This window comes from Aythya ferina, assembly GCF_964211825.1.
Source record: "Aythya ferina genome assembly, chromosome: Z".
Taxonomy (NCBI): Eukaryota; Metazoa; Chordata; class Aves; order Anseriformes; family Anatidae; genus Aythya; species Aythya ferina.
In genome coordinates, this window is record NC_140299.1 from 21,861,623 (window position 1) to 21,933,711 (window position 72,089).

Consider the following 72,089-nt stretch of genomic DNA (forward strand, 5'->3'; position numbering starts at 1 on the left):
TTTACCTGAACTATATAACAGGGGTTCAGTTGCAATATTAAAAGGGTGGTTTTCAGATTTAATGTGCTAAGCATTCCAATTTTTTTTCCCTTTTACTGACAGTCCTTTACGCCAATGGTCAAACCTCCTTTCCATCTTCCTTGCTGCTAATGTCATTTGTGCTTTTCAAACCTTTCTACCTGTGATGCCAGCACAAACAAACATTTGAATTAATATGACTGGACTGTAATAAATAGACCCACCAGGAACTAAATATTGAGGAGGTGACATTTGCAGAGGGAAACAATATTTTTGTGAGTTCACATCTCTTTTCATTAGGTAGCTCCTCCCTCCTGAGTTCTTACCTTTTATGCAGCATACACATCCCAGCATTCCTTTTTAGGTCTTCTGTGTCTCTGGTCTTGCTTGTCTCTGACAAGCAAGGGGAATCCACAGCTGCTGGTGCCTCATCACTAAACGTGAACAATCAGGTAAGGGAGGGATTTTTCACATCTAGGACATCTACCACATTTTGTGAATCATCTGTTCTTTAAAACAGCAGGTATCTGGGCCTAAACATGATATAAATTGCTTTAAGCTGCTAGCTAACAAAAGAACCTCAAATCTGAGGTTATTTCTTACACAGTCACACTGGAGCTGCAGCAGATGTATCTAATCTGACATTTTCTCTGTGTGCTCATGATATCTGTGCCATGAATTATATTTGCAATAAAGCTGATCTCTTCTGTCTGCTACAGAACATCTTTAAGGGCCATTTTAATATTTCAGAATCTAAGCAGCACAAAAAAGCCACACCATTCACAGAGGCTAGTCTAGCTCACTTATTTTTCTCCCCTGGGATGTGTTTCTCCTAAACTCTGAGATGAGGGGAGTAGATAGGGAAGCTCTTCATACAGAGCTATTATAACTTGGGACTATTTGTCATTTCAAGCATAGCTCCCAAACTAAAGCTAGATCACAGAACTTGGGCTGTGCTGATGCTCATGCCAACAGCTCACCCAAATTCCTAGTAACAGGAAGAAACAAACAGCAAATTGAGCTCAGGGAAACATTTGGACCCTTCTGCATGTTCACTGCACATCTCAGATAAACAGGCTGAGACTCCTGTGGAGATACTTCTCATCAGTGACCTTCAGCTCTCTAAAGCAGCCATCTGCCTTCTAGCTTTAGGCCCCACAGAGACTTTGCTTTGGTAGAGTTATGAAGTTGTTTCTCCTTGTTCCCTCCCTGCTTTGTACTATCATGAAAATAATGTATTAGGCTTCCAGTATTCACTAGTAACAACAAAAGGTTAAAGATCACTCCTGAATCAGTTTCTAGTATTTCCAGCCATTTGGAATAAACATCAGTGAAAACATGTCTCTGTTTCTGGAGAAAGAGGATGGCTGATTAAAGACTTTAAGCCACTTTCTCATTGTTTGAGAAAACAAGGTGAGGTGAAATTCTGCAAGGTACAGTTCATACTCAATAAACCTATCAATCAAGGTTGTCAAATTAGGCAGTGTCTTAATCTTCCTAATATCCATCCCCAGTTTTTTGTAGCACTCCATTTTTTGGTTAATGCTATCAATAACCTTTAAAGACTTAGTAAGCAGAAACATTCTCAGTGTTTGAACTAGTAATTGAAGACTGGAGAGAAGGAGTGAAGAGAAACCAGGCTATCTGAAAATGTGATTAACAAGTCTGTTGCAGTATAGACATATATTACACTCCTGGACAAAGAACTACCCCTTGCAATAATGCAGTGTTTGACATTTATAAAAGATTCTGAATTAGATCACAGAAGTATCTTTTTTTTTCCCCTCTCAATTCACAGGAGGCAATAAACTTCGTTCAGTAGCTACCACAGAAAATGAAGCAGTTAATACAGACTTCAAATTTTAATTAACTTGCACAGCAAGTTCTCCAAAGCACAGAGGCTTGGTCTGCTTAAGCACTGAATGCACATATCCACTTAACAGTACATGTGCAGTCAGTCATGGCATGAGCAAATACAGCAATTTCACATACAGCCAGTATTTTCATTTGTGTTTCTGAATACAAACACACTGCTGTGACACTGCCTTACTGATGTGTCTTTTGACACCCAGGGATTAAATGTGAACATTCATTATATATCTCTCTTTTTCTTTAATAAATACAAGCCCTGCTTTAATCAGAGAAGATGTTTTCTTCTGCCTTATACAGGGCTTCTGCAATTTCTCCTTAGTTATGAATTTATGAAATCATTTCAATGTCTGGCCTTTGTATAATGCAACTTATCCTCCTTGTTCTGCCATTGTAGATCAGTCTTGTTTGTGGTTGCGAGAAGTCTGGCGCAGAATAGTCCCAAGTCCCACATTTCCAAACTCTTCAATACTCTGGTAATGGTATAAGCATGACTTAGTTGGACTGGGCAGTGTCAGGGACAGCTCCTCTGTATCAGTGCTATCAGTATATCAGTCCCAGCACTCACCAGCATTACCAAAGAGTCTCCTAAGCTACTTTTACTGAGGAGGCTCCACAGACACATCCCTGTACTGCTCTCTAGGAACAGATACAAATTCCCACTGCATCCCACCTACTTGCCTTCTCCAGAGAGCTGTATACAAAACCCTGCTTTTCCACACATTTGTTTATTTATTTTTTCCTCTAATGCACATGTGCTCCCCTTAGTCAGCTCTTCCAAAAGCTGCCTGTCAGACTGTAGCAACACCAGTATGTGATTCACAATGCAGTCATAATGCTCTGAACCCTGTATCTGCACCATCTGAGCCCTTCTATCACTATAAATAGCAAGGACTAATATATTCCCAGCTTTCAGCCACACAATTTCAACTGGAAAACTGGCATGCTGTCTTCAAACAAGTTATGACCAGAAATATATTGCAAAACAGAGGAATCAAAACAGAAAAGCAAGAACTCCCTCCAACTTCAGGCTGCCAAAGGGTACGCAAAAGTCTTCATTATGGAGATGCAAAGTAGTCAGAGGTGCTATAAGAACTTCAAAAAATTCAAGGAGAGCTTGGGACAGGTTTAAGTGGACATAGCAGGTTTTATTCAAAATATAAAACATTAGCCAAGGTTTGTAACCTTATAAACATTAAGAGATTCTTCATGCATGAAGACCCCTGGTTTTTGGACACTTGAGGAATCATTTTAACCTGATTTCTAAATATGAGTGTTCTTCAGCCACTGGATAACATCCTTCAGTTTAAGCTCATTAGGACTAAAATGATCAACATTTACTTTTTTTTTTTTTTTTTTTTTCTTTAAACAACTGTCTCTACTGGGGATGGTGCATCTGTGAAGTCATTAACACAGTACCAAGTGTATAAGATAGATGAGACAAACCAGCTATTGACCTTACAAATTCCTCTCCACTTTACTGACTTAGGTAACAAGGTTTTGTTATTATTGTTGTTTTTTTATTATTATTTGTTCTTATTGTTTTTCCCCACTTACCAAGAGAACAATGCTAAACAACATAGCAAACTTCACTCATCATCTAAAGAGATATTCTCAGCTGTCTGTTTTCCAGTGTGGAATTGCAAGCCATACTCTCATACATATTTAGATACCAAAAAATCTGAGTCATGTATTAAATTTTTTTGAAAGCAAAAAGGTAACTAACTCTGATTTTGTTTTGTATTCTTATTCCATCAGTTCTGGTGACACCTAAAATCTGAGACATGAAGCTACATCTTTAGACATTTAGATACTGTAAAAAATTTACATGTCTTTCTACATCAAGTATCAGACTGAAAAATCATATGACTGCTTTAAATCAGTTTTGAACTCTATAAGTATTTCTTGTTTGAATGCAGACACCCTACTTGTAATACCAACAGCTAGGGCACATTGTGCTGATGAATTATACAATCCATTTTATTTTAAAATGCCTATAATGAAAGCTTCATATGCATACATACCTGTTGTACCTTTAAATGTCTCTCTTAGTCTAACCTAAAGCGTCCCCCCTCACTGACTGGCAAGGGAAAGGTTAACATTTTTCTGATTTCCAATTTCAATTTCCAATTTTCCAGTTTCAGTTGTTTCCTTACAAATAATTTTAAATCTCTGAAAAACATTTGATTCCACAACTGCACATATGCCTTTTCCAACAGCAAAACAGGTTTTTCCAAACAGGTTTTTCATTGGACCCCGGTAAATTGAATCTCAACTGACTGTAACTGACAGCTCTACTGTTGTATCTCATCATAAATGACTAATACTATAATGAGGTCACTGTTCTGCTCTTTTCCTCTTTCTAACTCATCTCTTCTTAAGCACTGATCTGTTGATTTCTGCAAGTGTATTTGATACTATCAGTTTAGAGGAGGCCCAACACATTCACATGGTGAATGCAAATGGTGGTTACATCAGCCCTTGAAAGCCCTTGAAAAGATCTGTCTCTTTTCGTTAAGTTTCTGTGGCAGGGTTACTGAAGTAGCAAAGCTGCAGAAAAGATTTCAAAAGATCTCAATGGAAATATTCTAGGGAGTAGAAAGACATAGATAACGTTTTATGGTTTACTGAAATGTTATTCCCACTACCCTCCTCAGGAGAGGATCCAGAGCTAGTACTTCCAAGGGGAAGGGGTAGAAAATTCAATTTTCTGGCAGGAAAGAAGACTTCCAAGGCTGCTGGACTCTCCTGTTGCAAGGGCTCAAAGCTGCAGGAGCCTTTGGATATCAAGGACTTGGAACTGACAGATCTGTCAAGGAACTAATATATTATGAGATTTTTAAAGTTAAATCTCAACTTTCATAAGTAGGAAGAAATAGAGAAGTTTGAAAGAGGATCAACAATGATTAAGCAGTGTATGCAGCTGAGGGGACTGAATGCAAGGAGGAAGCTCTTGACACCTGGCTAAGGAGCTCCCCTCACTATCTCTGCAGGGAAAGCTATGCAAGAGCACTAAAGACTTATCTGGATCAACGGGCTCCACAAGCATTGGCTGAAACTCCACCCTCCCTGGCCTCAGTGAAGGCAGGATGCTTTTCTCCCACCAAAGGGGATGATCAGAAGGGGCTACTGCAGATATGCTTCAACAGTTTAACTGAACAGGAATTTAAATGCTGGTATAATGTGCTGTTGGTGACTGTAGAGCAGATAACATTGGTCAAAGGCTTCACTTATTATCATTAGCATTCATTCCTTAATATATTCATAAGCTAATTCCATAATGTTATACCATCATTATTTCTATTGAATACTACATCTATGTAGCACATATATCTGAAGCCCCTACATAGTGAGGGAGCACTAAGGACTGAGATACCTAATATATTTTTGAGCCTCTTTTTCTACATTCCATTATTATAAAGCCAAAAACCTCTATTAAAGGACAATGGGAGTTTAGGAAAGAAAGAAAGAAACCCAGACCTCTGTGGCTGACAATACTGGTCACGCAACACCCAAATCAGTGATTTTTCTATTTGTAACCTTAAAAGTTTAGCATTTTGTTACAGCTAAAATATCTAAGCATGTAATAATAAAATAAATTTAAAAAAAAAAAAAAAAAAGAGGATTTATATTTTTGCACACTACAAAAATGTCTGCAGATAGTTGTTCCACAATCCTTTTCCCTGAAAGGAGGATAAAGATGCATAAATACCAGAATGAGACAGGAAGGGTGGTCTAGCAATTAGGCTGTCAGATAATGAGAGGATTGCTTCTCAATTCTGCCTCTTTCAGATTTAGTGAGTGACTCAAGGATGGTGTTTTCTCCATGGGAAAGCAATCCAGTGAGTGCTAACCTGTCTTCATATGGATAGTCATTGCTGAAACCATCAAGCAGTCCTAAACTCAAGGTTCACTTACAAATTAGCTGATTGGGCTGGGAAATTGTATAATTAATTTATAATGAAAACAGGGCTGGAAGCTTAACCACAGAACTGTAATGGCTATCCTGAAAAAGTGAACTACTTCTAGCTCATACGTCCTTTTCAAAAAACATGTGTACTACTTAAAAATAATTTAAGCGATTGCAGTTTGGTAGCATTAACAAGGAACCTACAAAACTGAAAGAATATTCATTTCATTAGCAGGAAGTCCTGGTTATCATTATGTTTAATTTTGATGCCTGAAGTACAACCAAATTACATAGATCTTTGAGATAGAGCTTCCTCAATCTGTATGCTTTTGTCAGTCCAAATCAATTTAGCAGACTGCCTCCAGTGCCCTTGAAAACACTGAGGCTCTCATGACTAGTTTCTCTGTCAAGGTTTAAAAAAAAATCTAGTCGGTTTCTTAAGTAGCAAATCCCCAAGAGCATCTTCACACTAGCTTTAATAGCTTAGTCCATGACTGCTCACTCAGTTATCCCAGCTAAAAGATTCTGCAATCCCTTCCTTGCCAATTGTAGTGGGTTTACGTGGCAAGGTTTTGGTAGCAGGGAGCCATAGGGGTGGTTTCTGTGAGAAAGATCTAGAAGCTGCCCCATGTTTGGGAAGGGCCCCATTGTTTTCCAGACCTGAGCCAATAAGCGATGTTGTTTTGCGCCTCTGTGAGAGCATATTTAAGACAGGGAAAAAACGCTGCACCAGACAGCAGCCGGGAGTGAGAGAACAGCCTTGCAGGTGCCAAGGTCAGTGTAGAGGGAGGGGGAGAGGTGCTCCAGGCGCCGGAGCAGAAGTCCCCTGCGGCCTGTGGTGAGGACCATGGTGAAGCAGGATGTCCCCCTGCAGCCCATGGAGTACCACGGTGGAGCAGGGTTCCACGCTGCAGCCCGTGGAGGAGACCACGGTGGAGCAGGTGGCCCTGCACCGACAGAGGCTGCCGCCTGTGGAAGACCCCTGCCGGAGCAGATTCTGGGCCGGACCTGTAGCCTGTGGAGAGGAGACCACGCAGGCAGGAGCAGGTGACCTGGCAGGAGCTGCTGCCCGTAGGGGAGCCAGGTTGGAGCAGTTTTCTCCTGAGGGATGGACCCCGTGGTACGGACCCATATCTGGAGCAGTTCTGGATGAGCTGCTGCCTGTGGGAAGCCCACGCCGGATCAGTTCATCAAGAACTGCATCCTGTGGGTGGGACCCCACAGCACAGGGGACGAGAGTGACCAAGAAGGAGCGGCAGAGAAGAAGTGCTGTAGACTGACCATAACCCCCATTCCCCCATTCCCCTGTGCCGCTCAGGGGGAGGAGGTGGAAGATGGTGGATGGGGGGGAAGGTGCTTTTGGTTTGCTTTTTCCTTTGTTTTCTCACTTCTCTCGCTTGTTAGTAATAGGCAATAAATCTTACTATCTCCTTACTCCTTATGCCGAGTCTGTTTTGCCCGTTACAATAATTATTGCGTGATTTTCTCATCCTTATCTCAACCCTTGAGCCCCTTTTCACATATTTTCTCCCCATTCCTGTTTGAGGAGGGGGAATGAGAGAGCGGCTGTGGTGGAGCTCGGCTGCCCACTCGAGCGGAACCACGACACCAATTTAAGTGTAAAATATGGGATACGTTTTTCGGTCTGCATGAGGGGTTCAAATTTTGTGTGTCCAAGAAAAGAGAAGTTTGTTTATTTAGTTAATTTGCCCTCTGTGACATATGGTCACAGTGATTCTCTCTCTACCCTCTGCCTTGGTTCATACAGCAAATCTGCCTAAGGCAGGTAAAAAGAGGCCAACTCAGCAGTGACCACATCAGCATGGATGAGATTTGGTCATTAACTTTCTTTCTTAGTAGCCAGCTACTGGAAGGAACATAAATTAGCAGAAAGCTTTTTGAGTCTGACATGCTTTTAGTGGCTGGATTCTTCTGGTGTCAGCAGATACAAGCTGTGGTGATGTCTGCCAACAGCACTGCAAGCTGGAGTGCAGCCAGGATTTCTGCCATAAGCCTCAGAGGTATATTTGTCCTTATGTAATAACACTTATCACAAAGGATCCCAAAGTGCTTTGAAACCACACAAGATATATTCAGCAAGTGACTCATCAGCAGGGCTTCTCCAGGGCACAGCTGTCTTTACACAGGCTGTAAACTTCTGGGGTCTTAAATAGCAGCATCTTCAACCATCTTTTTAAAGCATGGGGTGGGTGGTGCCTGTGCTTGGCTAACTCTTCTCTATGTGGTTTGTCCTATTTAAAATAGAAAAAGGTATGGCGATTTCACACCAATGGGGTGCTAAGATCCACCACTCAGCTCTCTGACTCCCCCTTCTCAGAAGGACAGGAAGAGAATATGCAATTAAAAATAAATAAATAAATAAATAAAAGCTCATGGGTTGATATAAGGACAGGGAGATCACTCATCAATTACTGTCACAGACTAAACAGATTCCACATAGGGAGATTAATTTATTGACAAACACTAACAGACTACAGAAGTGAGAAACTAGAAGCAAACTAAGAACACCTTCCCCCCACTCTTCTCTACCTCCTCCCCCCAAGCAGTGCAGAGGAATAGAGACTGGGGGTTCATTCCTTGGCGATTTGTCTCCACTGCTCCTTCACGGTCCCTCTCTGCCCCTGCTCCAGGCAGGGTCCCTCCCATGGGATGCCGTCTGTGGGGTCTGCCCACAGGCAGCAGCTCTTCAAGAACTGCTCCCACACGGCTCTGTCCCACGGGGTCCATCCATCCCCCAGGAGCAAACTGCTCCAGCACGGGTCCCCCACGGGTGGGCAGCAGCTCCCCCCAGGTCCCCTGCTCCTGCGTGGGCTCCTCTCCACGGGCTGCAGCTCCGGCCCGGGGCCTGCTCCTGCGGGGGCTCTCCATGGGCCGCAGCCTCCTCCAGGCCACATCCACCTGCTCCACCGGGGGCTCCTCCACCCATGGGGGGGCTGCAGCGTGGAGATCTGCTCCATGTGGGACCCATGGGCTGCAGGGGGACAGCCTGCTCCACCAGGGGCCCCTCCACAGGCCGCAGGGGAACTGCTGCTGAGATGGGTAAGATGCTAAAACTTTTCCGAATTAATATTTAGCTACATATACAGTAAAATATCCTGCTTATCAGGGATGTAGATGAGAATCTGGGATGTAGATGAGAGCCTTACAAGAAGCACTTGTAAAAAGGAAGATATCCCTCTAGGCCAATGGATGAGGGAAGGACGTACAACTTGTTGGCAGGAAATACGGCAAAGATTAACAAAAAACTTCTAAATACTGTCCAACAGAAGGTTAAACTCCAGAAAGGTAAAAAGTTTAACCTCTTCCTCATTGCCTTCATCCTGAAAGACCTCTGCCCACAACCACCAGGCTACATTGCGCAGGCACAACCGGGAGGATCTAAGGGCGTTAAGTATGGAAATGAGTACTTTGAAGAGGTCTGCCTTTTCGGGAAAATAATAAATATGTATTAGAGCTCCTGTAATATGTAACAGTATTCATGTATAAAGTTGTGAGAAACCACTGGGCAGGTGCACACCTTTTTGAGGGAAGCTGTTCCCAGAGCTCCCAGTGCACCGCAATAAAGTATACCTACTTTACAACCCTATGGTTGTGGAGTCTTTCCCATGTGTCACTGACGTGTGCCTGGAGCACCTCCTGCCCTGCTGCTGCACTGCCTTTGAGGGCTGCAGGGCTGGTTCTCACTCCTCTCTCCCAGCTGCTGATTTGCAGCAGATTTTTTTGCCCTTTTGTTTGTCTGCTTGTTTTTCTTCAATCTGCTCTTTCAGAGACCCAACCAGTGTCACTCATGGCTCAGCTTTGGTCAGCACTGGGTCCCTTTTGGAGCCGGCTGGCTCTGATCTGACATGGGGCAGCTGCTGGGCGCTGCTCACAGAGGCCACCCCTGCAGCACTGTCGCTATTGCCTTATAAGAACAATACAGTGGAAAACAACAGAATACTGAACATTATTTTCTCTCAGTTTCTTGCAAGTGCTTATTTACAGCACACCTCTTAAGACCAACCTGTCATAACCCCCAGAGCTCTTGAAATCTTATTGTAAGCAGAAGCTCTTTAGCATAGAATTGGCTCTCAGGACTTGGATACAGGCCCAGCATCTTGCAGAGGTCTTAGCTATCAAAATTCTCATAAATCCAAAGCAACTCAGATTACTGTTTCTTCCTGAACATTTCTATCGAAATTTGCAGTTGCAAAGTACAAATCTTGTGAATATTACCTTAAGGTCTTGAAGTAGTTTGTATGAGCATGGCTTCCCCTTTCCCTTCTGCTGCAAATAGTTAAACAGTGTCAAGCAATATGCATATTATTTCTCATTCCTGCTTGGAATCTTCATTTTGGAACCCATCAGAGTAAAGGATGCAAGAGAGATCATACTATTGCAATTGTGGATGAAGCTTGATTAAAACTGATATCCATAAATGCTGAGGCCAGTGAAGAAAGATTATAAATTTTTGAAAAAATATAAAGATGATTTTATTTATTTTATTTATTTATTTATTTATTACTCAGAACAGGAAATGATTGCCATAGGCATTATTAAACTAATAGGCAACACCAAGCACTTTTAAAACACAATCCAGTAAAGGTGAATCATGGGGAAAACACAAAACAAAACAAAACAAAACAAACAAACAAACAAAAAACTAATATAACAATATTACATATATTTATTATTATATATGTATATATATATATATATATATGTATATATTATATATTACATATTATATTACTAATATAACACCTTCCTAGGAGTGCATGAAAGCTCTCCAGGTTTCCAGATCTCCAAATAGAAAGATAAAGACAGATCCATTCTCAACATATAACCTAATCTCACCCTAGAAAGAAAGCAGCAATAACCAAAAGGATAAGTTAACCAGAAAGAATTAGAATTTGAATTAGTTTAAATATATTAGGAATATTGCATCAACTGAAAGAATTACAACCAGATCAAAAGCTCATTGGTATTCCACTGAGATTTGAGCAGATTGGGTGATCACAGGGCCTTAAAATTACAAAATCATCATACCACAAAAATACTCTAATTAGGAAGAGAAAGCTGTGCTCTTCCACTATGTAACAGCAAGAAATATGTGAAAGTGACACATCAAAAAGTCAATTAAAAATTCCATTAGAAGGGAAGCTCTGTCCTGTGAGCTGCTGGCCTTGGTGGTGGGTGGTTCTCATTCCACTCGTGGGTGGACAGTCATCCATTGTTGGCTAGAGTGAGGGAAATGCCAGTAACAGTCATCAAAGTCTAAATTTATGGCAATCAATTAAGCTAGAAGACAAAAAATAGCATTAGGCAAACAAATGTATTTACAATACACAGTTCCATGTCATCCCACCTTTGAAAGCTGGTAGTGAAGCCACTATAAGGATTAGCACAAAACAGAAATTCTGTATGGTTTCTCCTGACAGTAGCTTAGGAAGAAACAGTACAGTCCCAAGATGGTTTGAAATGTGTGATTTGTCATTCAGAATTGCTGGAGGACAATCACAATCTCCCAAAATATTCCAGAAAATTATCTCATAAACAAATATTTGAAACATTTCAAGCTTTCAATTTGCATAAAATTTATGACATCAGATGCTTTAATTTCAGAACAAAATCCATTCTAAATTAGAATACTGATTCTTCTTAAAGCTGGGTTTCCAAAGATGTGGTATTTGTCATTTGTGCTGTCTAACTGCTTGTCTGTGTAGAAGAGAGAATGGAAAATTCCTGGTGTTTTGTGTAGAACATATTTAAAAGGTAATGTGAGAGAAAATAAAAATTATTCTTTCTTTGGTAACTTTTGCAAAAATGAAAAATGTGCAAAATGCTTTCTCCTTAAACTCAGGCTGGTAAACCGATGCCTTTTTATTAAATATGTGTATATATATATATATATATATACATGGTTTATGGTTTAATGGTTTAGTGGAGGACTTATAGAATCATAGAATCATAGAATATCCTGAGTTGGAAGGGACCCTAAAGGATCATCAAGTCCAACTCTTGACACCGCACAGGTCTACCCAAAAGTTCAGACCATGTGACTAAGTGCACAGTCCAATCTCTTCTTAAATTCAGACAGGCTCGGTGCAGTGACCACTTCCCTGGGGAGCCTGTTCCAGTGTGCAACCACCCTCTCTGTGAAGAACCCCCTCCTGACGTCCAGCCTAAATTTCCCCTGCCTCAGCTTAACCCCGTTCCCGCGGGTCCTGTCACTGGTGTTAATGGAGAAAAGGTCTCCTGCCTCTCGACACCCCCTTACGAGGAAGTTGTAGACTGTGATGGGGTCTCCCCTCAGCCTCCTCTTCTCCAGGCTGAACAGGCCCAGTGACCTCAGCCGTTCCTCATACGTCTTCCCCTCCAGGCCTTTCACCATCTTCGTAGCCCTCCCCTGGACACTCTCCAACAGTTTCATGTCCTTTTTATACTGTGGTGCCCAGAACTGCACACAGTACTCGAGGTGAGGCCGCACCAGCGCAGAGTAGAGCGGGACAATCACCTCCCTTGACCTACTAGCGATGCTGTGCTTGATGCACCCCAGGACACGATTGGCCCTCCTGGCTGCCAGGGCACACTGCTGGCTCATATTCAACTTGCTGTCTACCACGACCCCCAGATCCCTCTCTTCTAGGCTGCTCTCCAGCGTCTCATCGCCCAGTCTGTACATGCAGCCAGGGTTTCCCCGTCCCAGGTGCAGGACCCGGTACTTGCTCTTATTGAACTTCATGCGGTTGGTGATCGCCCAGCTCTCCAACCTGTCCAGATCCCTTGTTAGTGTTAGGTCAGAGGTTGGACTCGATGATCTTGAGGTCTCTTCCAACCTAGAAATTCTGTGATATGCATTAACTATATGTGTGCATATATATATATATATAAAAATTACAAAAAAAAAAAAAAAAAAAAAAAAAAAAGTTCCATTAATAACCTCAACAAAGTCAAGTTTGTTGGTAGTAGATATGTTGTGGAATAGAATGTATCCATTTCATGTAAGCATTCATTGCCTTCGGTGACTAAGATTTGAATCCACTACTCTAACTCAAGAAATAAAAGTTTTATGGAAAAGATGTAATAAAATGAATTAGATATAGAATATATCGACCAGTAAAACAGATTAAGACCTTAAGATTGATAAGAAATGTGTCTTCTGCAGCATAAGGGTCAGATTTCCAAAACATGTAATGATGAATATTAAAACCATGATCAATCAGAAAAGCACATTTCCATGGGAATGCTTTGCAAGAACCAGAGCTGCAGGTCTTATTTTTGGCTGTGCTACCCAGAAAGGAGCAGGAGATGCCCTACTCAACACAGCTTCTTTTTCTGCTGGGTAATCAATTACACTGTCAGCTTTCAGTATTGGCTTCACATTTTAGTAACATGAAGAGAGAGAAAACATAGTTTTAAATCTTTAAAAAAAAAAAAAAAAAAAAAAAAAAATTTGAACAAGCTCAAATCCAGCCACACTATTTGACATTACTCATATGCCCCCCACCCATGACTTACTCATTTTTCAGTTTACGATGCCTCCTTACATGATAAAATAAGCAAAATGTGAAGCAATCCATGTGTCAATGACACCTCTACAAAGTCTTGAGTTGCTTAGATCAGCAGACAATGCAAGTAAAATAATATGAGAACTTCTCAATTATCACAACTATCCCTCAGCAGTCCCTCTATACAAATACCTTAAAAAGTATTGATTTAACTCAGCTATATGTTCCTACTTTATCCTAGAAGTCTGCCTGAGTCCGTGATTTTGAGATCCATTGCTATGGCAGTACAAATAAACTCATAAAACAACGAAGAATTATGGGAGTCATGTTTTGCTCAACATAGAGGCAAAACGATCAGCACAAGTTGGGAGATTTGCAAGGAAGAGCATTACTTTTTCATTCTTATCTTTGACTCAGCATCAGCTGCAGCTTCAAGTGCAGCAGCTGGCCTGGCTACAAGCAATTCAGAGAAGCAATGTGCTTCCTTCCAGATGCAAAAAGCATACATTTTCCAGATAGGATATATGTAAATATGTGTATTTCTCTGCTGCTACCCAGAGAGAGTTCTACACAAGATAAATGCTGTTTCAAGCCATCATCTTAGTATAGCCGTCAGCATGCTTTGTACCATAAACATGAAAAGTTGATTTAACAACATACAGAGACAATTTGTCCTCTTGCCACAGTGAATAAAGCATTCTTGGTGTTGGAAGTAACAAAAAGCTACTTCATCTTTGACCTGATTAATATCCAGTCAGGTCAAATCTGATGTTTACTCATAGTAGAAATATCTATATCTGTTTATTGCAGTAGAATTTATTATTACATATGGATATAATATTCTATTAGTTTCACTTATTAAGATCCACCATAGCTTTCCCATAATACAGTTGCCATCTAAACATGAGCTGAAATATTCTCTGCAACTAGATAGGTCAACTTAGGAGAAACAATTGTTCTAGTGTTATTAATAATTTTAAGATACTGCATATTTGTCAAAAACAGTGCTATTAGCCTGATTTTCACTTATGGGGGTGCATGTGGTCCTGGTAACTGTAGCTGATAAAATTGAGGAATCCTGCCACTTACCAAAAATTTTTGAAGATGAATATTGTAACCTGTTCTGAATAAAACACCAGAAGAGCTACAAGACACATCTCTAATGATCAAAATAAATCTACTTCAACACTCTGCATGTTCATACATAATAAAGAATATTTTCAAATCAGTCTTCAACATTAACAATATTTTTTGCAGGCATTTAAGCACATTATGAAATTATTATGTGATTTGATCATAGACATTTCTTCTGTAAGATCCCTGCCTCATTCAGTGGTTACGATGGACCATGGAAACAGATTTTTCTCTTCTTTATCAGTTTTTCTTGAAACTTCCCTCTTAGGAACAAATTATATTAGTGTTAGTAATCACATGTGCTCCAGGGTAATCTTTGCATATCATTTCAGCATTTTATAAAGCACCTATATCTAAATTGGTATTGTTATCCCCATTTTAGATAAGGAAAACAAAGAAGGAGACATATTAAGACCAAATCAATTTTTTGATTTGAGGTATCCTGCTTGTGGTTAATTGAATCTTTATGTTTAGATAGTTTTGCATTAGGTTATGCATCACCTGAAGAAAAAAATAAATAAAATAAAAAAATAAAAGGAAGAAAAAGAAGAAAAGAAACAGAAGAGGTCTCCATCAAATGTTGTCACCTATCAAAGACCAGGTTTAACTGGCTAGTGTAGAAGCAAATAAATCAGTGGCAGAGTTGGAGCAGCTGCTATTACTTTCAAATATCATTCAGTCACGTTAGGAAGTCTTTTCTTTCCTGTTCTCTACTGTCTGGTTTAGCAAGTGCTTGCCCACCTCTGCCCCATATGAGGGTGAGTACTACCTTCCTCGTCTGCTACCTTGTACAGTCATTGCTCATCTGCAAAGCAAGACACACTCACGCTGACTGCAACGGAAGACCCAATGAGAAAAAAAATAAAAATAAAAATAAAATAAACAGAATACTTAAAGCTAAATTAAGTAACATTTGCAAAGCATTGTCATAAAGCTGCATTTGCACTCATAATACAGAATTTCTACAACCGTCGGCCAAATTGCTCTGCATCTTGGTATAACAATAAACATAGATCAAAGAGGCTAATTTCCTACTTATTTTTTGTTAAAAAATAATAAAATTCAGAAAATAGCACGAAGTATTGAACTTTCCTATTTGAGCCTATTATGTTGGCTTCCAAGAGTTATTTACAGCCCTTGGACTTCTGCTTTCACCACTACTCTGTGTTTCTGAAGCTACCAAGTGACCAGTTGCAACAGGAGACAGTAACACCCCAAAACTGATGAGTGGGATGAAAGATGTACTTTCCCCATGGACTCCCTCCCCCAGCCTTTCATCCCTCATTCCCCAGCTGCCTTTTCAAGCCATGCCTTCTCCTGATCTGCCCCCCTTCCCAGGCATGCATCACCAGCAGCCCTTGACATTGCCAGCACTTTTGACCCCATCTCCTGCTCCCTGCATAACTGGTGGTCTCCTCTCCTCCACACCAGAAGAACACAGACAAGTATATGGTATGTACAAGTGTCACATTTCTTCTGGACTACAGCAGCTAAAGTCAGTTTTGGTCTTTGGTTGGAGCGTGATAAGTTGCTTTTTAAGGATAACATTAGCATTCTAGTCCTATCATAATTGCCTTATTCCTAGTTTATAGATGGTATGTTCATAAGAGTTTGTTTCTAAATGTAAGCATTATCAAATTAGTCACAGCCCCCAAATATATATATATATATATTTCAATCTAGTGCTTTAGACTGTTATCTCTGATGATCAAGATCATTTTATGTGTTTGTAACATACATACATGAAATCATATGAAACTTACATGATGCTCATTACAGATGCAAGCAATCCAGGTTTCTCTACCCATTTCTGGCATGAATGGTGATGTATAAGAATCAAACATTTGCTTTTCAATAATATGCTTTGTTATAAAACTCTTGTCAAGCATTTCATTTATTAAGTTAGAATTCTAATGAATAGAAACATGAAAGGGGAGGAACACTGGTTAATTAATTTTGCCTTGAGTTGAATTGAAAAAAAAAAAAAAGAAGCATATTCATGGAAAAATGTTTTGAATTATTTGCCTTGATCTATAATCATATATAGGTAGTATTTGGAAAGGGGAGAAACAATATTTTTTTAATAATTTATATAAAATAACAGTTTACACTTTAATTGCAGCTCTCCAAAGCTCCACAAATAGTAATTACTCATAATTAGAAAAAAAGAAACTGTAATTCTAAAAATACTCTATAGCAAAAGTGGAATAAAATAAAAAATTAAAGCTTAAATAGAATTACTTTCTACAAACATTTGCAATATTCCACACTGTGGCACTCTGTAACACTTAATTATCACTGGTTCCATTTTCCTTACGGAGCTTGTGAACTTTCTAGGCAACCACTGCACAGTGGGCATGCTTAGGTTTTAAAAGCTCTGGGAAGCCAAGAGAGCACTTAACAGAAAGAGCAGGACAGAGCAACATGCCTGTATGAGGGCAGTAGATGTCAAAGGACCATCACCACAATAAAACTCAAATACTACGTAAAAGTACCCATTAAGAGCCAATTTGAAGCATTGAGGAATGTTTAATCTTCACCAGCAGTCACCTGTGAAGCACTAACAGCTGCCTTCATAGTGGTCATCAAAATATTAGTTAAATTGTCCCTAGGGATTTGAAAGTTCCCTGGGAAGATGAGCTATATGCTTGCAGTGGGTTTCTGTGGCAAGGTTTTGGTAGAGGGGGGTTGCAGGGGTGGCTTCTGCAAGAAGAATACAGAAGCTGCCTCACGTTAGATAAGGGCCCTGCCATTGGCCACAGCTGAGCCACTAAGCAATGTTGTTTGTGCCTCTGTGAGAGCATATTTAAGAAAATGCTCAATCAAATGCTCAAATGCATATTTAAGATGCAGCTCAACAGCATCTGGAAGAGACAGAAGAGTGAGAAGCAGCCCTGCAGCCCCCCAGGTCAGTGCAGCAGAAGGGCAGGAGGTGCTCCAGGCAGGCAGCAGCAGTTCCCCTGAGGGCTGTGCAGGGAGAGGCCCCTGGTGGAGCAGGCTGTCCCCCTGCAGCCCATGGGTCCCACATGGAGCAGATCTCCACGCTGCAGCCCCCCCATGGGTGGAGGAGCCCCCAGTGGAGCAGGTGGATGTGGCCTGGAGGAGGCTGCGGCCCATGGAGAGCCCCCGCAGGAGCAGGCCCCGGGCCGGAGCAGCAGCCTGTGGAGAGGAGCCCACGCAGGAGCAGGGGACCTGGGGGGAGCTGCTGCCCACCCGTGGGGGACCCGTGCTGGAGCAGTTTGCTCCTGGGGGATGGATGGACCCCGTGGGACGGAGCCATGTGGGAGCAGTTCTTGAAGAGCAGCTGCCTGTGGGCAGACCCCACAGGCTCATTTTGGGAAGGACAGCATCCATGGGAGGGACCCCATGGGGAGCAGGGGAAGAGAGTGACCATGAAGCAGTGGCAGAGATGAAGCACTGTAGACTGACCACAGCCCCAGTCCCCATTCCCCTGTGTTGCTTGGGGGGAGGAGGTAGAAGAGGGTGGTTAGGGGGAAGGTGTTTTTAGTTTGCTTTTGGTTTCTCACTGTTCTGGTCTGCTAGTCATATGCAATAAGTCATAATAATATTCCTATGTTGAGTCTGTTTTGCCCGTCACAGTAACTGTTGCGCAATCTCCCTGTCTGTATCCCAACCCTTGAACCCTTTTCATCATATTTTCTCCCCTTTCCCTTTGAGGAGGGGGAGTGAGAGCTTGGCTGCGGTGGAGCTTGGCTGCCCACCCAGTTAAAACCACTACAGTGCTGAGAGCAAAACTTGAGGTGTTTTAACAGCTCCAGTGCACTTCATGAAACTGAAGATATCTCTGTCTTTTTGCTTGTCGGAGAACTTGAGCAGGAGTATAGCTCAACATTGTTAAAGAAATGTCATCTCTGGCTTGCTGCAGCGAAGACAGCTCTGCAATTTTCACCCCAGTGCAAGCAGAGCTTGAAGGCACAGCAGGCGCTCCAGGTTCAGAGGGTGCCAGCCACACTGAGTTTTGAAACTCCTGCTGTGAAAATAATTCAGAAGTTTCACTGATGCCATTTCTGGAGCTAGGTGGACATTGGTTTTCCCAGGCTTAATCAGAAGAAGGTTTTGATTGCACGTGTGCATACACGCACACACAGACACACACACACTGCAGTACTTCATTTGTAAAACAAACTAAAAATAAAAATAAAATAGGTAGGTGTCTAGCTGCATATTACTGCTCTTGTTGTCTAATGCCTTGAACATAAAGCTAAGGATAAGGAGCACTGCAATATATATAGTATACGTATTGCACTGTCCTGGGTTTGTAGTACCACTAGTCTCATCTCTACAGGTAGCAGCAGCTTACGGTTACATACACAACTTAAGGCTCCATCAGCTGTTGAAAATCAACCACTGTGTTCCTGCAGCCTTTCATCACAGCAGCAATCAAAGGCTGTGGCTCATGTTGGAAGTTGTTGCGATCTGAACCTGCCTAGCGTGATTTACAGAGGGGACTCATCTGCCTTGTCCTTTTAAATGCTCCTAATGCCATGCCAGCCTCTGTGCTGTTTGCAGGAGTCTGAGGATCTGTCCTGAATCTGCACCAGTCATCACTGTGATGGGCAACTTTGTTCTGTCATTTTTCTGATTCCTGCCTCTGCTCTTTGAAGAGCCTTGTGCCCCAGGAAACTCTATCATGAGCTGTGATTCTGGGTATTTTTTTCTCTGGTTCCTTTGAGGATGAAAAGGAGCTCTGCAAGGGAGGGTTACTTTGGCTTTCCCATATTATTCATCTGCTGAAAGGTTTGCCACATTCAGTTTATGTCTAATTACTTCTCTGTCATTCCAATTAGTCACCATATGTGATGTCAGTAGCTGAAGGATCTTTGCTGGGAATGACAAAGCCTATCTGGTTTAGTTATCTTTTGTTTGAAATGTCTGGTATTGGGCTATTATATCAATTACAATCTACGTCAATGCCTTGTAGCTTTCTGCCCCATTATGATGAACATTTTGTAGTGCCAATCAAGCACAGACCCAGATCTGCCCTTGAGTACTTCTCAGCAATGCTGATATCTTTGCTCTGAACACTGGCCCTTACCTTTTGTAAACTTATGGGTTTTTCTTGCACATCCAGTATGAATTTTTGCTATCATCGGTATAGCTGTGATGGTTCAGAGTCCACCATTTCCTATAGTTTACTCCTAACTGGATTTTTTTTTTCTTTTTGAATGAATACACCCTGCATGTGAGGTGTGTTAATGACATCCAGGACAGGTATTGCCATATTTCTGTTCTTGCTTACTGGGGGACGGATTGATATTGACAGTTTAATAACATGGATAGCTCAGCTCGTATCTTCTGCGTTATTCATGTCAAGATTGAATCTCTAGCAATTATGCCCTGAGTTTGGGATTATTAGATAGCAAAAAATTGTGTCCTTAACAAATGGGTTAGTTACCCAAATTGCTGTTGGATTTTGTTTTGTTTTGGTCATATTATATTACCTTCATAAGAATTATCTTCATACCAATAGCTCAAATGTGCCAACATAATATAGTTCAACCAAAAGTTTCTTGATAATATTACACAGCTTAGTTTTGCAGTACCTATTTCTGGATCTCCTGAAGAGAGACTAACCTTTTCCTAGTTATATGGGATAAGTAGGAATGCAACAACAGATGCATGACCAAGGGGGGTGGAGGTACAAAACAAGCAAACAAAACAAAACAAACAAAATCTTAAATGGTATATTGACAAAAGTGAAAATTAAGATGAATAAAATATATTTCATATTCCAATATTTCAGGAAAATTGTGTCAGATTTTGGTCTCTAGGTAGCTGACAAGACCTGGTTTAAACTGAGATGGATTAGGAAATTCTCACCCTTCTACCACACTCCCTGACATGAGTTTTTTCTTAATCTTTACCAGGTATGTAAAAATCTGGTAATATTTGCCTATCTAATAATATTTAAATGTAAGATATCTATATCAAAAATCTAATCCTGCAGGGCAAAAGTAGAAAAGTTCCTTCAGTTCTTGGGTCTTCCAGCATCAGTTCTCCAGCTAACCATCAGCCTTTCCAAAACATTTTGATATGCCTTTGTTGTCCCTGTTTTCTAGAGATAGTATATGGTTGGTGTGTAATGTTATCTTTCTTTACCCGCTCTTCTTTTTCTCTGAAACACTTCAGATCCCTCTGTCTCTGCATTCTGATCACAACCATAATTCTCATTTACAATAAACTATATTTGGTCCTTTTCAGTAGTCACTTGCTTTATATTAATATGCCCATATGTCTGTACTGATATGGGTAGAATAACATAATGACTAGTCATTCGTGGTCAGTGTATGTATCCTTTCAATCCCATAGCGAATGGTTAGTAAATGTACTCAGAAAGAAGGCATACGATAATCCACTCGTGGCATACTTTCCGGCAAAAAACATAGGAACCTCCTGTGCCAAAGGTTAGGACAGGATCCCTCTTTTCTACAGTTTCCAGCAGTGCAGACCAGATCCACTCCCCATCACTTGGTCTAAGACCAGCGATAATACCCTTACGCCCATTCCTGTAGCAGAGTAAAAACATCCTGTAGTGCTGTGATCTGCACAGAACCAATGTAGCATACTTACTCTACTTCATTTGTATACTAATAAATGTTTTCCTATCAGTGTAAGTTTTTTGTCATTCTCAGGTTCTTCACTGAGCAACCTGCTCTACTTTGATGTGAAACTTCAAAGGAATAGGTTACACATAATAAATAAATAAATGGAATAGCAAAAACAAGCAAGAGATGTAAAGGCAATCTCTCACCAGCAGAGCAATTGCCAGTCTCCAAGCAACAACTGCCCTGGAAAGACTCCCCACAGTTCCACTGTTGAGCAAGATATTCTAGGTTATGGAATACCCCTTTGGTCAACTAAGGTCAGCTGTACCCACTGTGTTCACCCCGAGTCTGCTCCCTTGGAGTTAGAAACATACAAAGCCTTGAGGCTGTGCAAGCACTGTTCAGCAGTCAGTGGTTACCAGCTGCTATTCAGTCATGAGCCTAAAATAAAGCATCCTACAGGCTGCTGTGAAGAAAATTAACTCAATCCAAGCCAGACTCAAAACAATTCCTAAAGAATAACTGCTTATGTTTCATTTGGCTTCTTTTATCACCATTGTTTATATTGTCTATCTGTTGTTCTTTCCTCCCTGTAGTCTCTCTCTCTGAGATGCTATATTTTTGGTGATTTTTCTCTCCTTTACCTCTTTCTGTGAATTAAAACTAGAAAGAAAGAAAGACTCAGAGAAACTGTTTGAGTCCCTCTTTCAAGTACTATCATTGTTCCCAAAACTGAAATTCATTTTCTCAGGTATTTAACAAAATCCTGAATCCAAAGATGTTACATAAATCTTTAAAGTTAAATAAAATATATTTTAGTATTACTAATACTTCCCTTGTTTTTTTTTTTTTTTGTTTTTTTTTTTGCAACTATAAAATAAATTTTGACAAATAAACTTTAACAAAACTATTCACTTTGTATTTTGTCTCATGATGTTCAAGAAAAAAAAATCACTGTGAAACACTGGGCAAAGGAAAAACTGAAACAGGTATTCTGCCATTCTTAGTAACATAAATAAAATGTCTTGGTAAATAATATCATATTTTAAAAGTTTGCAGAAGAAGGAAATCAATGACTGCATATATATTCACACATGTTGAAACAACATGTTTCAGCACAAGTGTTAATAATAATAATAATAATTCTCAATATAAAGAGTAAACTAATGAAAAATTGCAACCAAATTCATATGTGTTGGATGATGCACATGTACAAAGCTCTACAGCGTTGAAATAATAGGCTGGATCTCATTTCGTGCATAAGCCACTGTTACTTTGTTACTTTTTAACCTTGACACTTACAGCTGTTGACAGAGGGTAGAAGATGCACTGCTTTATCAAAAAAAATAATAATAACAATAATAATGTAGATTTGCAAGGGTTTTCTTGCAGTAGCACAACTCAGAGAGGTGTGTTTTGATGCATGTCACAGCTGCTAAAGCTGTGCCCTTGCTACAGCAGCCAGAAGCACAGGGGAAGCTGCTAGAATTCTGCTCCCAGCTGGCTGCACAAGCCATGTATGGTGCTCACTCATCTCTTCCCTTCTCAGCAGCTTGTGATGCTTGTGTCCAGGTGTCTCTGGATATAGACAGTTTCCTAGTTTCTTATTGACCACATTTAAAGTCTGTTTACTCTACTGTGGTTTCATTAGTATCTTCGGTAGCTGGCATCTTCCTGATGGTCTGCAGAGGTCAAGAATCCATGCTATTTTGTTAGGTCCATCAAGCAGCCTTTGACACTGGTAATGAAAACATTGACAAGTTACCATGGGATTTCAGACTACCTACCCTGAGTTAACTTCTCACATGCAGGCTCTTTCCCCTTGTAAGCTTGATGTAGCTTACTTTTAGTTCACTGGGGATTAAGTAAGCTCACATTTGTAGCAACAAAGGCATAACAACTTGAACACAAAGGATTCTCACCCTGCTGCTGCACCATGTACTCAAAATAAATAAATAAATAAATAACAATAGAAAAAAAAAAAAAACACATCCAAGACAGTTTTTACTGTTAGAAAAGTGTTAAACTGCCTGCATGTACTGTCAGAAGAAATAAGGTGACAAACCATTCTGACTAAAGGAATTTTAATCTCCAAAATCTGCAGAAATTATGGTTTTATCATTGATCATTTGCATTAAGTAGATGCAATCAATGGTCTGATAAGAGGTTCCTCTTTCTGTGAACACCTTTCAGTATTTTAATACTCTACCTATATGTAGTAGTAGCAGTACTGAAGGATACACTAACCTTTAGAAACAGATTATCTCATCTACCAAAAAGAAAAATCATGGTTCCTTTATTATGTCAACAATCTTCAAACATCTTCAGTGTTTGAAGGAGACAGTAAACATAGTTTATGTGACTATTTAAAAATCCTATACTTTTATGTGACTCAATCATTTTTAGCAGATTTTTCATGTTGCCTTTTCCCACACCATTTTTCTTTTATAATATAGGAAGTCCTTCACTGTCACCAAAGGAGAATATAATACTTTGTTGATTCTTTCTACAGCACCAAATGAATACACTACAAGAAGAGTGGACACTTCACTTGTTAGCTAGAAGTGCCATCCAATTCTACAGCACTTGCAAACAGTGCACAGGAAAAGAATTAGCAATTTTGCTCACCAGAATCTCTCTCTGCGACAACAGAAAGTTAGACATGCACAATTTTACATGGTGAGCATTGACCTATGGGACTAGAAATTTCATATGGCTATTGAAGATATTAATTTAGTCAAACCTTTCTCTGTCAAAGGATATTGCAAGTCTTCACTTTTCTGCTATGCAGCTTGTGAGCAGAATGCTTTCAGTGATGGGGTGCCCCTTTGAAAATCTAAACGAACCTCAGAGTGACAAGAATGACATCTGCTGAATGTAATGGTAAGAAGAGAAAAAAAGAAAATACATCAGAGCAACCTTTGGATTTCTTTTCCATTGCAGGTGGAAGGAAATGGGACCGAGGGGGGGAAAAAAAAAAAAAAAAAAAAAAAAAAAAAAAAACACCTGCAGAATCAGGAAGTTTGTTGTTGTTGTTGTTTAAAAAAAGCTAGTTAATATGATTAATAATATACTTTGTCAAAAAGAAAAATAAAGGAAAAATGTAGATTGCTGACTGCTCTAGATTGCAGCCTCTATTTATACCACTGAATAGTTTCATCTCTTAAGATGCTGTTAAGATGAGCAGTAGATGCATCCTGTACTAGCCAACTGTAATGTCAAGTTATTTGTGTCCTAGGATGTGCTCTGTGGATTTACGTGAACTATTTGCCTGAAAATAAAGAAACATAGTCCCAGACTTCCCAAATTTCAGGGCCTGACTTAAAGACCAAGATCTAGAATATGCTGGCCATCTGTTTTCTGGATTCAGTTGCCTAACTGTTCCAGGTTAAAAATTCTCAAGTAATATCTCAAGTTATGTAATGAATTATATCCATCCTAAGACAGAAAGATAGTGTAGTACAAAGGATTGCTAATAGGGCCTGACATCTTTTGTATCTGATTTGTTTGCTTGTTTTAGTTTTGTTGTTTGATTGATTGTTCTTTAAACAAGAGCAGGTATGTGATCTCAAGCTAGCTGCTGGTTTTCAGAAACCTGCCTGCAATCAGCACCAATTAGCATCTTTGTTACCAATCGTAATGTGAAGCCCACAAAGTGCTTAGCTAGGATCCCAAAGCATGCTTCCACATCTGCACCAAAAAGCAGGATAGCAAACTTCTGAAAAAAAAAAAAAAAAAAAAAAAAAAAAAGTCTATTTACTTTGCCCATTAAATATTTGTGCTGAAGATTTCTGCAACCTAACTTCATGGTGTGGAACTTTCACATATGTTTTCAGATGGAAAAAAAAAAAAAATGTGGTGAAAGGGTCTTTCTCTAGTCTGTCTTCATTTAAGAGTTTCCAGAAGAGTCATGTAATCAAATTTTCCACAGAGGAAGTGAAGTTCACCAAAATATTATCTGAGACTTTGTAAACTGTCTCCAAAATATCATGTGCATCATCACTAAGATTTTTATCCATATATATTCATACCATAACAAAAATTCTCTTTTTGATTTCATTTAACTTTTTTTTTTTTTTTTTTTGGGGGGGGGGGGAGGATAGACTGATTAGGAAAGATTTTTAAAAGGCAAGAATAAAGTCAAAATATCCAAGCTTGTTTAAATGTGCTTTGTTTCCACTTTTCCAATATGCTAAATTGATATGGAAGCTGCTTAAGCATAATCTCTTACTAGTTCAAAGTCTTTTGTGGCATGCATTTTAAATGCAGTACTTTGAGGTAATATTTTTATATATTCATTTTTAATATATTAAGTTTTCCAGCTTAGATCATGAAGTTGTGTGTCTCAACATTGTCTGAGCACTTACTGTGCAAATAAATTTGACTTTTCACTTTGCTTTACTAGTATATGGACATATCACATCACCTGAATAAACTCAAATGCATATTTCCATTTTTGAGGTCTCCTCTTAAACTGCATTTAATATATTTACTTTCCTGCATCGTTATTTCCCTTCTCATTTTTACTATTTCTGTAACGTATTTAGGAAGTCTTTATTTGTCTTATTTTCTTTAAAATAATCATTTAGAATGATTATTGATGATTATGTGATTATTAATTGTATGATTATTAAATCATTATATGATTATTAAATCATTGAGAATATAAGATCAGGGTTTGAGTTGTGATGCCAATAAAACCAAAGGCCTTAAATGAACTTCACCTGGCTAAATGTAGATGTTTGAATTCGAGTCACCTGATTTATCTTACTATAGATGTTGCTTTAATTGTTGGTATATATAATGGTATGAATAACTCTAGTCTGAAAGTTAGGAATGTTTCTAATCATCAAAGAAATAATATGTAGGAGTGCCATCCAAATAGAAACATACTAACTTTGGCTACAAAATGGCTGCAAAAAGTTGTGAAAAGGATGATACAAAGTTTTATCTGTTGTAGCAAGGGCTAGCCTCTACAGCCCAGCAACTCTCACCCATGTGATACCTCTTTGCTAGTATAGCCCTGTATTCCTAGGCTTTTACCTTTCAAGTCCATGAAGTTTTAAAATTCAAGCAAACTACTTTTTTAGTTGTTTACTCAAAGACTATTTTGTAAGTTTGGACTAGATATACATGTAAAGAAACATATTAGCCATAAATTAATTACTTGATTCATGCAAATTACTGTGCTGAGAATGGAAGGATCCAGATTGGAAATAAGGTCAAAAGTCCACAGGGTTTAGGATCCAAAGCTGACTTCTCATTAAGTCACACAACAAACCAAATTCCACAGCAGTATGGATTACTGTTTTTTCAGCTCTCCAGATATACAAAATTATTCTTTTGAAGTGTTTTAATTTCCCGTGCCACAATGATTATAATGGAACATCTTGAATGTACATGGTGTTAACAACAAAGTAGCATTATCCCTTGTCCTCATAGGGATAGAACAGTGTCTCCTTGCCTCTGGTTGGAAGTCAACATTTATTTATTTTTATTTATTTACTCCACGGGTAAACAGGAGCCATCTGATTAAGATCCTGACTACAAAAGCTGCTAGTGCTAGTATATCTTCACTTACATTTATACAGAGACCACAGTCAGGTCCAGAGACATCCAAATCCATGCTCAGGAATTTATTGTTGTTGCTGAAGGCACATCTTCTTGTGGCCTTCTAAATAACTATATGTTAAGTACACAGCCAAGCTGTTCTATATTTACTCAAGTAGCTCAGACGCCTAATTCATTTAATTGACATGATTTGCATGACACAAAGAAGCCATAATCTCTGCAATCCCTTTTGATCACTCAAATGTTCCTAAGAAGTGCCAAGGATTAGATTCTTTCTCAGTCTTCCTGATTATGAGTATTAATGCTCACACAGAAACTCTATTCCCACTACACTGCAGCAGAAATAAACTTTTTCTAAACGAATTTATTAGTTCCCATCAGATATTTACTCATAAACAGTCCCTGATTCAAGAACATCTTTGAAGCTGACTTTTCATAAGATGCAGTACATGAAGATCCAGAGTATTTCCTAGTACAAGTAGAACTACAAAATTTGAATCACAAATTATGTCCTTACAAGGATGTAATACTTCTGTTGAAGTAAATTTTAATGTGGAACTTATCCATGATTTGATATAAGGCCCTCACCAAAGCTATCATAACCCTTACTTGGAAGAAAGGCTAAATGGTAGATCAAAAGAAAAAAGAATAAGTTAATGGAAGTGTTTACATGGGTTGATGCCTGTGACAAAAAAGAGACTTGTCCAGAAAGGCCAGATAATAGGAAGCTGCTTTTTCTTTAGAACTCCTAGCTTGTAGTTCTCCTGGGAGCCAGCTGCGTAGTGAGAATCAGAATCTTCATTAAAAAAAAAAAAAAAAAAAAAAAAGCAACATTAATAATAGAAATCATTAGAACCATAGAATATCCAGTTTGGGTTTGGGAGGGACCCACAAGAATCATCAAGTCTAACTCCTGGGTCCCCAAAGGGCAACTCAAAGATATATATATGATACATGTATTAGGTCATGTGTTTGAGAGCATTGTCCAAATGCTTCTTGATCCAAATGCTTCATGCTCAGTGCTGTGACCACTTCCCTGTGGAGCCTGTCCTAGTGCCTGACCACCCTCTGGGTGCAAAACCTTTTCCTAACACCCAGCCTGACTCTCCCCTGTCACAGCTTCAAGATGTTCCCTTGGGTACTGTCTCTGGTCACCAGACAGCAGAGATCAGCGCCTGCCCCTCTGCTCCCCACCGGGAGGAAGCTGTAGACTGCAATGAGGTCTCTCCTCAGTCTTGTCTTCTCCACATTGAACAAACCAAGTGACTCCAGCCACTCTTCATAAGTCTCCCCCTCCAAGCCCTTCAACATTTTAGTTGCTCTCCTTTGGACACTCTCCAACAGTTTATCCTTCTTAACTGTGGTGCCCAGATCTGCACACAGTGCTTGTGGTGAGGCTGCGCCAGCACAGAGCAGAGCAGGACACTGTCTTCCTTCAACTGCCTAGCAGTGCCATGCCTGATGCACCCCAGGATACAGTTGGTCCCCCAGCCACCAACTGAACATGAGCTGGCTCATGTTCAGTTGGCAGTCTATCAAAACCCCCTTTCTCCATCATCTCATCCCCCAGTCTGTATGTTGCCCCTTCCCAGGTGCAGAATCCAGTACTTGCTCCTGTTAAACTTTGTATTGTTGGTGAATGCCCAGCTCTCTAATTTGTCCAGATCTCTCTTCAAGGCCTCACCACACTTGGCAGAGTCAACAGCTTTACCTAATTTGGTATAATCTGTGAATTTGCCCAAAAAACCTTCAAGTCCTTCATCCAAATCATTTATGTAAACATTGAAGAGGATGGGTCCTGAAACAGAGCTCTGGGAAACCCCACTATTGACAGGTCACCAGCCTGACGTAACCCCATTTACAAGAATCCTATGGGCCCAACCCGTCAGCCAATAAATTAACCTGAAGTCTAGAGACTTTTGCTGACCTCAATCAATTCACAATTCAATGGTGACTGACATCAGTCCACACATTATCAGAAGGGAAGCAAGAGACCTTAAAGCACTGTAGATTTTCCACATTCATTGCCATCTATGCTTATTATCTCCATGTACTGCTTAGTTTATAGTTAGTGCCTTTGGAGGCAGCAGGGACCAGTCACTTCCTCACACTGCTTCTGTAAAATCTCTGTGTTCAACAGTCATTTGGACTGCTGAACAGTTATCATAATGCTTTTATAGGTAGGTTTATACTGTGGCTTGGAGCATTAGCACATTTATTAAGATAAACCAAATAATTTATTTAAAAGCTCATATTTGTGTTTTCCATGCAAAAATAGCACAATCTAAAGCTAAGGGAATAAAGAATTCAGGAAAAATAAGTAGAGATGCAACATGTCAGTGGTAACTGGTGACTCGCACCATCGTGGAGAGCAAGCATCCTTTAGGGCATGTCTGTGTGCAAAAGTGGAAGGGTAGCAGGAGAAGAAACCTGACTGACCACAGAGAGTCTTTCACACAGACATTCAAAAGCTATTTTTCTCCAACAATGTCAGTATCTGATTGAGGAATAAATTAGGTTATAACTTTTTTTTTTTTTGAGAAAATTGAAAAATTAATGAATTTCTATAGCTTAATGAGCACACAGAAGCCATATCAATCAAGTGTGATAAAGTTCATAAGACTGAGCGAGCACACACTATATGATCCCAGAGCCACCAGGCTGAATGTGTTTTCTTTCCACGCATTTTATGGTACCAGCAATTATCATAGAGAATTTTATTTTTTTCAGCTATTTCTAGTGAGAAGCTAGAATTCTAGTTTTCATAAAGTTACTTTTGATTACAGAAAGTTTTCTGCTGCAGAGTCATTTTTCATCTCCTGCTGAAACTGGAAAGCAATATCTTGAAATCTCCACTGGAAATCCCAGACACTTTCTGACCCATGCACCAGCCACACACCCACCAGCACTATGTTTGGTTTTCCAGTGGCTCTGCCCAAAAGGCAGAGCAACTCTTACAGAAGAAGGAGTGTTTTGAGGTGGATGAAGGATTGCTGTGTTGAGAGAAGCGTGGTGGTGTTTGTGAAGGAAGGTGCAAGAAAAGGAATATAAATTAAATCATGGAACTAGAAGACAGAAGAAGCGTAAGAAGAAAAACATTTTTCCTGTCCCTTTATAACTTGATCTGTAGCATGAAAGCACTGGTGACATATAAATCTTGCCCATCAGCACAGACTGGGATAACTGTTTTCCTTCATGCTCCAATGATGGTTGGACCAGGTGACTGAGAATCAGGGACTTATGTCCCTCAGGACCTTAGCAACACCTGCTTGGAGACTGCACCTCGGTGTGGATGATCTTCAGAGCTAAAACATGGTAGCAAAGGACACTTCATTAGAAAAGGGCAAGACCATTACAGTGATGGTGGAAGGATGCTTCAATTAATTACAAAGCTGCATGGGCACCCATGCCCATGGTGATTTCAGTTCTTTATCCACAGCTTTTAACTTAATGAAACATTTCCCTGTACTGAGCTACTGTGGGCATGCCAAACATTTACCACCTGATACCAGATAAAAACTGCAGCAAGCAGCTGATCCCTGTGCAGCATAACTGCAGCTTCAGCCTTGACATTTTGCAGTTTTTAAGATAGCAACTAGCCAAGTATGAATGGCTCCTGCCTCAGAGATTACAGCCAGCCATGCAGAACATCAGCAAGCATGTTTTAAGCAATGATTACTCCCTTGTACGATCCATTTATTCTCAGAGAGACAGAAATCAGGAAAGATGGTGTTTGCATGGGGCAGATTCAGCAAACCTGTCACAGCAGCTTGGCAGAGTCGTGGCTTGTTTGTGTCAAGTCTTCTTCCCTCAGGCTGAGAAGCTGGTTTGGCAGCGACATTCAGACAAACTCACACATAGCTGATTAATAACCTACCTTGCTGAAAATGGCAGCTCCACTTCAAAATCTCACATCCACATATAATCCCACCCTACAGAAAGAAACTTATTTTAGGAGAACTGGTCTCCTCCACTCATCCATGGCTTTGGATCCCCAGGGCCCAACTGCTTCCTGAGACTGGCTGGCAAAGTACAGAGGCATAAAATACTATACACTTTTCAAAAGTATCAAGGGGTAAAGAAGAACTAAATGCATTCAGGTGCATCAAACCCATAGAAACTAATCAGTTAAACTACTTCTGAAGGCAAGAAACCCATTTCAATTCCATGTTTAGCATCTACAGAATCAACCCTTACATTGTTCCCTTCTACATGCAATGCACCTGCATCTCTATAAAAATAGTTATTTCCCTGCAGATGCATCTACACTTCTCTAGACACACCAGAATACTTAGCATCATGAAACACTACAATGCATCTGCAGCAACCCTTCAGATTCAGCAAGTTTAAAGGTTTCTTTCTTTGTACAAGAGCAGTGGCCAAAGAATTTTACAAAGCAAATAATAACAGGAAACTTGCAAAATTCCCCAAGTGAAACCAGAAAATCCTTAATAGCTTTTTGTGCATAATACTAATACAAACATAAAAGCTCTTCCAAATTATTGCCTTTCATTTAGAAAATAAACAAGATAGAAACTTATTACAAAAAACAGTCAATCAATCAAAAAACAACAACAAACTTTTCTCTGTTTTCTGTTGCAGCAACAGTTGTGTCCCTGTGTTGGACAGACATGAGAAACCTGGATTACCAAACACAGTAAACAAAAGCTTGTCAACTTATATCATTTTAATTCTATCACTGTTGTGTTTTGGGGTCTATCTGCTGAATTAAAGCCACACCAGAGCTGTAGTTTAAGCCAATCAAGTCTCAAAACCTCATGCCACTTTACTGCACTAAATTAGTACTACATTTGCTAGAAGTTACCATGAGTTGGATGAGTCACTTCAAATACAATGCTTTACAATAAAACTTAATTTATAGGTACTTACAGTTCTGTTTTGCTGGTGTTTTCTTGGGTACAATGGATTAATTGGTACTTCAAAAGTTAAAAGTGACTTCAACTGAAAAAAAAAAAAAAAAAAGTTTGATTCACTGCTGGGCTTTTTACATACCTTATGTTCAACATTGACTTTTTAAACTAAGTTCCTGGGAAGGCTCAGTTTGAGTCCTTAAAACATTATTTTACTTTCTTGAAATTGAAAAGAAAATGACTGTTCCTTTGGTTTAATCTTAACTATTAGCATCCAACTCTTTTTTAATACTTTTCTGTCCAACTAAGACAGCATTCCTGTGCCAAAAGGTCTTGTGGAGAGCAATCTAATGTGCCCATTACAACACCAGCCTCCAAGTTCATCACTCAACACAAGAAGGTTTGGGCTAAGTTTTGCATGGCCCACACATAACTTGCTGGGACAGTTATTTACTAATTCATAAAGGAAGCTGAACTTAGTCCTTTGGCGACATCAAGTAAACAAGATGCGGCACTCCCCCAAAAAATTTTGATTGAGACCCCTTTCATGTGAACTAAGAGACTTCCACCTAATTTTGATGAAAAATCTTTACAGTCATACTGCAAACACCAAACAGTAGGAGGTACACTACTTCGCTAGTATGTCCAAATTACTTCCCCAATTGTCCCCATAAAGATATAGCAAATTTTACTGAATACTGCTTGTTAATAGACAATGAGTGAGCCATTACTATTTTTGCCTGGTACTCCTTGGAAGCACCTTGACAGCTCCAAGGCTTGTAAGGTTCATTGGCCACATCATGATTGTTCCTCTAAAACTTGAAGAAGGCCTACCAATTTGTTCATTATTCCTTCCTTTCATTTGCAGCTTTGCAAGTATTTTCAGCTTGAATATGAGGGTAACATTTATGCAACTAAGCAGGGTAAGGATCATCTCAAGAATGGCGTCTTCTGTGAGTGATGCATGTCATTTTGCTGTAGGAAGTGTTGTTCACTTCCTTGAATACATCAGCTCTACATAGATCTGTCCCAGACTGCTAAAAGAGGAAAATACCGAGAGGTAAAACTTTCATGCTTGTTTATGGGGTTATTTACAGTTATAAGGAATCTACTCAAATTTTTGTTTTATTGCCAGAAGCATAGAATAAAAATCTTATTATCAACACAAATAATAGAAGGGAGTAAGAAAAGTAGATTTTTTATTAAGAGCAAAAATAGAAATGTTTGTCAGTTTTCAGCCTGTAACAAGATCTAAAAAGTTCAGACAAATCTATGTAGGTTACAGGACAGAAAATAAAAACTATCAACTAAAAAACTAGAATACAGTGCTAGAAAAACATCTAAGGGGGGGGGGGGGGAAAGGGGGGGAAGGAATAAAGCATATAGAATGATAGTAACAAAAACAAAAAGAAAGAAAGGCACATATAGCTTGGTAGTTTTTTATATATCTTTCTAAATAGATGAAGTCTGTATAGTCATAAGTCCTGCCTGATATTGGCTGATTGACTGCTCTTTTCTGCTGCTGTAAGTTCTGAATTATTAACAATTTCATGTATATTTTAAATCATGAGAAAGAGATTTCCAATATTAGTGGCTTCGCATAAATTCTGTGAAAAGCAGTACCTGGGCAGAAAAGAAGAAAAAAATAAAAATAAAAATAGTCCTTGTCTTACAGTGGAAAAGGGAGACAAGCAGTGACATACACCTAGTGGTAGCTGATGGCCAGTTAGTTAACAACTATTGGCTGGCTTATCAGCACACCTATTCCAACATCACCTGCAACAAATACTGGTTTTCCTTGGGGAAGGAATCACAGCTGTGATAGAAGCCTGTCTTAGGGAAAGAAAATGCAAGGGCAATGGGACATACATTGAAGAAATTGTGCTGTACTATAGTATTCTTTTTCTAAAGAAAATTATAGACAAAATTCTTTTTTACTGTGGAAAATTACGAACACTTCATTTTAAAAAATGTTATGGAACAGTCATTTGTACATAAACTCGAAATTTCATTTCTTAAAGCAAATAGAAATGTTTTAAACTGAAAATAACAACTTCCTGTCTAATAACAATTATTAACCATCACCGTTATGCATACTGCTTCACTGCTCCCTTTTGCTTTACAAGAAAGCAGCTATTACTTTTAAGATTCTTCATAATTGTGTTACCAGCTTAACTAGAAGCTGCCCTATGTTTCAGTCGGTCTCACGTGCAAAAATAAATAAATATATTAATATTAAAATGAAGAGTGATAATGACCCTTTATGTGTTAAAGAAGACTGTTTGCTCTGCTAGCACACTTGCATAGTGTGCTTCTCCTTTTCTTCCCAGCCCCCTCCTCCAGACCAGCATACAACCTTGCCCCTGCACTGCTCAGTGTGGACTGTCCCCTGATAAGCCCACTTTTTCCAGGCCATCTTCTTCCCTGCTTCCTAAACAAACTATGCTTCTTTGTTTAGAAAAAGTCAACATATCTTCTAAATCTACAGTAGTAAGGTAAATATAAGTAAGAACAAGGACTGAGGCCAACTGGTACAGAGCTGGCGTCCAGGCTGTTAAACATTCTTTCCAACCAGGAAAGGGTTCCCACAGTCCCTTGGCCCAATCTCAGGAATTATTTAAAACAGTGCAAGTCAGCATGAGCTGAAATAATGTGGAGTTTATGGTTTTAACAACCTTATAGCACAGATGAGTGAACTCCAGGCATCCAGGAATTTATTTGCATTGGCACGACTCTACTGGTTCTGGGATAGGAAAAAGCAGACCAGGAGACTTGTGGACCATGAAATATAGACCGAGAAGTGTTCTGGAAGTCCCTGAAGCTGATGGGATGCTGGCAGGCGAGAAGCTTTTGGTAAAGCATGGAGAAATATGGCAACCTTGTTTTTCAGCAGATATGAAAAGCTTGACCATTCCACAAAGCAAATAGTAGGACTGCTTGGCCATGGCTATTTAACAAATTCTACCACAAACAACAGCTAATTAATGTTTATCGTTCTTAGGATAATAACTCATACAGAGAGAAAGTCTTTGTCTTAAGTAAGAATAGTACCTTTAATTGAGCATGTATACAGTCAAAGGTCTGCACAATTATATTAGTGTGCATTAAACAGCAACCAAATTAAATGTCAACATCTGCTTAGATGCAGAGGTTGTCATTAAAGTTTATTACAGATGCCTTGGAAATAATTAATATGTGTGTGGCATTCATGGTATCATTCTAGGTGTTACCAGTAATACAACCATACCTGAAAGGCTAAAAAAGTAATACCATTCAGTACTACTTTCCACTCTCTTGTGTTTTATTGCTTTAGCAGGATATACACTAATTTTTCAGTTTTGTTCTGTTTTGCTTTTAATTAAGCTCAGCCCACAATTTTAGAATATAGGAAAGAACTGGTCTAGCAAACAAAGAAGTTTAGGATTGACTTAAACATCTTAGTAGTAGGAGCCTGTTTCTCTAGTGACTAATGTTTAAATTTTTCTCTATATTGCAGTACAATTCACAGATGAAGATAAGTTTTCCATAGAAAGAATATTGTTTGCTGTATAACTGGATTTTGGGCCACTTTTTAGAATACCCATGTCTCAATATCTGCTGTAAGAAAGCACATCTATGATGCATATTACAAATGTGCTTTCATACTGTGAGCAATAAAATCTAAAGCTCACTGGCCTTGTCTGGCATTCTTCTTTAACAGGGACTGTATAGATGTGTTACTTCATTCTCCCAAATAGAGGTGTGTTCATTTCTGTTTTAACATTTCCCTTCATAAAAGTGTTTTGATTAATTGTGTAAAATCTCACTTGGACAGGATATATTGAACAGCTGAAAATAATTTTTTTGTTCGACCTAATGACTCTATGATTTTGTGTTGGAAAAAAAAATAAATAAAACTCTAAGTAAGCATCTGCAACTTTTATTGTTTATGGATGTTATAAGTGAAGGAGAAAGCCCAGCAGGAGAAAGCTCCACAATGAGAAATCCCATTTGATAACCTTTACCCCAGCTCCCTGGTGATTCTTATCCTTGCATCCAGTTTCTGGACTTAACTAAGGTGACATACTTAGGCAAAGAACTATACAGTTGCAATGTATAATAAAGTGAAAATGAAGTAGGCAAATTGTCCTCTGGTTGTTCTGCCTTTTTGTTTCTGTGGACAAATTCAGTGGACAAATTCTAAGCAGATTATGTAAGTGAACAATGCTATATGATTCCAAAATTGCACACAGCAATAGTCTTGTCACAATATGCTTTCAGCAAATATTGACACACACAACCTTAAAAAAAAAAAATAAGCATTTTTCCAGTTTTTGCAAAGTAATGTTTAAATATGCCAGTATTCTCAAAGCAGAACACAGAAGGTTCATGGGCATAGGTGGCTCAAAAATTTGGTCTTGAATGTGCATAGAAAAGGCTTCCTACTATTTGTTCAGCTTTAAAAATTTATATTTCTTAGGCAAACCTCTGCCAGCAAATTTCCAAAATTTTAAAAGTTGTACATTCCTACATCAGGTAGCCCTTCAAATGAAAACTCTAACCACAGAGCCATGAGAACTCAGAGCAATATTTGAATCATAAGCTGAACCCTTTTTACACATGCATTGTAACTTGTAAGTAAAACAGCAGGATTTAGATCTGTGGAGCTGTGGGAAGTAAAGAAGAGCCTATATTGCTGTATTCTTTTACTTGGGTTGCTTCTGCTTCAACTAGAAAGAAAAAAAAATAGCTATTTTCAGTCAAGACAGATCAAAGTACCTAGCCTATCAAACCTACTGAAACCAGTTGCTAATAAAGATTAACAGATGCAGTTTCCAAATATCTGCACGAGTGTCCAACTTCAGAGACCATTCCAAAGAACTTTTGGGAGAAATAAAAATAACTCAAGAACCCATGACTAAAAATGAAGTTTGAAATAAAAATAAATTGCAAATGTAATCCAGCTCCTTAGTAGTAACTGTAATGAATCATTGGAACACAAGGGAAATGGTTTATTAGTCAGCTGCTTTAAATTGGGTGTCCTTCTGAAACATATGCTATATTTCAGTCACAAATTATTGAAGCTGATAGTTTTCAATTACGTAATGATGAAAATAATAGCCTTCTCTGCAGGAATTACTGAGTAAAATTTGATAGCTTACATTATGCATACATTTAGAACATTTAGAAGAGATTGATAATAATCTTTTCTAAATTTGAATTTTAGTATTCTATCTTCTGATTGGATCAGGATTTTACTCATAGGGAGCTGAATCACTAATATCATTTTTACATTGTGTTGTTATCATATCATGCTTTCATGCTTAGTTAGCTTGCTTGGAGTACTCTTTTAACCTAAAAAGCTAAGCACCCAACTTTTCATAGAATCATAGAATCACAGAATGATTTGGGTTGGAAAGGACCTTAAAGACCACCCAGTTCCAAACCCCCTGCCATGGGCGGGGACACTTCCCACCAGACCAGGCTGCTCAAAGCCCCATCCAGCCTGGCCTTGAATACCTCCAGAGACAGGGCATCCACAGCTTTTCTGGGCAACCTCTTGCAGTGCCTCACCACCCTCTGAGTTAAGAATTTCTTCCTTATATCTTACCTAAACTTACCCTTTTTTAGTTTAAATCCATTCCACCTTGTCCTATCACTCCACTTCCTGACAATAAGTCCCTCCCCAGCTCTCCTGCTATGCTCTCCTTTCAGTGCCCTTTAGGCACTGGAAGGCCACTGTATGGTCTCCCTGGGGCTTCTCTTTTACAGGCTGAACAACCCCAACTCCCTCAGCCTGTCTTCACAGGAGGGGTGCTCCAGCCCTTTGATCATCCTCGTGGTCCTCCTCTGGACTCTCTAATGTGTTTTGTATGTTTATCCTTCTTTTATAAAGTATATCCTTAAAGTTTAGTATTAGTCCAATAGTTCTATAATTGGCTGCTTTTAAGATGGGAAAAACATTAACTGCAGTGTCCTGTAATGGTATTCAACTATATACCTCAAAAAGTAATTTGTCTCATTTTATTTGTGTTAAATACCTTCTTGTGTGTTTGTGTATGTTAAATGATATACTTTTATTTTTGTGCTTGCATAAGGCTAGTGATTTATGAGAATTTAGCAGTTTGTATCCCTCTCTATCTTCCCTCACCATTATTTATGAATGCCATTTTTAATTTCTAAAACCCTTTAGGACTTTCTATGAAAAAATCTCCCTAACTATAGCCACAGTTCTGTCACACATCTTCTCTGTCTTCAAACTTGTTTAGCTATATAAAATTTTGTTTCCATCTACTAACACAAGTTATTAAGAACTATAAATCTCTCTTGGTTTGTTTGCACCATTCAGAATAATTTATTATGTCCTCACATTTACACCAACTGTATGTCTTTGATATATTACTACCTTCTAGCTTGGTCTTCTAAGAAGATGAGGCTTATGCAATCATTCTGTCTGTCTGTTTGCCAGTATTATCACAACAGCTTTTTTAATCTATTGGCAAATTTCATTCATATTTGAGACCTCTAGGGTATTATGTTCACAGGCATTTCATGAAAATTTGGGTGAAGTAGAAAATCCTTTGAGGTACTGAGGAAACAACGAAGTTGAAGATGTGGAGAAAACAAAGAACAGCAACAGGGAAGTTAGAGAAAATGTGGGTAGAGTTGGCATTGCTGAAAAGGGAAAAACAGGTGGCAAAAATCAAAGATCTGTAATACAATTTATTCCATTGTTGAACTCCATGATTTCCGGTAATTTCATTTACATACTACCACACTATTAATAATGAAAGAAGTCCCTAAGTCATCCCCAGGGAACCTGCACTTCACCACTTAATATTATTAAGTCTCTTTTATTAAGTTCTGGCTAGTACATTTAAATAGAAAGGTTAATTTTACACCAGTAGAGTAGTGATGATATTAACTCTGGTTCTGACACTTGTTAACTTATTCATTCTTCTCTTAGGTCTACATGCAGGAGTCCCAGTTCCTTTCCAACATAAGGAAGTAACCAGAAAAGTGATTGTCAAGTCTCCTTCCAGCAGCCTTCGTTCAGTATCTGCCACAAGCTTATATGGATGTTGCAGATGAGAGCTGTGTAGTTACAAGTTGCTTGCAGAAGAAAAGCATCACAGAAATAAAAATTATAAGCATAGATATGTAGAAGCTTTGACACCAAGCAACGGTGAAAGTTCATGTATCAACTGAGGACAGAGAGTATTAACTAAGAGAAGAAGGTAGTGTATGCCCATAAATCTCATGAAATGATGCACATCAAAAATACTTTTTAAACAGAAAATGTGGAAAGCTATAAATTGAGCAGCAAAGCTCCTGCATTGTATTCCACCAGCATGTTGCTGTAATATATCATATCATAATTATTTTGTTGATAAAGAGATCTGTGAGAAACAAAAGGTTTCATAGATAGACTGATTTTCCATCAAGAATTATCTGTTGCTATGACATGAATGCATCCATAGTGTTTCAAGTTCTGTTGGACTCCTCAAGTAAGCAACGTTACAGTTCTGCGCTCAGAGTAGATGTTATTTTGTGCTCTCAAGACTGAGGCCAATGACTTCTTAAGTTGTCAATACTGATTATCACAGCCACCTGTCAGATCTGTACAGCAAGTCTGGAGAAAAGTTATTATCAGCTCAGCCAGTATGTTGATTTCTGATACCTAGTGTTACCTTCCAAGAAGTTCGAGGAGAAAAACTAAAGATAAACAGTTTATTTGTATGGTAAATTCATTGTAATATTTCATACGTGTGTCTTTGTATGTGTGTGTGTCTGAGTGTGTGTGTTGTAGACAACAATGGGAACCACAGGTACTTTTTTACATGTGCAGACAAAAACTTGAATAATAAGAATGATATTGAAATATCACATCTAACTGATTTGTACTCTTAGGTGAATCACAGAATCACAGAATTTCTAGGTTGGAAGAGACCTCAAGATCATCGAGTCCAACCTCTGACCTAACACTAACAGTCCCCACTAACCCATATCCCTAAGCTCTACATCTAAATGTCTTTTAAAGACTTCCAGGGATGGTGACTCCACCACTTCCCTGGGCAGCCCGTTCCAATGCCTCACAACCCTTTCGGTAAAGAAGTTCTTCCTAACATCCAACCTAAAACTCCCCTGGCACAACTTTAGCCCATTCCCCCTCGTCCTGTCACCAGGCACGTGGGAGAACAGACCAACCCCCACCTCGCTACATCCTCCTTTAAGGTACCTGTAGAGAGCGATAAGGTCGCCCCTGAGCCTCCTTTTCTCCAGGCTGAACAAGCCCAGCTCCCTCAGCCACTCCTCGTAGGACTTGTTCCCCAGGCCCCTCACCAGCTTCGTCGCCCTTCTCTGGACCCGCTCAAGCACCTCGATGTCCTTCTTGTAGCGAGGGGCCCAAAACTGAACACAGTACTCGAGGTGCGGCCTCACCAGAGCCGAGTACAGGGGGACGATCACCCAGGACAACATACAAACATTTATCTGTGTGAGTCTGTGGATGTGTGTGTAAACACTTAAATTTCACTTTAAAGCTCTGGAGTCATGTTTGGTACAGGCACAAATATTTTGATGCCTGCATGACCCTGGAATTCTTGTTAACCTATCTTTATAGCCTTTCCTCCTTAACCTGGCTCATTTCCAGAGATAGAGAAAAATGTTTCCTTTTTTTTTTTTTTTCTTATTTCTTTTTTCTTTTTTTTTTTTTTTCCTCTGGTACTTGTTCATGTCGGTAGTGCATTTGTGGTGGAAATGACTACGACTGCACCAGCACCATGTTTCTGGGTACATTTCAAAACAAGGTAATGGACAGATTGTGAAATAGGTTGTGCTTTAGAAACCTTTAGATTATGGATCCAGTAGGGAAGGTTCATTATGTTATTTTCCAGTGTGCAGCAGTGCAGAAGAACATGACAATGTACTGAATGATTTCTCTATTTACCAGCTCTCAAAATCATGTTGTGTAAAAGCCAATAAGCATAATAGTGTGCAAATAAAGAGATCTTGCTCTTGCAACTGAGGTATGCTGAGGTTTAGTCCCTCTTCTTGAAAAAAATCCCTAATGTTCTTATTCAGCCTAGAAATAAAAATAAAAATAATAAAAATAAAAACACCTGTCTGTGTGATGGGAAGGCAAAAATGACTGAATTTCACTTTTGTTTTACTGTAAAAGTGTTCCATTGCTTCAGGATACTGAGGCTGGAGATGGGATATGATGGGATGTCTGAAATCCAAGAGATTTCCTGAAGGCAAGGAAGGGTGCTACTGTCATTTGTAAGAAATCCTGTGCATCAAGACAAGCAGGTTCCCTGATTGTGGTGAGGGCTGGTGCACCTCATAAGACCCACTGCTGCTGTCAGGGACAGGGGAGTGAGTTGATGGATGTACCAGGCTGTCTCCTCAGCAGTCCCAATCTTGGGAAAGAGGGACAGTTAGCAACTTTATGAGGTCACCCAGAGACCCATACCAACATCTTTAGACATGGGTGCCTAAAGTCATGATTCCTAAGTAGAGAGAGACACTGTGTACCTCCAGCAGAGAAGTAAGCTTCTGGACACTTCAAAAAATAGACTCACATCAAAGAGGCACTTAGGTGCTTAATGTCTAGCTTGAGAGTGTCTCAAGCTGTTATGTATCTGAATGCTATAGAAAGAAATAGATTTTATCTCTTTGGACACCTTTGTAAGCCCCAGCTTGCTGTGTGGAAATGAGAATAATTCTTCTACTTGTATCACTAGCATGGGGGGGCTGAATTTTTTTTCAGTTTCAGTTTATACAAATTGTTTAAACCTATATTTTTAGAGATATGTGCTTCATTTCCTTAGTCCAGTAAAAAATCAGTTCAGTATCTGGGACTATTTTTCCCACTGCCAACATTAGGTGGAAGCAGCATAGGGAAATTAACCTTTCTAGCTTGACATAGAGTTTAATCCTGAAAGGTTCTGAGCTCCTCAGCTGTCATCTGAGAAAACCTTGGACATGGAAACTGGCTTTATACCATTTGCAAGTGATTTCTGGGAGTCTCTACTTCATTCAGAGTAAGCAACTGCTTTTAAACCGCAGGCCATTACATTATTATGAATGAACGAGCCTTAATTGCATTAAGACCTTTCAAAAGCACAGCTACAGCAGCAGCATTGAGGTTTACTTCAAGTAAGCTACACCACTCCCTCCAGCAAAGGCAAAGCTTTAATTTTTAACAGAAGGGTTGTTCTTCTATTTATATTTTAAACCAAAGGCACATACTATAATATGGAGAAACAGACTCATTACCCAAACCACACTGATATGAATCAACTCCTAGACTTTGCAAACAGTGCTTATTTTATCAACTACAATTGTATCACCTTTTACTCCAGTAGATTTTGACACATGCACACATACACATTACAAATTTACAACAGAAACCATGACTCCTCTCAGCAGTGGGTATAAATGAATCATTAAGGCCCCAGCAGGCATTTTCCTGATACAAAGATAGAAAAAGCAGGTGCTAAACTACATCCAAGTTAGTGTACCTACAATTAAAACACCAGTCAGGGAGAAAAAATAAAAGTGAACATATTTTCACTTTGAACTTGCAAAAAATGGCTCCACTGGCACTGGAAAGAAGAAGATAATACTTGCTTGCACCTGCTGAGCTGCTCTGCCTCCACCACGAGACTTTGAGGAAGATGAGAAGCTGAACAGCCTGGTTCTTTCCCTTGTCTTTCTGTTGTGCCACTGGGTAAGATTTAAAGACACTATGCATGACAGTGACTGGGACACGTCATCCCTGCCCTCTGTATCAGGCTCTCTTCCATCCACCCCTCTCTCTGACCACAGTGGGAGCCTCTAGGTTTATGGCCAGAGGGTGCACGCGCAGCTCTTCAGCACCATACTAATGTGAGTAACACTGGCAGGTCTGGACACTTTAGCCAGAAGTTAATCTAAACCAGTCTCTGGGAGTGTTCACGAGTAATTTCAATGACAGCCTCATCCCAAAGGCATATTCTAGTTATGTGTACTTTTTGCTGGCCTCCAGCACAAAGTGTCAGAAAGAAATAAAAACTCTCCCTTTACATCTCTACCCCTATCCCTAGACCAAACTGAATATATTTTCTATGTATTTTAGAAATGAACCAAATGCCTGTTACTTCCCATTTCCCACATGAAATCTACCCAAGAGATTCAGGCCCAACAAGAAGCAGGATGGATTGCAGCCATTCAAATCACATTGCATCACCACTTGAAAAAGGATTCATCTGTCTTTGGAGAAACACCTGAACACTGAATCATCTGGCAGCTCCTCAGACGTGTTGTCAAAGCTGTTTTTTCTCAAATATACCCATACAAGCACACACTCACACACACAGAGCCTTAACCCGTTTCTCTGCCGTTGGTGGCAGGAACAGCTATAAACATCCATATTGGACTCTGGCAAAGGCCCAGGCCATGCTGTTATCACCCGGCAATTTGACATCCACCTGTTTCAGCAGTGCTTACTAGTCCAGCCCAGGAAGTACTTACAAGTAGTCCAGTCCAGTAGTGAGGGGAAGGGAGGAGGGAGAAAAGGAAAAGGAAAAGGAAAAGGAAAAGGAAAAGGAAAAGGAAAAGGAAAAGGAAAAGGAAAAGGAAAAGGAAAAGGAAAAGGAAAAGGAAAGGGAAAAGGAAAAGGAAAAGGAAAAGGAAAAGGAAAAGGAAAAGGAAAAGGAAAAGGAAAAGGAAAAGGAAAAGGAAAAGGAAAAGGAAAAGGAAAAGGAAAAGTCTCCAGGACATCCAAGATACAAAACCTCATTGTGTGGTTCTGAAGTACACTGCCTCAGGATGATCTGACAGACAACCATGCAAATCATGGCATATGGATTGGCTGCAGGTGGTTTAGGAACTATGAGTCCTGATTTTGAAGAAACTGTTTGTGCTGTTTGTGACTAATGTGACCTAATCTATCAGACAATGATATGTTGGTCTCTGTTTCAAACAGAAACAAGATTTTAAACTGCTTTTGAATCCTCATTATTCTGACTTCACAATATGATTCAATGAACAAATTAGGAACCCTGGAGATAGATGCATAAGAGGTAATAATCTTTCCTAGACTGTGCAATGTCTTCAACCAGCAATGAAAGGATAAGATCAGCTACAGAGTACTGAATGCATAATATTGATCTAAAGATTTCTATGAAAAAAAAATTCTCTTTGCTTGAAGGATGTGCTCCAAGCAAAGATGCTTGAAGCAAAAGAAAATGAAAGAATTTGTCTACAAAAGGAACTGTTAGGGGTCATAGGGCTTTCAGTTCTTAAAAGGTAGTTATCTCTTAAAAGTAAATATTCTTCACATATAGTAAAAAGGTTTCAACCAATTTTATTTGAGGATAGACCTGGCACAGTAGGCAGTATGCTTCAGAACACATATCGCTACAGAATGAAGTGCTATCCAATATTTATTTATCCTGCTCATTGGTTTTCTTTGTATGGAGGACAGGAATATGGACCTGGTTCTCCTTCCCTTTGTTCTTCATTCCCTGTTGGAGAGACTGAGGCTCTACCTGGGTTCAGTACTGGCTGCAAAGAGAGGGGATGTATCTCATTACTTTGAGTTTTTATGGGCGGCAAATAATCAGAATGGTAATAATGGAGCAGAGAATGTACAAGTCTGGTTCACTAGGTGGCAATCAGGAGTAGTTTTGCTTTGAGTTAAGGAAAATGTTGTTTGCAATGATTTCTAATTATTATGCTCGTGATATAACCACAGTCAGAGCCACAGAGGCTGAGGGTTTAAGCTTTCTAGCTCTCCATTTAAGAGTTTGCATAACTTCAGCACAGCATAATTAAAAAGCATTTCTGCACAAATAAACAAGAGAATTGAGAAAATGTTTGTAAAAAGTAAAGTTAGTTTTGTTGTGCCTTGATTTAGTTAAAAAATAGGGTTTTTCCTGAGAGGTTCTGACTGGAACTGCACTTTTCCACCAGTATGGTTGACCCCATTGATGATTTGCCTGAAACATATGGGCAGAAAGCCACAGGTCAGGCTGTGTATTTGATGACCACTGCACAAGATCTTTAGAATTTGGGGCTGTAATACTTTGGGGCAGATGCTGATCTAAATCAGAAAAGGCAATCTATACTAAATTGTTCTAATGTAAAAATAACAACCACCAAGGCTGAGGCTATGAAATTACTCTATGTTTTCTTTCATGTCTTTCCAGTGTTAATGGGTTCAAAAATATTTTAGTGCATATGCTTTGGTTAATACAAAAATTGTTTTACTAGAAAATCTTAAATACTTTCCAGATTTTGAAAGCAACTTGCAGTACCTCAAACTAGGGTTTATGAAGTACTACTCAAAATTATCAATAGTTTTCTGAGTCACAAAAGCAGCCCAGAGTTACTGAAAATGTTTTCTGTTATGATTTACTGAGATTCTTTTCTGTGTCAGCTTTCCTCTGAAATAGGTAATGTTTTCTATCAAAATAATTCTGATCTGAAGCCATATAAATAAAGGAACCAGGGTCTTACGTCTTTATTCTGTAATACTAATTTGCCATGAGAAACACTGATAAGTCATAACTGAGAAGTAATTAAAAAAATAAATAAATAAATAGTATCAGCACCATAAATTCACCTTAAAAGTTGTTTACACGCCAAATCACAAGGAGGGTTACATTTGTAAATAATCACAGCTCTGGCAAAGAAACATTATTAATTTCATGTGTGGTACATGGTTCCTACAGAATGCTCAGACCATGGGTTTCCCTTCCCCATTACAATGTATTGCTATCCACATCATGGACATGTATATTAAAGGTACAAGGTACAACTGAACTCTTAGAAATCACCATATCCAGAGTAAAGTAACAAAGGACCAGTCTCTAAATCTGCATCATATAGAGTATAAAAACCTTATTTTCTGTGATAGAATGAAGAATTTAGTAAATGAGCATGATTACAATGAAAGCTTGTGCCTCCAGCTTTGACTGAGTCTTTATGTAGACAATTTTTGAGGAAGTTAATTGTAGCTTTACTGACTGCAGATGTTAGCCCAAAAACTTTTAGGAGCACAAGAGTTTTCACTAGACGTAGAAGAGAGGGAAGTATGATCAAGGTTTCAGTACAGTGTGAATTCTAATTTCATGTGTTCTGTAAAAAATCTCATTTTGTGATACTAAGAAGCCACAGATATCGGTGTACTTCTTCATAAGCAAAATATCACAGTTACAGTTAATTCAGTCCACTTACTGCAGACAATGGAAGAAAAGATGGGTCTTTAATTTGTGCCCGTGGTCATCTGTTGTTTTGTTGTTGTTGTTGTTGTTGGGTGTTTTTTTTGGTTGGTTTGTTGTTTTGTTTTTCACCATCACAGATAATTCAAATTATTTTGAAATTCCGTTTGTTTCACTTCGGAGAAATTGTTTTGACCCAGACAGCATGCAGACTATGTCACAAAAGAACTTATGGCAGACCTCTAGAGACCAGCAGCCCATATGTAGGCAGGACTCAGAAAATCTGTCCCTTGGAGAGTCATAGTGCATCTCCTCAACATTTAAGAGGCAGGATATGTTCTATATTGTGTCCAGTAAGCTTTTTCAGACATTTATTGAAGCTTGACATCGATTTCTGTGGATAGAAGGCATGAGATATCTCTTCCAGTATTAGTTCCCAAGTTATTTAAGGCAATGCTTTAAAGAAACTGTAAAGAAAATACTTCCTTTGATAGAAACACATCAATCTCAATGAAACTAATGGAAATTACATGTCTGTAATGATGACAGAATAAATAGAGCCACTGCCATATGCCATAGCTAAACCGTGTCCTTATTTCTTCTAAGTCTGAAAGAAGCACTTTGCTTTGAAGAACTGTAATTCCAATCAAAAGAAAAAAAGATTCTAATCAAATTTATAAAACCCAAACCACAGAAATATTTTCAACTAGAAAAATATTACAGTATTACAAGTGTAATTCTCAATAGGACCTTGCCAAAAAATAAAATAAAATAAAATAAAATGAAATGAAATGAAATGAAATAAAATAATAAAATAAAATAAAATAAAATAAAATAAAATAAAATAAAATAAAATAAAATAAAATAAAATAAAATAAAATAAAATAAAATAAAATAAAGTTAGACTACTTACAACAAGGAACATCTGTTATGAAATTCCTTTTACCTTCTCTAAAGAAGCATTCTATATATTCAAAACACGTTACTGCTCAGCTATTTGGTAATCTTTTCTCAAGTTCAGTTGCAGCTGGAAGTAAGAACAGTCATCAGTGTTAGTACAGCTTGGGGGAGGGGGGGAAGGCTGTACTACACATCTTACTCAGATAGACCTGCTGTTGTTTTGTTTGCTGTTTTTTCACAGCCTTCCAATAAAACAGCTCACAATTAGTTCCTGTCTCAAAACCGTCCTGAGAGCACTGGTGTGGATACAGGAAAACCACTTGGCCATTATCTGATGATATGGTGTTAAGTTCTGAAAATTGCCTCTTTGACACAAATCTGATGTGCTACAAAAGCCAAAGGCCAGATTCTGCTGTCAGATGTACAGTGTTTATCTGTAAACTTCACTGTCACTTAAAGGTATAAGCAATTTGAATCCATCATTTAAATCCTGATGTAGGGAATTTTCATTGGGGAAGAAGCAGCTATGCCAAAGTAGGAGAAGTGATTTATGTAAAGGAGCAGAATTACATGAAATTGTGCATCATGGCTTCAAAAACTTTGCGTTAGTTTACTTTAAGAACTTTGACACATTTCAATAGAAATGCTACTGAAGCAAAGCTTTACAAACTGTAACACACCCAACACCAAACTTCTTTGGTACAAGTACCTGAGACCTGGAATTATCTTTTTTATTAAAGCTAAAAATTAACAGAGAAGTTAACAAAACACTGACTTGTTACATGCAAGGCTCTCATGGATGACTGAAGGTGAAAAAGCACTGTGAAAGGTGAAAAGAGTGAAGGTGAAAAATTGCAGATACTGAAGTCTTGCCCTTCCAGAGGTGGGCAGGATAACCCAAGTGAGAAGCAGTGGAGCTTTCTATTGAGAGCAATGGTGGGTTTCTAGACAAACCCTATTTCTTATATCAAACCTTCTGGTATTCTAACAAGGATAAATAAGATAAACCCCATATACTTCTGTGACTGACTTCTTCAATAAAATCACTAGTTCTGCAATACGTATTTTCAAGAGTTTTAATACAGTTTTAGAGAGTGCAAAACACTCAGCTAAACCTTTGGGCTGATAAATTCTAGTGCATGGAAACAGTAGAAGAAAACTATATGCTAAGCAGTTATGAGCATTTAGTATAAGCATGAAGTTAAACACTTCAAACAGTCTTTGGAGGATGAATTCTTGTCCCTGGTGAATCAGTGACAAGTTTGCAACTGATTTATTGGAGTCAACGATTCATCTTATATGAAGCCAAATCTCCTAGCATGTTCCTCCTATACCACCTTGTACACATACCTTACTACTTGAAAAAAATACAGCCATGATTTCTGAGTGAAAGTTTTTTCATAATATTTTCAGTGCTAGGGTAATTCAGACAGCATCACCTCACTAATTTCTAGCACAAGCTACATGGGTGTAGCTCAGGCAAGCCTCATGCATCTGAGTGTCATGTCAAAGGTGAAAAGGTTGGGTTTTGCTCTTAAGAGGCTTGTATTTACAGAAAATTCTAAATAATTGTTTTGGTTAAGGAACTTAATGAAAAATTAAGTGAAGACAATGGTAACATCCTTATTGAAATTACCACTTGCACAAGATAGCCATGTCTTAGTGGGCAAATGTAGTCTGCCAATAAGCCACACAAATTACAAGTTAGATAAACAGGTGTAATTTCTATGTTAACCTGGCATTCTATTTCTAGCTAGTCTTTATTTTTACCAGTCTTTTTCCCCCTTTGCCTTAACACTATGAAAGCTTAATATGATTTTATTCTCACAATTTCACCCTTTGGCTATGTCATAAAACTTTATTTTAATCCTTTAGTCATCTAACTTTCTAATTAAGTTCTGAGTATTTAAAATAGCTATAAACATCTTATGGAGGATAGTTCATGTTAGATACTGTTCTGTGATGAACATTTAATATATATAATTAATGTAGAATCAGAAACAAAAATTTTAAATCCCACACAATATGCTACATAAAATTGGGAAGTGTGGGAAGTGTCTTATGAAATCAGAGTTGTAAAGAAGTCAGTAAGTTACCTTCTACTTCAAAAATAAGACTTCTAACTCTGTTCAAAGGCTTGTGATATATCCATAAACCACCCAATCTTAATGTTACTTTTGGTTTATCAAGGAAAGGTAATGGAATAAGTTCAGACTTACTACAAAGCAAACTTTTTTTCCCACCATACTCACCTATACCTAGTATCATCAGGAGATCTCTAATGACTTCTTTTTCATGAGTATCCTGAGTCAATGAGTTGTCATCTACCTCCAGCAATAGAAGCCGAGCTCCTCCAGGATCCTACTTTTCTTTAGTGCCCAGTATTCTGTATTCTCCTGGTTTTCCCCTTGTATGCCCAGCTGCTCCTGTGATGTGTTATTCAGAGGATCTTCTTCATATCTTTTTGGCTCTCTGTGGGAGTTCTTTCCCCACCATCCTTCTTTTCTCCCCTGCACTTATCTCAGAAGTGCTCTCATCTCAACCACAGATGCTTCTCAGATCTACCTCTCTGCTCCTCACCCATTCCCTTCAGCATAACTGAAATCCTGGTCTGTCTCTCTGACAGTTTGCATGGATACATGACTATAAGTTCAAACTTCATGTTGGTAAGAAAGAACCTTCGATATTTTTCAGTCCACCCTGATACTTCAGGACAATGTTGCAGTCCTGCTTGCCATCAGGTCTATAAATTGGGTGTTCTTTGACTCAGGCCTCTCCATGTCTCTCTCTTTTCCCAGATACCCATCAACCTTGTATGTTATTTCTTCCTATGCGTTTTCTGTCTACCTATATAGATGTAACTGGTGCAAGCAGATAGCTCATACTAATTGTCTTTCCAAAACTACAACAACCTTTTCTCTGACCTTGGCAGTTGCAGCTTTACCCTGCTCACGCCTGCACTGAATTCTATTCTAATGGTCAGTTGCTTTAACTATGCCTTTCCTCTCTTTGTATCTGTGGAGATATTTCTCAGCTGGGCAGCTGTGCTCCACCACAATTGCTCTCTCACTCCTCCTCCTCAAAGGGAAAGGGGGAGAAAATATGATGAAGGGCTCAAGGGTTGAGATAAGGACAGGGAGATTGCTCAACAATAATCATTACAACCAGAACAGACTCAAAGTAGGAAGATTAGTATGATTTATTGCTTATGACTAGCAGACCAGAACAGTGAGAAACCAAAAGCAAACTAAAAACACCGTCCCCCCATCCACCCTCTTCTATCTCCTCCCCCCCCAAGCAACACAGGGGAATGGGGGCTGCGATCAGTCTACAATGCTTCTCCTCTACCACTCCCTCACAGTCACTCTCTGCTCCTGCTCCACATGGGGTCCCTCCCATGGGATGCTGTCCTTTCCCAACTGAGCCTGTGGGGTCTGCCCACAGGCAGCAGCTCTTCAAGCACTGCTCCCACATGGCTCCATCCCACGGGGTCCATCCATCCCCCAGGAGCAAACTGCTCCAGCACGGGTCCCCCACGGGTGGGCGGCAGCTCCCCCCAGACCCCCTGCTCCTGCGTGGGCTCCTCTCCACGGGCTGCAGCTCCGGCCCGGGGCCTGCTCCTGCGGGGGCTCTCCATGGGCCGCAGCCTCCTCCAGGCCACATCCACCTGCTCCACCGGGGGCTCCTCCACCCATGGGGGGGCTGCAGCGTGGAGATCTGCTCCATGTGGGACCCATGGGCTGCGGGGGGACAGCCTGCTCCACCAGGGGCCTCTCCACAGGCCGCAGAGGAACCTCCTGCCCTCCTGCTGCACTCACCTGGGGGGCTGTAGGGCTGCTTCTTACCCTTCTCACTCTTCTCTCTGAGCTGCTGTAGCACAGAAGTATTTTTCCCTTTCTTCAATCCACTTTCCCAGAGGCCCAACCAGCACTTCCTCCTGGCTCAGCTCTGGCCAGCAGTTGAGCCTTTCAGAGGCATCTGGAACTGGCTCTGATCTGACATGGAGCAGCTGCTGGGCTCTGCTCATCAAGACCACCCCTGCAGTACCCCCTGCTACCAAACCTTTTCATGAAAATCCAATATGGCATCTCTCTATTATTCCTTCATGTTTTGTCACATGAAGTGTGTTTCTACTTTGTGTTCAAGTCAGTCTTTTGGTTAGTTCATCCCCTATCCGTCTCCAGTTTGATATCCTCACTTCCACTCAAGGACCAAAACTATCAGCCACTACCTCACATGCTACATTTTCAAGAACCCTTTGTGTTTCCTCCAGCAATGCTGCACATGTTTAGGTAAAGCTTCTATAAATAGATTCTAAAATTAACTCATTAATCTTCTTCAAAAAAAAATCTTTTTTTTTTTTTTTTTTTTTTTTCTATACACAGTAACAACAACAACTTTAATAATTAGGCTATTTGTCATGCTGCCTAACATTGTCTCATTGCTTCCTTCTATATCCACAATTATTTGGTCTCTATCTGTTATCTTGTTTGTTACTTCAGTTGCAAGCTGCAGCTGCAGCAGAATTGGGATTGCCTTCTCTGTTTGTACAACAACTAAGTAAGATCTTAGTCCGTAAGAGCAGCTCAAAACCATTGCCAAAATACTAAAAATGAATAAAAGTGGCACACATAAACTCTGTCAAGCTAAATGTGTGTCCAGGTGAGAAGCAGTGCCTGTTCTGAAGAAATTGGAGCCATCTATGATGCCAAACCTGACACTTTCTATAAGTGTGTCTGAAGTTAATATTTAAATGCTGTAAAGGCACTGGGACTTTATGGTGTTATCAGTCTAATGATAGTCCAGATGGAAAAATGGATGTCAAATAAAACAAATCCACCACTTTCATCCCTTTACAAATTATTGTACATTGCAGATGGAGATAAAACTGCTAATTCAGAAACTGTAACACTGAAGTTTAGATAACCTCTGGATGTGCTGAACTATGGAAGAGAAGTGCTGAATAAGTGAAAATAAAATTTCAAATGCAGCTCACCTTTCTCTGAATATTCTCTTGACCAATCTGAGGAATTGTCAAAACACCTGTTTTCAGGAAACACTGATCACTTAGTGCTGAAAATTAGGCCCTGGTGAAGATTTGCCCTTGCCAGTTGAGACCCTGGCTCACCATGAATGACATACCTATTCCTCACTTTGCTTTTCTGGCAAACTGCTTCTGCCTCAGGGGTGAGGCCTCAGGAGGCAGTGAACCCAACAACCCCTACAGTACACAAGCTTATGTCCAAAGCTACGTGCAACCAGAAAAAAAAAAAAAAAAAAAAAAAAAAAAAAAAAAAAAAAGCTGTAATTGCAGCATATACTACTTTGCTGTGCCAGCTTAGTCTCACTGATGTAGGTAAAACTAGTTGTGAAGCCAAAGAGGAGGGAAAGGCTTTATTCAATGTAAGCAATATAAATTAGACTCATATCCATGATTCCTGGAGAGTACATATGCTGTACATATTCCTGGAGAGTACAGACTGGTTAAGACCTTCCTTTTGATGGGGATCCATATTGAGAAGAGATAAAGATCAGGCCAAGTGGTATATTACTGTATGCATGGGACAAACAGCTGTCTGTAGGATACTGACAGGAAGTGCTTCCCAACTGGAAAGCTACTGGATGTTAAAAGCAATGGCAAAGTTCGTTCCTTCCAATAAGCTACAGTTTCATCTGTGGGATGAGTTATGATGTGCCAAAAGCTCAGGTTTGGCTCAATTCACTTACATGCATAGCTGTTGATGCTTGTGCTGTTTTGTGTGATGGTTAAATCTGCTAGGTTAACCATTGGACTTGATGATCTTACAGGTCTTTTCCAACATATGATTCTATGTGTCTATCTGTCTAAACACTCTGAAGACAGTGAAAGATAAAAATAATCAATAATCATAAAAATAAAATAAAAATTCTTGTAACCAGAGGCATAACCGCATTGTCTGCAGAGGTCAGGTAATATGTCCTTCATACATGGTGCAAGAAAGGTAAATAGTCAAGGTCTCTTGCAAGTTGAAATGGAATGAAATGAAAGGAAAAATGGGGCAAAACGGCTTGTCCTGTTCAGAAACCTTTCCTTCAGAAAAGTGAATATCTACCAGTGATTCCAACCATAATGCTGGTACTGAAATTTGGATGAGATGAAAAAATGCTAACATAGGGAAGTTATTTGGGATCACTCATTTGAAATCATGGCTGCAGAGTGAAAGAAAAAAGCCACAATGATATTATTTAAATGCAAATGATTGGCAAATGATCTGAAATTTGAAATTTGTGAAGACTAATATCCTGACTCAGTGCTGACTGAAATATTGTTGGGTTTTGAGCAGATTAAATGCTTTAATAGGAGCAAAGAAAAATAGTCATTTGCCAGATTGAAAGAATGACCATAGTAATGTTTTCTTTTTTGTTCTAAGGTAATAGAAATGAAAAATTAACTGAGGAGAAAATTCATTGCAAAAGCACAAAATAAGACTACTTGATGTCAAAACCCTTGGTTTCATCCATAAATAATAATAATAATAATAAAGAATAAAAAATCATCAGTTTACTTATCCCAGACATATTCTATTCCAGTCCTTTGCATTGTAAGACATTACCCTAGTGATGTTTATAAACACAAACCTAAAGCTCAGTTAATAATATTTTTGTGTGTGACTGAATATTTTAATATTTTGCATATTTAGCAATTCTTCTTAACAACATAATCAAGAGAAATTATCTAAAAAGTGATCAAATTTCATGTTTCATATGTAGCAAATAAACACGGGCATTTCTGTGTAACTGAACATTTCTATTGCCATGTTCTGATTACCCTTCATGAGTCCCTAAAGCTATTTTCTCTGCCATTACACAACACATTATTTGAAAAGGTAAATCATGGCAAAGCTTCTGATTTGTAAACAGACCAGTAAGAAAAATGCCAAATGTCATTATTTTCTCCTTACATCTGTCCACTTACAGAAACTTGAAGTTTTCTCACTATGATGCTGGTTTGGTTTGGTTTGGTTTGGTTTGGTTTGGTTTGGTTTGGTTTGGTTTGGTTTGGTTGGTTCATTGGTTGTTTTTTGTTTGTTTGTTTGTTTTGTTTTTGTTTTTGTTTTGTTTTCATGTAGGTGGCCAAAGTAAATGCAACTTGTGGTGGTTTCACCCTTATGGACTGCTAAACTCCACCACAACCACTCTCTTGTTCCTCTTTCTCAATGGGAGAAGGCGGAAAGAAAGTATAATGGGAAAGAAAAAGGCTTATGGGTTGAAGTAAGGATAATTTAATCAAATGGAAAAGAAAGAGGAAAGAAATGAGCAAAGGCCATGTGGAAGTAAGGAGAGAGAGAAAACAATTATTCTTTATTTTCCATCAATGAGAAATATTTGGACATGTCTTGGGAAGGAGGGCTCAATATGCATAGCAGTTGTTTGGGAGGACAAACATCTTCACGACAAGAGCTGCCCCTCTCCTTCCCCTTCCCCAGGCTTTATTGATGCGTGTGACATGACATGTTATGGAATATCCCTTTGGTTAGTTTAAGTCATGTTAGTGTCTTGGCCATGTCCCCTCCCCACCTCTTATCCACACCCAGCCTTCTGGCTTTGGGTGCTGAAGAGAGTCGTGATGCTGCAACAACAGACAAAACACTGGTGTGATATCAGTACTGTTCCAGCTACAAGTGCAGAGCACAGCACTGGATGGGCTGCTACAGGGAAAGAACTCCATCCCAGCCAGACCCGGTACAACATCCACCCCTTATTCCACAACATTTATGTCACACTCAGGTTCCACATAATTAAGGATGTTTATATCTTCTGATCATCAGTTATATCCAACATAGAGATTTATACATTCTTGTCATCACTATTCCCTCTCCCTTACCATATATATATGTGCGTTAATATATATATTTATATATATATTAACATATATATAACATATGCAATATATATATAACATATATATATGTTATATATAACATATGTAATATGTTATATATATATATTTATATAACATATATAATATGATTTATATATATATATATATATATATATATATATATATATATATATATATGCTTTTCACATTCTGCGAGCCTCTCCCAAAATGTTCATAAAAACTGGTACGCCTCACCTGCCAAAGCGGTCACTCAGGATGTGAGAAACAGGATTTCTGGATGACAGCAATTGCTTAGGTTGTGTCATTGCTGCAGTCCCTTGGTTCCTTTTGAAGTTTACCTGTTGTTGGTTCTGCAGTGTATTCCTACAGCATATAACCCATATAATTTCTCCAAAGGTTAAGTCTCCTTGAGGCATACACCTGACAACCCCATCATTTTGCACCACCCACCATGTACACCCAGCTCCCTGGGCAAGGACAATCCCATGAATGGGTTTGCCTTTTCCCAATGTAGGAGCAATCTACACTGCCTTCCCCAGCCACTTCTCTACTTGCACTACAGAGACTGTATCTCCTGCCACAGTGTTTGAGATTTGTTTCAGCAGGACCAGGAAGGCTGTCAGATTCTCTGGTGTTAAACATCCAAGTGGCTTCTTCTACATTTTATCCCAGATGTTTCATGCCACAGCACCCAATGCCCATGACATAGCCTTTAACAGTCTATTATACCTTTTTACCTTTCCAGAGGCTTGTGGATTATAGGGGATGTGATACATCCAGTCAATGCTGTACCTCTTGGTCCAGAAGGTTGTTTCAGAAGTGATTCCCGTTATCTGACTTGATCCTCTCTGGAGTACCATGGTGCCATAGAACTTACCTTTCCAGGCCCAAAGTGGTGTTTTTGGCAGTGGCATGTTTTACCAGGCATGTTTCCAACCACCCATGCAGTTGTTTCTACCATGGTGAGTGCTTGTCCTCATGGGTTTGTGGTAATAGTCCAATATAGCTTCAGACATGTTCTGAGCAAGGTTGGCAGAATAGGCCCTTATACATGTATGACATCTTCACTATCATGTCAATGCTGGGATGGATGCTCAAGCTCAAATGGTCCCATCACCTGCACTGCCACCACTTGTTCCCCCCAACACTGACCTGAGTTTGGACTGAGCCAAACTCACAAGTACAACTCACAAGTACTTGCTTGCTGTACAGGGAGGTCAGCATGTTTCAGGAGGTAGATCTTGAAAACTCAGCATCCTTGTCTGCAGGGATCCCAAACAGACTCAACAGCTCACTGTGTCACCCCAACACCTTCCTGTCCCCACTGCTCTGGTCCTTGCTTCCTACCCAGAACCTCTGCAACATGCCCAAGTCACAGCATCCTGAAAATCCAATCAGAAAAGGAGCAAAGCTATATGGCGGAGTTAAAAAGCCTGGATTCAGCACTTCTGAGAAAGTAGAGGGGCTGTAATTGGAAGGATTTGTAAGTGGAGAGCTCAGTTAAAAATGGCTTAAGTTCAACGGTGCAGTTAAGCTTTGCTCAGGTTTAGAAATAACTACTATGTTATTGTCATTGGCAAAAAGGAAAAACTGCACACACACACACACAAATGTTGTTAGCGTAGTTTAAGACTCAATTGTTGAATTGCTGAATAAAAGAATTATTTTTAGGCAGATATAATTATTACAGGGAAACAAGCAAACAAACAAACAAACAAAAAAAAAGACTGGGCTTGCCAATCTGATCCTGTGCTTCCTCAATAACCATCCCATCACTTCACCCTACATGGAGTGTCTTAACTATGTCCTTACTCACAAGGCATTTGCTATCACATCATACCTGCATTCATCTATATTCATCTATATTTATGTGCTACTCACATAAATATTCCTTTCCACACAAAATAACTATGTATCACTACTATCTATATAAAATTTACAGTTATATTGTATGATTATAACTGAAAGTAAAACAAGCTAGGCAATAACTGTCTGATAACTAAAAAAATTGCAGTTACTGGTGAACAAGCTAAAGCTAAGGTCCAGGCAGCCCAAGTTCTGGCAAAGCCTGACATGTCCCTTGTCTTTGCAGGGTTACTTTGGAGCCTGCTGCATCTTGACAAACAATGGGAACACCAACTTTTGGAGAGCCAACTTCTACCTGCTTGGGAGTATCTCATGGGCTAGGTTGCTAGAAGGCAAAGGTGCATGTGAGAGCTGGGCAACATTTTAAAAGCATTTCTTCGAAGCTCAGGATCTGTGCATCCCTAAGAGTAGGAGATCGGGGAAGGAGGGCAGGAGACCTGAGTGGATGAGCAAGGAGTTCATCGATTAAATCAAAAGGAAGAGGAAGGTTTATGAAATGTCGAAAAAGGACCTGTCCCCTTGGGAGGAGTATAGAAATGTTGTCAGGGCCTGCAGGGACGCAACAAGGAAGGCTAAAGTCCACCTAGAGTTAAGGCTTGCAAAAGATATAAAAGATAATAAGAAGGTTTTTTTGTTGTTGTTTTTTGTTTGTTTGTTTTGTTTTGTTGGTATTTTTTTGGTTTTTTTTTTGTTTTTTTGTTTTTTTTTTGTAAACAGTAAAAGGAAGACTAGGGATAATGTGGGACCCTTGCTGAATGTTGGTGGTGTCCTGGTAACGGGAGATGCCAAGAAGGCAGAGATACTGAATGACTTCTTTGCTTCAGTCTTTGCTTCAGGGACTCCCCCCCAGGACTCCTCGACCCTGGTGAGAGGAGAAAGTGGCTGGGAAATGGAGGGCTCCCCCCTGGTTGATGAGAGAGTGGTTCAGGAGCATCTGAGTGGGCTCAATGCACACAAATCCATGGGTCCCTATGGGATGCATCCACATGTACTAAGGGAGTTGGCAGAGGTGATTGTCAAACCGCTCTCTATTATCTTTGAAAGGTCCTGGAGAACAGGAGAGGTGCATGAAGATTGGAGGATAGCCAATGTCACTCCAGTCTTTAAGAAGGGCAAGAAAGATCCAGGAAACTACAGGCCAGTCACTCACCTCTGTCCCTGGAAAGGTGTTGGAACAACTTGTTCTGGATGCGATCTCCAAGCATTGGAAGAAAGAATGTTATGAGGAGTAGTCAGCGTGGATTCACCAAGGGGAAGTCGTGCTCGACCAACCTCATTGCCTTCTATGATGGCATCACCAGCTGGGTAGATAGGGGGAGAGCAATTGCTGTCATCTACCTTGACTTTAGCAAGGTTTTTGATACTGTCTCCCATGACATCCTGATAGCAAAGCTGAGACAGTGTGGGATAGATGAGTGGATGCTAAGGTGGGTTGAGAACTGGCTGAGTGGCCAAGCTCAGAGGGTGGTGATTGGTGGCGCAGAGTCTGGCTGGAGGCCTGTGACTAGCAGTGTTCCCCAGGGGTTGGTGCTGGGTCCAGTCTTGTTCAACATCTTCATCAACGACCTTGGTGAGGGAATAGTGTCTGCCCTCAGCAAGTACGCCGATGACACAAAGCTGGGAGGAGTGGCTGACACACCAGGAGGCTGTGCTGCCATTCAGTGAGACCTGGACTGGCTGGAGAGATGGTCAGAAAGAAACCAAATGAGGTTTATTAAGAGCAAGTGTGGAGTGCTGCACTTGGGAAGGAACAACCGGATGTATCAGTACAGGTTGGGGGGTGACCTGCTGGAGAGGAGCTCTGAGGAGAAGGACCTGGGGGTCCCGGTGGACGACAGGTTGACCATGAGCCAGCACTGTGCCCTCATGGCCAAGAGGGCCAGTAGGATCTTGGTGTGCATTAAAAGGAGCATGGCCAGCAGGTCAAGGGAGGTGATCCTCCCCCTCTACTCTGCCCTGGTCAGGCCTCACCTGACCAGGAGTACTGGAGTACTGTGTCCAGTTCTGGGCTCCCCAGTACAAAAAAGACAGGGGTCTCCTGGAAAGAGTCCAGCGGAGGGCCACAAAGATGACACGGGGCCTGGAGCATTCTCCCTATGAAGAAAGGCTGAGACACCTGGGTCTGTTCAGCCTGGAGAAAAGACTGAAAGGGGATCTCATCAATGTGTATAAATACATGAGGTGTGGGAGACATAGGAATTTGGCCAACTTCTTTATAGTGATTTGTGGGAACAGGACAAGTGGCAATGGCCACAAGATGGAGCACAGAAAGTTCCACACCAACATGAGAAAGAACTTTTTCACAGTGAGGGTGACAGAGCACAGGAATGGGCTGCCCAGGGAGGTTGTGGAGTCTCCTTCTCTGGAGATATTCAAGGCCTGTCTGGACACCTACCTGGGCAGCCTGCTCTAAGGAATCTACTTTGGCAGAGGGTTGGACCCGATGATCTTTCAACGTCCCTTCCAACCCTTACAGTTCTGTGATTCTATGATCCTTACTAGGCTACAGGTCAAAAACTAAGGCTAGATGTACTCCTGGATGGTAGACATAGTCCAGGTATGTACTGACATAATGTTCTTCAACCAGAGAGGATAGAATCAGCTTAAAGTGCAGAAGTCTACAGAACTGTTACTTTTTCTATACAGTTGTTTCCTGTGCCATACCAGTGATGAAATGTCAGTCCCTTCATAATTTGTTTTCGGCTGTTCTACACTGGACTTTCAAACAGATCTCTGGAGATTTGCAGGCAATCATAAATGAACTCTCTAAAGGAAAAGACAAGTGTTCATGTCCCCAAATTAGAACTGCTTTTTTCTTTAGCTGTGCTTTATCATTTCTGCTCTACCTCATTTTAGAGCATTTTGTGCTCACCACTTGTTTTCTGCCTTAAAATCAGTTCTGACACACCTGGGAACTGCTTTGTCTTTATTTTTTTTTTTTTTTGTCCTTCCACTCCTAGGTTATAATAAGACATAGTTACAGATTTGAGTGCTTTGAACTACTAGCTACTGCCCCAGTGTACTATGTCTTGGTTCTTCACACTTCTCAAAGGCATGTTTGCCCCAGAAGTGCTTTTACTCATCATATCCCAAAGCACATAAGCTCATCATATCCCAAAGTACAAAGGAGCAGGTGGAGCAGGTCTTTTTGCATGACAGTTATGTTTTTTTTTTCTTCCAAAATTTTTTGGGGAAAAAACAATTTTCTTCAAAAGATATGCCAAGAGACATCAACTTCCCAGACCCAGTTGTTTGAAATGGGATATACTTTAAAAATACTTGTTTCAGAAAAGAGTCTGTTGCTCTTTTCTATTAACTTTTCATTCATGTAGTACAAACATTACTAAAATCATCTGCTTTACTTAATTTGGAGACTTCCTCTGTAGAGGAGATTTCAAATTATAATCTTTTGTGACTGTAATGTGGTTGAAAAAGATTATCGTTGGCTAGAGTCCTCACCTAATTCTAACTTAACACAAGCTTTGTTAGGAACTAATTTTGAAAACAATTTGGTCTTCATGTGCTAGATATCACTGTCATCCATTGGGGGGTTTATGTACTTCTCCTTTTTAACAGCATCACTTGCACTCATGTGAACATATATAGTATTAGTGATAGTTGTTGCTATCACTGCTTGGCTAGGATTGTCTCTAAGTCACAGAGTCTTCTTCCAGCTTGTGGAGCATCTGAAGCAATGCAAAATAGCTGAAAGACTGTCACTGCCACAACGAAACACCTCACTGTCATTCTAACATCAGCTAGTAGGGCTCAGTTTTATCCCAGAAGTAAATGCAATTGGAACGCATTCTCTGTGAGATACAGCAGATTTCAAGGGGCGTGCTTTCATTGCACAGCTAATGCGAGTGCGCACCCAGAGAACTCTCACATCCATGATGTACTCATGAGACTCAAGGACTCCCTGACATCTACTTGCCACAGTGCTCTGAAGCATATTCCTCTGATCCCAGTCAAATGGTGCATTAATATCTCTCTTCTCCAGCACGCAGAGGAACAAAGGGAACTATGGCAGAATGGCAATATCTATGTTCCCTAGCCAAGAAAATAGGCTAGCTAGCACTTAAACCTTAAACCAGCTCAACCAAGTAAAAAGCAGTAGCTCATTCCCTTGGATTTGGCACGGAGCGTTCATAGAGACACCACCCAAATAAGAAAGTGAGATAACCTTACAGGGATAATAAAAGAATATCATTTTTTCATACTGGGGGAATCTGACAGATCTGGGGACTGAGCCAGAATAAAGCTGCTGTGGATCATGAAAGCATAGCCCCAGATACAATTTAGGTTATGTTGATTTACAATGTGCACCAAATCCTTTTCATTGTATGGTTTCAGTCTATATTTACGCAAAAACTCGAGCTCCATTAGCTACCTCTTTACATACCTTGAAAGGAGCTTTCCATTTCCAGAACAAGTTTTTCAACAGTGGCTGTGAGGTTATTATTATTTTTATATGTTTTCTTAAATTTTTGCAACTTCATCTATGAGACCCCAGTGACATCCTGCCTCACAGGTTAACATACTATTACTATTGTAGTCAGTGAAATAGAATGTTAAACACAGAATACATACCATGCTCCTGGGAGTCATACTTGGAAATAAGTATTTTACTCTGAATAGATTTCCCTCATGAAGCCAAACATTCATAACATTACTTTGAGCCTATCAAGTCATTTTCTGAAAACTGAGATAATCTGTCTTAATAACTAAAGTTCTGTTTCAACAATGATTTTTTGAAAATACATGGGACTACTGATTTTTCTTACATAGTGCATGCCGAGAACAAAATTTGTTTTACAATGACATTTACCTAGCATTTGAGGAAGTAGTCTCATCATTTATACCGTGGGACTTTCTTCCATCTTCTTTTTGGATTCATACTCATACAATCTTCTTCTCAGCTAGTTGCATCCTGTAGACAGGTGCTGAATACAGTATATTTCAAGGCAGTAAATACACCACACAATTGACTGAGAACAGTAATAGCAGTTAGTATTTGATAAAAATCCCAAACAAGCACAAAATGCATACCACAATTATCAGGAGAAACTGGTAAGGTACCAGATGTGGAGGACAATTTGCTGGGAAAAAATAAATTAAAAAATAAAAATAAAAAAGAATAATTTTGAATACCAAATAATTTCATGATCTGTTCATGAACTAACTGGGAACATTAAATTTGTCTGCTGGATAAATTACTCATTGTGAAATATTTCGTCAGCATCATCTGTGACTGTAAAGAAATTGTTCCCAGAGCATTGCACTGTCATTTCACTATGGAATTAAAGTTATTATAAGCCTGTCTCTGTGTGGAAGTCCTAGAGCAGAGGCTGCAACAAACGTTATAGTAAATATAAACCATTTTAAACATTAGTTAGTTAAGAGCGGTAATCATACCAAATATATGATCAAAATATCATCAGTTGGTGTCTAGATGCAGAAAATCATCAGTCAGCTGAACTCTGAAAAGGATGGGAACAAGCTAAGATGGGAGGGCCCAATTCTGCTGACATGTTCAAACTCACCCTTTCCCATTCTCTTTCACCAGTCATGCAAAATGTTCTCACGCTCTTCTCACCCTCAAGGGCCCACAAGGCCCTTCACACATTCTCTCTCCTTTCTTCCTTCTACATCAGTACTCCTGGGTTTTTTTATCTGCTTCTCCTCTATCTGATCCCCTTCGGCTCAGACTCCTCCATTCTTGGTATTACTGGGCCAAAGCGGTCACCTTTTCAGTAACATGCTCATCTGAGCTGGGTGCTGCTGCTGCTGCTTCTCCATTCATCCCTTGCCTCTCACTCTTCTAAGGTGTGAGAAAAGATCCCCAGGTGTCACCTGGGTAAGGGAGATGGGCAATGAGTTAGGCAACACCCTTCTCTATACAACATAACCCAGACCAACACTAGAGGAACATTTTGGAGAAACATCATACATTGGGCTAGGAAGGAACATTCCTATTCCTATTTGCTGGCAGCCTGGAATCATTTTTGGAAAAAGCTGTCCTAGTTCAATGCATTTGGTTTGCCTTAGGACATCAGCCACTATCACATCCTGCTCCAAGGACACAGTACGGTTGCTAGAACTTAAAATTACTCTAAAACCATGTTTTTGTAATGAATGTCTGTATATGCATGCACATAAACAAAAAATACAGCATTTGAATTCAAAGGAGCCAGGCTCACAGAAAAGAAGTGTCAGTATTGTAAGTCAAATCCACAAAAGAATTTGGCATTGTTAATTTTTGGCATTGATCATTTTTTTTGTGTCAGAATTCATCGAATGCAGGTTAAGGTCTGCATAATGTACACAGTAAGCCCAAAGTAAAAAATCCAGTCAAAGCACTTTTAGAGATGAAAGCAAAGAGGCCTTATATGTTCTCTGTGCCTGAAGCTCCAAAATGCCTGCTGTATGACTAACATTATTTCCCAGTACATCAGCTGGAACATATTTCAGAAAAGTAATGGGTTTTGGTTTTTGTTGGTGGTGCTTTATTTATTTATTTATTTATTTATTTTGGTGGCTTTGTTTTTCCTCATAGTGACTGAAGGCAGGATTTCTGAGAAAAGCACAGATCTGCAGATGCCTTAAAACCCACTGCTGCCCTGCTGTTTCCAAATGATCTTTCCAGCAGGTGCCAGAGCTGCTCTAAACAAGAGTTTGCACTGAGAGCACACTGAGGGCCAAATCCACTCAGCTGGCAAATGGGATATTGGCTTCTTAAACATATCCAGACTCTTGGGGTTGAGACCCATTTCAGCTCAACTTTGAATCTCATTAGGTATTTCTTGTGGCATAACCCAGAAGGATGTCATATCACAACACAGTTTTGGTTACAGTTTTGAGTACTAGTGAGGTCCTGTTTGAAGGGACTTAAAATATTTAAGATGAAGTTGAGATATTCAGCTTGTGGTACAGGTTTCTTTGCTCCAATATTGTGTTTATCCATTAAATATGTATTTATTCATTATATATACATATATAATATATATGTGTGTGTTATTAATATATATACATATATATGTATATTATGAATGTATACTATAAATATATGATATATTCATATATTTATATATTATATAATCTTGGATTGATATGGCAACTTCTGTCATCATCACCTCTTTCAAAAATGTTCAATGGCAGAAAGTAGATCTTTCTCTTTGCTCAGTGGGTTCAGTTCAGGGCAGAGTTTAAAAGTCCCCCACAAATTCTCAGTCTCACAGTTAATTTGGAGAAAATGTGTCTGAAATGCCATGGGCTGTGTGATTACACCTGACAAAAATCTGTAGCAGTTTTAAAGCCACTGTATATTAATTCCTACATAATGCCTAGAATTTCTGTCAGTTGAAATCTGAGCTTTCTTTATCCTCTAAAATCAATTTTCTTTAATAAGAACTCCACTGGGAAAAGGAGCTTTGGAGAGTAGTCCCATAAAAACAAGCTTATTTTTGCTAAGTTTAACCTGAAAGAATAAATAAATAGTCTTTTGCTTATGTGCACATTAGAATCAGTAAATGGTGTTTTTAACTTGTAATAATATATAGGCAACAATCTTAGCAAACTTTGTATAAGTAAAATGTAATATTTTAACTAAAATTTAAGTCAATATTAAAAAAAAAAATATTTCAGTACATGGAATAAACAAAATATTTTCATATACTTTATAGGAGGTCTTTAGCACCCAATATTAAAATTTTAAAACAATCATGGAACTGAAACATTCTAAATTTTAAGTCTATGTGCAAGTCTGTGAAGGCCCTAAAAATACTTCTGTCACCATGACTCTTGTATTTTTTACTGTAATCATTATTCCTATGGGGAAGAATAAGATGTAAAGAGGTTGGGAACAAACAAGCTTGTGAGGAAATGTATACCTGAATATGCTATTTCATTGGTTTATTCTTAGCAAGACTAAGAGTTATACTTGCAAAGATGAAGGTACTTTGATCAACATAATAAAGGCATTTACCAGATCCTAGATTCACAAACTACTTCTGTTATTCCATTTGTCTGAATATTATTCATTGAAAGATCAAGAATAATAAATAGGACGTGAAATATCTGGCCAAAGTTCATGTATTAGAACTTATATCACTGTTTAAAAAAAAAAAAAAAAAAAAAAAAAAAAAAGTGTTAAAATCAAGTGTTCATCACTAGTTATTTAGAGTCATAGAATTACTCAGTTTGGAAAAGACCTCTAATATCATCTAGCCTAATCTTTAACCTAGTACTGACAAGTCCACCACTAAACCATGCTACTAAGTTATACATCAGCACATTTCTTCAAGACCTCCTGGGATGGTGACTCAACTATTTCCCCAAGCAGACTGTTTTAATGCCTTATAACCCTTCCAGTAAAGACTTTTCTCCTAACATCCAACCTCCCCTGGCACAACTTGAGACCATTTCCCCTTGTCTTATCACTTGGTGTTTGGGAGAAGAGACTGATCCCCACCTTGCTACAACCTCCTGTTTAAGGTAAGGAGTACTTTACACTTGTAAAGTACAATAAGGTCTCCCCTGACCCTTCTTTTCTCCAAACTAAACAATCCCAGCTTCCTCAGCCGCTCCTCATAAGACCTGTATTTAGGATGCGTAATACGATAGAAATGTGTGAGATATGTATAACTGTTACAGGACATGTTGATCATATACAAGCTTCAGTTAGAAGAAAATAATCCTTTTCAAGCCTCATCATTATAAATATACAAAATAAGGTAATTTTTTGCTACTGAAATGTCCATTATCAGACATTGTTCAAAGAGATACAGTTAGGTTGTTTCATCATAAATGTCTTTTTTGTCCTTTCCTAAGTACATAAAGAATGTTTCTGTGAGACAACAAAAAAAAAAAAAAAAAAGCCCTTTTTCACACTCTCATATTTCTTCTCATATATTTTTAGGAAGTTTTAACAACTGAAAACAATCCTTAACATTTTTCTTTGCCTCAGCTCTCTCAGCTCTACTGCGCTGTTGTCTCACAGGCCCTAATCTAGTCAGTTCCTGATAAAATTACAACCCTCGCAACATGCCCCAGCTAAAACTTAACCAAGTAGGAATTTCAGAAGCAGAGCAATATTTTTCTCCAGTGCTGATATATGAAAGTTTGGCCAGTTCTGTTCTGGAGATATGTATTTGCAGGAACAAGATATATATATATCAGAGCAAATCCTGTAGCTCAGCACTCAGGAAAGAAGGCCCAATACAAAACTTTGGATGGCATAATTTTATTACAAAGACATCCTCAGAAGTGACGCTGATGGAAACTGCCAGGGATTAATTTCCTGTGTTTTGAACATAAAACTTCTGAAACAAATACATGCTCTCATGACCCAAGCAAGATATATATCTGACCTTAATAACTTCTTCTGGGATATGCATTCTTTGTGATCAAGTCAATAGTTGCATCAAACAATGACTTTAAGAATTATTAGGTGGACTGCTCTCCTAAATCATTATGAAGATACTTTCCACATTGTTATACATATAATGTTGAACTACTAAATCAAATGTCTGTCAGCAGTACTTAGCAAAGTACATAGAATTTAAATTGTCACTGAGTCCAAGAAAAACTACTTCTCAAAAAGGAAAACATATTTGATGCATCCACAAACTATTTCTCTTATTCTCCTTACTAATGAGAAATGAATTATTTTCAGTATTAAATATTTACCAAATTCATGCACCACCAGAGAATTAGTTTTATGTTGCCAGCCGTTACAGTATATAGTGCAAAGCAGTATATAGTATATAGACCAGGTCCTGAGCACACTGAATTGAATTGGATCCTGCAACTACTTCACTTCATCTAATGTGTGTTGTCTTGGCCAAAGAGGCATGCCTATACAGAGGAGCATCAAAGGAGCAAAGGCAAGGACAATTCCAAGTGTAGAAATGCTCTTCAGGTGCAGATAGAGCTGGTATCATCTGATTGTGGCCAGAAATTACTTATGGTGGAAGCAATTTTGTAGCATATGAAAAATAATGCTTTGGTTCATCATACAGAAAACCTGACACAGCACTCTCTGACCTGGGAGAGCTTTGCCAATGATTTACAAATCATTTCCAACCTCTATTAATTTGTGAACACCTTAAAGTTTTTCCATCAACTGGAGGCCATCACTTAGCAAATGCCAGGAGCTCACACAGGCAATGCCAATAGACTCTCTTTCCTTAATTGCTTTTACCTGACTCATCCGCAATGCTCCAGGGATTCTTCCTATGATGAACTCTGCAGGATGCAGAATGAAAAAAAATACTGAATTTTCAAAATAAATTACAGAAGAAGAACCAAAGGCAGCAGCAATTAACAGCTGATTTCAGCCAAATTTTATTTCATTTCACCCTCACTGTGGATGAGAGGCTGCTCCCGTGGGTGCAGGAGCCAGGACTAGAGCAGTGGGTATTTGTTAACCACACAGTGCCTTTCACTGGGGTGCTGTCAACCCATCCAAGGTGAGCAGAACAGGTTGCAGGCAACATTTTGACCATGAAAAACATAATAATATAGATTGAGACAAACAGATATTCATATTGACATTATTTACTACCAGGAAGAATGTGTAAAGCTAGTGCCTGCTAAATAAGTTTTCAGTACTAAACCTTACTAACTTGACACCTCTTCCAAAGGCCTGTTTCAGTGACCACTGAAAACACAGTAAATAGTCCTGCTGAAGTAACAAACTTTTGAGTCAGGTCCTGAAAGAGTTGTTTCTGCTACCATTGAACAAGACAACCCCTCCCTGCACCAGCCTCCCTCCCCCCGCACCCCAACCTACCACCTATCATAACACCTAAATAGTTGTAACATTTGAAAAGGGGTGCCATCAACTAGCAAATTGCAGTACAATTCCTATGGAATTCTTTCCCACCCTCTTAGAAATCTCAGCACATTAAGATGATTAGAAAAACAACAATCAGAAAAAAAATAATAATGCCATCCAGGCATTTACATAGAGGATAATATAATAATATTATCCTCTATGTAAAGGGTATTAATAAATAATACCCTTCCAGTTTAGGTACTCAGAATACTGTAGTGTATGTATCCTCACAACATCTATCTGAAGACCAGAAGCAGTGAAAAACTGAGGGTAGGAAGTAATGAAGCACATGGCCAAATAAGGAAAAAAAAAAAAAAAAACGTGTCTTGAAAACACTAGACTTGTAGTCCCATTGTTCTCCCTCAGTGTGTACTGCTTGAATTTTATAACCTGCAGAGAAGACTGAATAATGCAAGAAGCTATTAACACATCGCTCTCCAAATAAAATATGTGCCTTCACCTAACTACTGCTTTTTGTGGGGGATTAGAGGAGTTTCTTTGGACCATGTTTAATCTTGTTTGCTGGTATGTCCTTTTCTGTGTCCAGTCCACAAAAATTGCTTTTTCAACCATGGAAACAAAATTAGTCTCTTTTCAAGCAGCTGAAGAAAGTTTTGCACAACATGCACTTATGCAGGGCCCCACAGAAAAAATAGGCAGAAGCAAGGATTATTGAAGTGAGCAGGCCTTTACCCCATGGTACTTTAGAGCAGTAGGACCACGACATCATTAGCCCTACCCATCATATATGGTAGGACCTTAATTCATCCAGACCCCAGAGAAGGGGCTGCCATCAGAAAGGTGGTGCTGATAACCTGTTCCTGAGCAATGGATGACCTCTGGTACACACCCTGATAGAGAGTCTTGATGACATGGCTGTGGAAGACAATCAGCTTAGAAGAGAAGAAAATGGATAGGAACAAGATTTGGCTCTGCTTATGCAGTGGAAAATGCAAGACAAGGACAGAAATGTACAATGCATTTAATGATTCTTCCTTGTTTCATACACCAATTACACAGCCTTTAATTCTATGGTTCAGTTGCCAGCATGCCTGTAAAGATAGGAACTGTTGCATAAGACTGACTCGGAAAGCCATTTTCTTTGCAAATTAATATACAAGTAGATATCAGTGTAAGGTTTTCTGCAGAACCTTAATTCTGAAGTTAATTGCACATCAGCCAGGCAAAATCACAAACACCATGCAAACAACAAATGGCTTATGCTTCTTTTCTCATTATATACTCATGGTCCAACACCTGGCACAAGGCCTGTTATCCTACATTGTAAGGGTGCCCTGCTTAAAATGATGGCACTGAAAATAGTGTAGTGGGTTTATATGGCAAGGTTTTGATAGAGGGGGACTACAGAGGTGGTTTCTATGAGAAGAATCCAGAAGCTACCCCATGTTAGATAAGGGCCAGTTTCACCCAGCTCCTAAGGGACCCAGTACTGCCTAGAGCCAAGCAATAGTGTTTGTGCCTCTATGAAAGCAGATTGAAGAAAGGGAAAAATACTGCTGTGCTACAGCAGCTCAGAGAGAGGAGTAAGAAGCAGCCCTGCAGCCCCCAGGTCAGTGCAGGAGGAGGGCAGGAGGTGCTCCAGGCAGGCAGAAGCAGTTCCCCTGTGGCCTGTGGAGGGGCCCCTGGTGGAGCAGGCTGTCCCCCTGCAGCCCATGGGTCCCACATGGAGCAGATCTCCACGCTGCAGCCCCCCCATGGGTGGAGGAGCCCCTGGTGGAGCAGGTGGATGTGGCCTGGAGGAGGCTGCGGCCCATGGAGAGCCCCCGCAGGAGCAGGCCCCGGGCCGGAGCTGCAGCCCATGGAGAGGAGCCCACGCAGGAGCAGGGGATCTGGGGGGAGCTGCCGCCAACCCATGGGGGACCCGTGCTGGAGCAGTTTGCTCCTGGGGGATGGATGGACCCCGTGGGACAAAGCCGTGTGGGAGCAGGTCTTGAAGAGCTGCTGCCATGGGCAGGCTCATTTTGGGAAGGACAGCATCCCATGGGAGGGACCCCACATGGAACAGGGGCAGAGAGTGACCATGAAGGAATGGCAGAGGAGAAGCATTGTAGACTGACCGCAGCCCCCGTCCACCCGTTTCCCTGTGCTGCCTGTGGGAAGGAGGTAGAAGAGGGGAGGGAAGGAAGAAGATGGGGGTAAGGTGTTTTTTAGTTTGCGTTGTTTCTCACTTCTTGTTAGTAATAGGTGATAAATTTTATTAATCTCCTTATGTTGTGTCTGCTTTGCCTGTGACAACTATTGTTTAGTGATCTCCCTGTCCTTATCTCAGCCCTTGAGTCTGTTTCATTTTCTCCCCCTTTCCCTTTAAAGAGGAGGAGTGAGAGAGTGGTTGTGGTGGAGCTCAGCTGCCCACCTGAGTAAAACCTTAATAGTCCTTTTTGGCGCCCAACATGGGGCTCGGGGAATTTGAGATAAGGATGATAGTTGAGAGAAGTAATTGGCAAAGCATGTCCCGGATATTGTTTATGAATGCAATAGTTGTGAAGAATTTAAGAAAATAATAATTGTGAGGAATATGTTTTGTAGTGATGTGGTGAAGGGACAAGAGGTGGAGTGTTTGTAAATTGTCTGCTTTATTGGTGTCGTGATGACGTTATGTTGGATTTCTATAGTAAAACCGCCACAGATGCAAAGAGTGAAAATGCACAGTCAAGGCAACTGGTCATCACATCGGCATTCAGAATTTCAACTAATTAGACCAGTACTCAGTAATTGTGTGAAAATCACAGGAACACCATACAAGAAATCTTAGCCCAGAAGACATTTTCTTGAAACTTTCACCAGTCACACTGTTTACAAAAAAAATTAAGATAATTCTAAAAATATTCCAGTAAATGATTCACTATGCATAATTATGAATAGTCCAATCATCTCTAACAAGATAGCACTGCTTTGTTTTGGGAAGTTGCACTTCCCAGATAATTATATATTGACTTCTTAGAATCCTAATGAAAATTAATATAATTTCTCAATATTTGCATATGAATTTTCTTAGACCTTTGTGATTTTTTGGCATATAGAAATATGTATTTCTTTAGTCCTGCTACTCATCTTTATTATTGTTTATTTTCTGTCCTAACTTTATTACCAGACATCAAGACTTAGCCTCTCCTTTTCCAAATTACATCATTATCAGCCAGAGTTTTAATATTAAAAATAGGTATCATATGTTCCTGTTAGTCTGATGGGCTACACCAGTCTCTGATAAAGTACAATAGTAAACCTATGTAACAGTACTCCGATCTGCTATGACTGAACATTTTTCTTTCTTTTTTTAGACCCAGACAAAAATTTTCCCTACTTACTGTTCTATATATACTTAGTCAACTGTTCAATTAAAGAATAACACAAAAGAAAGCATGAAGCATGTTATTAAAATAAGCAAAACAAAAACAAAAGCAAACAAACAAAAAACAGGTTCCGAAAAGCTTGATGGGTAGCATGTACAAACGATGTAATGTTTTCATCTTCAACCTGTGGTTTTTGGTTTTTTTTTTGATGAAGAAAAAGTGTTATAATGCCTCTCACATTCAGGAAGGTGTTCCACTCTCTTAATTGTGTTGACAACTACTCTGACCTCTAAGGTAAAGAGTGGAGGGAATCCAGTAACCTTTGTATTCAGTACCTATGAATCCTTTTAATGGATTTATAGGTTTTGATAAAAGAGCATGAATACACTTCTTGACATCAATAAAATTAACATCTGGAGACAAAGCTCTGTAGGTAATGGTACAGGTTTCATTCCCTAGTAGCTCCACAAACATTCTAATTAAGGCATCAGCCAATCTTCATCTGAACTATGTGGATTGACATTTGCCCTCAGATTTGACTCTCGTATAAAACTTTCCATTTTTCTCTTCCCAATGTACAATACAAATAGAAGAGCTGTAATTGAGTTTGAGTGGGAGATGGGGCAAATCAATCACTTGTCACTCTACAGGAGCAAACTAGTCACAACTGAGTGAAGAGTTACTGATTTCTCCCCACCTCTTTGCAAGGGAGCAGCTATTCAAAGTATATAAATGCGAGAAGGTAGATTGAGAACCTCTTTCAAGCAGCTGTTGTATTACAGGCACCACAGGTGGTAAGACAACAGCAGAAGTTAGGGATTGGTGTTTAGAGGTGGAGACTGGTCACTACTAACAACATAATGGAGGAAAAACTAGCCTTTGTTTCTCTACAGTGATATATTTTCTTTAGGGAAAAGTGTTTTTCTCCATAGTAAGACCCCTGTTGATATAAAAAGTTCATTGTGGAGGTTGATATGCAACATCATCCTTTGACAGCAAAGAACAGATTGTTAGCTTTAGTATTGATAATTAGATTCATTCCTGTGCTGCAAAGACTGAATAAATAATGCTCTAACAATAAATAAATTAAAAAATAAATAATCAACAAACCAGAATATTTGTAAAATGTAGTACAACCTTCTGCAGAGGCAGTCAAATCACTACATATGTTTTGCCAATTGGTAAGCGAAAAATATTGACAGATTTACCACACATTATTCAGCTAATTATGGTGATGAAAACAACATTATATCAAATAACAACCAAGGAGAAACCCAAGCATAATGACTCTGATGAGGGAGACTATCAGGTTTCATACACTGGGCTCACCACCAGCCACAAGTACTTCAGTACTTCAGATTCAGACTTGTTCTAGTTCCCATCACAGCTGGCAGGCTAGTCAGCTGGATATGGAGTAGCTTACACTGTGACTCTGAATCACAGAGATATAAAAACTTGTGGTTATAAGCTGTATCTGGGTGTCCTGAAGTTTTCCTGAATGTGAGGCAGACAACTGGACATGCCGATAGGGCTCCTGAGTTACTGGGGTCTCCTGCAGCAAAGACAATCTAGTGAAGTTCACATTTTAGTTTCCTCTCCCACAGAATTTTTCTGATGACCTTTGGATCAGAACTGGATATGTCAGTTCCCAGCT

The 72,089-nt window shown here is 39.4% G+C and overlaps 1 long non-coding RNA gene across 1 annotated transcript; it reads right to left on the bottom strand.

Moving 5' to 3' along the window:
• Positions 1 to 21,701: 21,701 nt before the first annotated feature.
• Positions 21,702 to 50,431, bottom strand: LOC311427692. The gene is made up of 3 exons (XR_014687494.1): positions 50,358 to 50,431; positions 31,470 to 31,541; positions 21,702 to 22,746 (listed from the first exon to the last, which is right to left on the bottom strand). It is a non-coding gene; the product is annotated as an uncharacterized lncRNA (long non-coding RNA).
• Positions 50,432 to 72,089: the final 21,658 nt, after the last annotated feature.